Source organism: Amblyomma mixtum, chromosome 10, assembly GCF_055824585.1.
Source record: "Amblyomma mixtum isolate Tamu chromosome 10, ASM5582458v1, whole genome shotgun sequence".
In the NCBI taxonomy this organism is placed as follows: Eukaryota; Metazoa; Arthropoda; class Arachnida; order Ixodida; family Ixodidae; genus Amblyomma; species Amblyomma mixtum.
Window position 1 is genome coordinate 66449250 of NC_143021.1, and position 72089 is coordinate 66521338.

At 46.6% G+C, this 72089-nt stretch overlaps 1 protein-coding gene across 1 annotated transcript; it reads left to right on the forward strand.

The window, feature by feature from the left end:
• The first annotated feature begins 23500 nt into the window (after positions 1–23500).
• LOC149326011 (uncharacterized) lies at positions 23501–54431 on the forward strand. The gene is made up of 4 exons (XM_089562331.1): positions 23501–24087; positions 45682–45833; positions 48867–49080; positions 50083–54431. Exons 1-3 carry the CDS (start codon positions 24024–24026, stop codon positions 49026–49028), a joined length of 378 nt encoding a protein of 125 aa, XP_089418457.1. The 5' UTR covers positions 23501–24023; the 3' UTR covers positions 49029–49080; positions 50083–54431.
• Positions 54432–72089: the final 17658 nt, after the last annotated feature.

Below are 72089 nucleotides of genomic sequence, written 5' to 3' on the forward strand. Positions count from 1 at the left end.
TGTCATGTACTGTTTCGTACTTTAGCAAGTTAAGCCTGAATGGGCTTTAATTCGTCGTACTTGGTGCAGTTGACCTCTAACAACGCTTGTCACGCGCACTGCAGCATTCGTCTTTCTCGTCAGTCGTTCCTCTCGCGCCCTGCCTTTTCTTTGCTGCACGAAAATTCGGTTTTATGGTGACCTAGCCTCATCGTCATGCTCGGAAGACAAGAACATAGTGTTTAATGCACGTACTCCTTTGCCACAGCAGGGGGAGACCTGCATGCCTGTTTTCTTCTGTTTCTCTGAAATTATAGGGTTCTGCACACAATGCTCACATTTCTCGCGTTCAGCTTGCTTGTTCCTTTCATATAACAGCAGACTTTCCACGAGAACAACGCAAAAAACTGAGAACGAAAGGGCGAAGGACGCGATTTTTTGCATTGAAATGCACAGCAGACACCCGACTTCCGGGACAAGCGGTCCAACTTCCGGTGGCTTCACTCGCGCTCGTCTCGGAAAGCGGGAATGCGGCATCCAGCCAACGTTCTTAGACCAACTAGCCCGTCAGCTCACTGTGTTCTTAGACAGTTTCAGTTTCGCGTGCCTATCGTGAACGTCAACACATCTCGCGCGTCGTCCGCTACGTAAAGAGGGGCGGCGCCGCGCCCATACTTGCGTGTAAATAATTTTTTTTCCGGCGTGAGCAAAGAAGAATATGGCATAACTGCTGCTGGTAGTGGCGGAAAGCTGTTCTGCTTGGAGGGCGCAAGGGTACAAGGGTTTGAGCGAACGATATCTGAACGAGGCACTACACGAGGCGCGCTGCCGTTTTTTTTCCTCGCTCGAGCCTGTCTTCGCAAAAGCAAGCAACTCGCGCAGATTAGCTGCTTCGAAAAAAAAACAGCAGTGTTTGTGACCTTCCGACTTCGTCGGCTGTTCATCACTATTTGTATTTACGCAGAGATTTATGAGCCATCTGTTTCCAGCAAAATGTTTTCAAGGTCAGTGAGAGAAGCTACATTTTTGAACAGCTGCTTGTGCAGCTTGTTGTAGCCGTTCACGAAGCAGCTACCATCTTCTTCCACATAACAGCCCTGGGAATCACTAGACGGCATGCCGCTAGCTTTCTGCAGTAGAAAACTGCACGCACCTTCCCAGTTATTTCGTGCTGTATAGATTCATGTTGCCATTCAGTGCATTCAGTGCAGTCGACGTGATATTGGTTTCCGCCGAGCGGGAAAGAGGCATCAGCTCATCCGGGCTGACTGCCTCTATGCAAGGCTCGCCTGAGGAAGACGTACAGTATACTGTGGCTTCAAGGATCTTCACACTTAATTGTCAGTCTGCATGACAGCACGCGTTTTTGGTGGCTTTCGCCTGCATTTCACAATTTTCGGCTTTGAGAATCGATCTGGAAGGCTGGGAAAGAATCGAGGGCCGACACCGGGCACTAGCGCCCAGTTCCCGCGGGGAATTCGGACCTCTTGCCTGTTCACAACGTACTTGTACTCCTTGATAATATCTTCAGGCTCAAAATGACGCTCACATATCTTAGACGTGTGAGAGAGTCGTCTATCCTTGCGATGCAACATCTGCTCCCACCTTTTCAATTCGCTTTCATCGCGAGGTGGTTTGAAAAAAATGATGATCGGTGGCATCGTTTCTGTTGCCACTTGTGCAGCCGGGCGCAAAGCAGGATGGCACGTGTACCTCTCGCTTGAAGTCACCAAATGCACATATTTCACCACAAACACGTTTTCACAACACTTACAACACCATCACACGAAAAACCAGCTTGAAAATCTGACTAGCCTGTCGTAACTGCAGCGAGCGAAACTCCCGCGAGAGCAGACGTTGTAGAAAAGCTCGACAGCAGCGCCACTAGTTCCCGTGACCGCCACTTTAGCCACCTCCCCAGAGGAGCTGCGAAACTGAAACTGTCTAATAACGTTGCATCCAGCCACCTAGTAGAGATGGCCGAAAACATGGAGGAAAAAAAAAACTAAGGAGATAGCGTCCGGCGACAAGCTTGAAGCCTAGTCTTTACAAGTAAAGATATAGTAAAAAAAAGAGAGTGTGTCCCCCCAGTTATCACGCCACGTGATAAAGTGCGGTGAAATCTAGCCCCACTGCGCGCGCGCATGCGCGGATTAGCGCGGCCGACTGACTGTAGATCAACCCCTTTACTGTAGACGCTCTGGGCCACACGCCGCTGATACGCGCGCACTAAAACATACCAGAATAAAAAAATAAAGGACTGACTGGGAGACCAAAAAACTGAGGGAGAAAGCGGCTTCATAAACACTCGATCGGCTTGCGAACGCTGGCCGCGTGACGTCACGCTCTCTCCTTAGTTTTTTGAAGCGAAAAGCTTCACTAGGCTAGTCAACACCGGGTCTGGCGTGCGCCGTGATAAATTTTAGCCGCAGCTGCGCATGCGCGAGTTCGCCGCGTGACGTCACTGGAGAGGCGCAGGTGGTCGGCGGAGCCGCCGCCGAGCGCGGCTCCGCCGGTCGACCTTCGCCGTCGTTCGCGCGCTCTGCGCGTTTACCGAGTGTGCATCGGCGCGCGCTCGGCTTCCTCGTATGTCGCTACTTGCAGCCGCGTGTTTACCACAGTTACTACGCTTTGTTCCGGCTCAGGTAGCATGGTCGAGTTGGAGAGGGGATGAGGGAGGTCGGAGCCGAGGTCACGGGAAAAACAAGAAGAAACATTATAGACAAACAGCAACTGAGAGAACGTCTCAGTAAGAGAGTCTCGATAACAAGGAGCTTGATGACGAGAAGCTACATGGCGATGAGCTCGATGGTCAGGAGCTACTCGGCCGTACAAGGCGCCGAGTTTTATAGCGTTTCCTTTCCCTGTACTCCCTAGATGGGGGCCGGGCCTGCCGAGGAAGGAGTGTCCTGAAAGTTCACTGAGGCACCCATAACACACTCTCTCATTAGGGAACACGCCCCGGTCACGTTTTGGGAGAGAGAGAAGGATGCCATCTGCGTCGCGCAGACGCTGGAATGTCCACGAGCAGCGTTCCCGCGCTTTTCATGTGGTCGCACGTGCAGGGTCCAGGCCACGTGCAAGTCCGCGCGGTGTAGGAAAAATGCTCGCTGTTAACTTCTTCCTGGAAGACGGACGCTGCTGTCAAATTTGATGACTGGACTCAGCTGGCCCCCAGGACTCTCGGAATGTCAAGTACTGCCGGCCTTGGCAGCTAACTTCGTTCTGTAGAAGAGGGTGCACTGCAGAGCTGCGCTGGCTCGTTGCGGGGTGGATTACTGACGCCGCTTCCGTGGCTAATCCAGGCGCTGACCCCGCGTGCCTTTCGGGACTCGTCGGCATTCCGCTGCAACCGCGCCCATTTTTCCTCGCGACGAAGGCGAAACGTAACTGCATGCGCAAGGAGGGCTATATAACGCGCTTGCCTACAGTGCATTGTGCGCGAACTGCGACAGCCATGACGTCAAACAAAGCATAACTGCAGCTTTTCGCTTCTCTGTCCAGGCTTAACCAGAGCTAAGCCACTGCCAATTTTTTTCCTCCATGGCCGAAAACGAGCTCGGCGCTATGTTGTCCAGGCGCGCTCTTATTTACAAACATTTCTCCGCGCGCGCGTTTCAAACCCAGCGAAGGAGCTGGCCCAAAGAGTCTGTTCTCGCTTAATACCAAAGACCAGATGAAGAAAGAGACTCGCTTCCCTCACCTATACGGCTCGATAGAGATTGTCGTTGGTGGTAGGTTAGTACCTAGGGTTGACCCTATAGACGGGCGTAACACAACGACTATCAAGAAGCTTAGTACCTATGTCACCCAGGTCATAGGTATCTTTAGGCGGATCTCCCTCAGAAACAAAGGCCTGCGAGAGCTCTGTCTCCTGAGATTAGTACAAGCATTCATAGTGAGTAGGATTGCATACGCGACTCCATTTCTGAAGCTTAGTGAGCAAGAGGAGGAGAAAATAGACAAGTTAATACGAAATGCATACAAACAAAAGAGCTCTCGACATCCCACCGAACTCCTCAACGGAGAAACTGCTTAGCATGGGAGTCCACAATACCTGTGCGGAGATCACCAGGGCAGTAAGAGAAGCGCAAATTTGGAGGCTTAGCTCCTCAATAGCAGGCAGGCAGATCCTCAATAACCTAGGGGAGAGCGAGAGGAAGCCCCCGTATACTGCAGAGCTAATCCCCTTCGACATACGGAAGCGTCTCAAAATGGCCAGTATACCTAATAACATGCACCCGGAGCATGATAAAGAAAGGAGAAGACATAGAGCTCGAACAATAATGAACAATCTTGCCCGGAACCTGGCGGGTAACATAGCCTTCTGCGACGCAGCCTGTGGGTCCGATGGCGCCTCCGTCATTGCCGTCGTTGATGGGAATGGAGAGAAAGTGACTGTAGGATCGATTAATACTAGGAATGCGTTAGTGGCAGAGGAGGCTGCTATTGCCCTTGCGTGCGTCAGTACCAAAGCCAAGATCATCTTGTCTGACAGGAAGGCAGCTGTTCAAAGCTTTTGTAAGGAAATGGTCTCCAGTCAAGCTGCCAAATTACTAAGAAGATAACCCTCAAGCAGAGAGGTCTCCCTCATATGGGTTCCTGCTCATGAGTGCATTCCGGGTAATGAGGCTGCTCCCAGCCTCCCTCGAGAATTATTACATCCGAGCTGCTCTGGAAGTGCCCTTGAGTGGGAATAAAGACCCTCTCATAACGTATAAAGAAATAACGGAAACACCTAGATTGGGTGGGAGAACACTCTCACTTCAGGTAGGTCACTTACTCCAAAGGAGTGCAGGGCCTGGAGGAGGCTTCAGGTCAACAGATTCTTCCCCTACTTTATACTACACGACCCACGAAACACAAAGTGCTTGTAGAAATCTATAAGTCATCTACACCAAGACGTTTTGACGTCTTAAAGAAGCATAGCCAAGATCTTATATAGCCGTCCGAAGTCTTGAAGACCTCCTGTAGCCTAGGCTAATGCAACACTATCTGTCGGCTACGAGAGGCTTTTCTTGACATCTTGTAGACTTCAAGCTGATACCTTGTTTAGCTGTAAAGAAGCGTTTTAGCTCTTCTGTAGCTGTGGTATCCGATGCTTGTAGTTGGCTAATAGAGGTCTTACCTTGCTGTATATAGATGTATTTTAGCGATTTTGTATCAGGGGTAATGTAATGCTGTTAAATGAAGGGCACTCTACGAAGAGCCATCCTTGACGTCTCACAAGCAGTAAGAACTGAACAAAAGTACAAACGTCCTCCATGCTTGGGAGACAAAATGTGTGCATTGAGGGTGTGTGAGAAAACTGGTTGCTTTGCTGTCTCTTGGCCCTCTTGTCTGACATTTGGCTTGTTGTCTGCAGATTAAAAGTATATTTGCTTCAGCAGAAGTCTGTATATGGTTTGCTGGGTAGGTACCAGGTAGTTAATTCATGAGATAATGCAGCAGTTTCTTTTGCAACAAAACTTTGCGTATCAAGGGTGCAAAAGAAACTGCAGCGTAATTTCATGTATTGACTGCCTGGGCCTCTGCTAAGTGCAAACACTCCTTTAATCTGTAGACAACTGGCAAAATGAGAGGCAAGAACAGCAACAAGTTTTCTCACACTCCCTCAATACACACATTTTTTCTCCAAAGCGTGCAAACGATCTGTACAGTCGGGGACAAAAGTCTCCGGACCACGTGTTCTTCTAACGGAGCCGAATGCTCTGCTATTAGTCGGCGGCTGGAGACCACACTTGTGGAGGTAAAAGTTTAATTTTTGTTCTTTCATCCCCACAAGTGCGGTCTCCAGCCGCTGTCTGATAGTAGAGCCATAAGCTTCGTTTGAGGAACACGTGGTCCGGAGAATTTTGTCCCCGACTGTACGTTCTCTTAAACTGAGCTCTTATTGCTCTCGAGACATCAAGATGAGCTCTTCGTAAAACACCTTTAACTTTGGCTGCTGCGTAAATATAAGTAAATTGTGCAAATCTGGCATAGTCTTGCATTGCTTACTGCAAGATGAAAGCTTTGGGCAGGCAAATTGTGCTAATTAAACGCATTCATAGTAGAGCTACAAGTAAAATTCAGACTGAAGAAAAAAAAGAACCAATGTAGTTGATTCTTAATGCAGGCTCTGTTCTGAGTGCAAAAAAGAGCAAGAAATGGCTTCAATCACAGAATTTTCAAATTTCAAATTCAAATTCTTTATTTCTGCCTTGTAAACATACAGACAGCGGAGGCGCAGAAAAAGCTGAGAAACAGCTTGACTAAGCCGCAGCCCCCTTTCGCTTGGCAGCAGCTTGACAGCAAGACTTTTAATACAGAAGGTGATAACAAGTATACAATACAAGAGAAAACGAAAGAACATTATACAATATTGACACAATATTCACATTGGGTAGACACAGGTAATGAAAGCAAAGGAGAGAAAAAAAAAACACAAAACAAAAATCCTACATGCTAGCATACAAAGCACGCAAAGACCTGTTTGACGAACTGAAAAGGTCAAAATTATTATATATATACGCGTTTAGCAGGGACGGAAGAGTGAACTGCAGGCGTTCTCTACCCGAGTTTAACCGTGGGGTCGGGACTATCCACGTCTCCGCATGCCTTGTTGTGTAGCTTGCATCTCGGGTATGCAGTTCAGCTAGTTTACGTATGTGGTTTACGTTTCTACGTGTTTCGAGTTTAAACCGGACACTCAAGCGATATTTATACAAGTTGTGTATTTTTAGCACACCACTTTGTAGAAAGAGATCTTTGCTTGGCGAGTCCCAGGGGACATTGTAAACATGACGAAGGAACTTTTTCTGAAAAATGTAGATACGCTGAAGACAGCTAACCGTAGCTGTGCCCCACACTAGATGGCAGTAGTTTAAATAGGAGTAGAAAAGTGAATTGTAGAGGAGTAACTTTACTGTTCTTGGAATGACGTATCTGAGCCGACTTATGACTCCGGTTATTTGAGCCAGTTTCGTGACAATATGGTCCGTGTGGTGTTCCCAAGACATGCTGGAAGAAAAAACTACTCCAAGGCATTTAAATTGTTCAACTATGTCTATACGTCGCGAGTTTAGTTTAATCTCGATGGGGGAAGGAAGTACTTTGTTTTTAGGACGAAATATGACAGCTTTTGTTTTCTTCTCATTTATACGCATGTATCTGGATTCGGACCACTTTTGTAATTCACTCAAGGTGTCATTGCATTCCCGAACAAGGAGATCAAGATCATTTCCAGTAAAAAAGATGCTAGTGTCGTCAGCGTAGATAATAAATTTTGCGGCGGAGTTAATGTTGGAGATATCATTTAGGTACATATTAAAAAGTAATGGTCCCAATATACTACCCTGGGGAACGCCAGAAGTAACAAGTTTTAGTTCAGATGTCACATTGTCTATGCTTACAGCCTGTTTTCTATGCGAAAGATATGATTTCAGGATCATTTGAGCCAGTCCACGAATACCACAACGCTCCAAGTTTTTCAGGAGTACACTGTGGTTTACTAAATCGAATGCCTTCGAGAAGTCCACGAAGACACCAATAACAAAGGCCTTATTTTCAAACTGTGTTAGTATATATTCCTTTTGTTCGAGTAGTGCTAACTCGGCAGATTTATTTTTACAAAACCCAAATTGATTAGGTGACAAAAGGTCATGTTTATCAATAAAATCAGACAACCGTGTATAGAGAACTTTTTCAAAAGCTTTCGAGAATATTGGGAGTATCGATACTGGTCTATAATTTCCTAAATCATTGCGGTCTCCTTTCTTATACAAAACCGTTACTTTGGCTATTTGCATTTTTTTAGGAAATGTGCCCGTAGTAAAGCATAAGTTAAATATATCTGCAAGAACAGGGGCAATAACTCTTATAACATGCTTGACAGGCCTCACTTGAATGCCGTCAATGTCACAGCTATGGCTGTTATTTAGGCTTTGTACGACTGATATAACCTCCTCTGTCGTAACTGGGTTCAGAAATATTGTGTCCCTATTGTAAGAGCTAAAATAGGTGTTGAAATCACTTGACGGGGTGTTATGGGCAAGAGTGGTAAAAAAGTTGTTGAAGGCATCTGCCAACTCTCTGCCGGATACATCTTTGTTATCAAGCTTTAAAGCCCGCGGGGCAGCCTGTGGTTGCTCACGCCTCAGTAAGAAATTCAACCTTGACCACAACAGATCGTGGCGACCATTTTTAATTTCAAGAAATGTCGCGAAGTATTCCGCACGAGCGAGACGTAGCTTTTTTGTTAATCTATTTCTGTATTTCTTAAAAATGCTTAGGTCATCTGTTGAACGTGTGTTTAAAAAGATTTTGTACAGTTTGTCTTTCGTTTTAATTTCTTGGCGCAACTCAGAAGATATCCAAGGTTTGCGAGTTTTACGCTTTATTGCACGCACTTTTAGCGGGAAAGAGGAATGGTAGAGCTGTTTAAATACTCGGAGGAACTCATCGTAAGCCTCATTTGCGTCACTGGTAACGTCAATACTATCCCACTCAACTTGTTCTAGTGAACTGTGAAATGAATTGAGGGTAGCATTGGTTATACTTTGGTACTTCGCTTTCTCCTGTCGGTACTTTACCAGTCTAGTCTTATTTATGCATGCAAACACTGGAAGGTGGTCACTGATCGCACATGATATTACGCCCGACTCAACTATCGGTTGGGAAGTGTTCGTAATCAGCAGATCAAGAAGTGACTCACTTTCTTGTGTTACCCTTGTTGGGTCGTTAATAAGATTAATAAATCCGTTCGAGGCCAAGACTGCGTTAAAGTCTCTAGTAGAGGAGTTATCCTTCAACATATCGATATTAAAATCACCTCCAGCTATTAGAGTGTATTTGTTATCTGTTATAAATGAAAGAAAACAGTCGTAAAATTCCAAAAACCTAACCATATTTCCCTTCGGTGGACGATAGCAAACCGAAAACACGAACCTGCCAGTACAGGCTGATAGCACTTCAAAATCTTCAGTAATAAGACTGTACGAGTCCAACTTGTCGCATTCAATGTCATCTGACACCAGTAAAGCCACTCCACCCCCCCGGAGGCCGGAGCGGTTCAAGTAATAAGTTTTGTAATTGGTCATCCTGAAAACGTCGGAATCATCTGTGCTCCAAGTCTCACTGAGCATGATCAAAGAAAAAGGAAATGAAAATTCGCCAAAGAACTCCTCTAAACACAATATCTTGTTTTTTACAGAGCGTGCGTTCAGGTGAATAGCGTTAAGCGTTGTCACCGCAACACACGAAGCAGTGCGGTTCAAGTCACTCGGCAGATAATACATCTGCTGCATTTCGATTATGTTTCAAGAAGAAACTCGAAAGATACCATGCTGAGTGCTATAGCCGATCCAAATCGCTCTTTTCCTTCACATGAATGGCACTCATTCCCTCACTTCGCCTAACGAAAACCTTTCCATTGACATACCAAGTGAACTTATAGCCTTTTTCTTTGGCACAGACTTTAGTTGCCTGAAGCAGTTCTCTATTTCGGCGTGTTAAATTTTCTTGCATGAAAATGGGCGGGTCGCTATCTTTTAAGTTCTTCTTATTCTTCAACCAGTTTTCTCTTGTAGCTTGCTTCGCAAAACGCACAATGATGCCTGGCGTCTTATCACGTTTAGCGGGAAGTCGATGAACAGTTGCTATCTCCGATTCCATCAAGCGAGGCACTCGAAGTTTATCAGCCACGTTATTCAATATGACTGTTAGATCCTCATCCTGCACTTCTTGTATGCCATGCAGTTCCAAGTTCAGCTGCCTGCTTCGGAATTCAAGATCGTGTATCTCCTTTTCAAACTGAGCTTGTGCTGCCTGATTTGAGTCATCCTTTTTCTCAAGCTCCGATATCCTCTTCTTTAGGTCCATGATATCAGCCTCTTGATGGCCGACCTTTTGCTCAAATTCATCAAACTTCGAAGATATGAAGCTAAGAGACTCCTCCATGCTTTCAATTTTTTCTGCCAGGGGCATCAGCCGCTCTAACTTTTGGTTAATTGAGAAGAGCGCAAGTTTGATATCTGTTTCAGAGCCACTACTCTCTTTACTACATGTATTGCTACTTCCTGCACTTCTGCATGATAGGCACTGCCACGCTTTCTTTGTGGCCTCATACTTCGATTTGAAGGTCTTTTCAGTAAGACCAGCACATTTTCCAAAGTGATAGTTGCTCTCGCATTTGGAACATTCCACAAATGGCTCATCCTCAGAGATGATCACATCACACGTGCTACAGGAATCAGACATTGCTTGAAGTGTACAGAAGTACTCGCAAAAGGAATCTCAGTAATGCAAAAAGCATAGCAAATGTCAACAAATGGCAGCAAATGGCAGCAGCAGCAGCAGCAGCAGCAGAAATACTATTAAAATAGATATTATGGAAACATACGCTTACTAACCTGCAAAAGAGCAGTTTTTCAAATGGTGTTCACGGCTTGCTGCCGCTGCTGCCAAGTGACGGGCGGCCGAAGATGCTCCGCTTTTTGTTGGGTCGAGCTGGCTGGGTGCGCATGTGCAGATGACTTCTTGCCAGGAAATCCCTCGTCACTGGGGCGGATCCGTGAAATGTAGAGCCAGAAGTCGACGCAGCGCTTCGAATGCACGTTCGGTGGGGCCTCGAAGTAGACGGCACTGCAAAAGAGCAGTTTTTCAAATGGTGTTCACGGCTTGCTGCCGCTGCTGCCAAGTGACGGGCGGCCGAAGATGCTCCGCTTTTTGTTGGGTCGAGCTGGCTGGGTGCGCATGTGCAGATGACTTCTTGCCAGGAAATCCCTCGTCACTGGGGCGGATCCGTGAAATGTAGAGCCAGAAGTCGACGCAGCGCTTCGAATGCACGTTCGGTGGGGCCTCGAAGTAGACGGCACTGCAAAAGAGCAGTTTTTCAAATGGTGTTCACGGCTTGCTGCCGCTGCTGCCAAGTCTTAGTTCTGGTACGGTATTCCAAAATCCTAAAGGAATGATCAATACGAGAAGAGACATAATGGGGCCTGTGTAAGTATTTTTCCTTTTGAATGCCGGTTTTGTCATGAAATATTTGATACAGCAGTTTAAGGTGCAATTTCCTTCTTCGAGAAGAAAGACTTTCTCACCCTAATTCGTTTTTCATGTCGGTGCAGCTATCACCTCTGGAGTATCGACGTAGGACGAACCTTGCAGCTCTGTTGTGGATTTTTTCAAGCTTATTGCACAGTGTTATTATTCGCTTTCGTCCCAATCAAACATTTTATTGCCTCAGTAATACATACCTGCTTCTTAGGATTAAAAAAAAGTGACACGTTGAACCAAAACACATGACAAATACCTCAAGAGAACAAAAAGTGCCAGAAAGTAAGAGCAGTTGACAGCCGTCTGCCATATACATGGTAGGCACCAGGCCCTCGTCTCCCAAGATGACTCCAACACAGATGTTTGCAGTCTCAATCCACAGCGTCCAAAAAAAGGCCATGGTTACTGGGTGGACTGAAAAATTAATGTAAATTTTCAGCACTCAATATTTCCGTCTCACTGCATGCATGTCAAAAGACAAAAAATACACAAGACAGCCAGCAACTAATAACTATATCGTTCACAAGGGTAGAAACTTAGGGCGAGTCGGTAACTGTGATCCATGGTGTGTGAGGAAGCGCAATACGGGACAAGGGACAGAGAAAGACGCACACAACGCAGGCGCTAACTTCCGACTGACAGAAACCTAGAAGACCAAGACGAACGTGATCCGTGAGGGCAAACAGGCACGCCCGGAAGAAATAAAGAAAATCAGGTGAACGAGGAACTACGGACACGTACACCTCAGTGATAGCTTAAGAAGGCCAGCTCTCTTTTGGACAGGGAGATAGATGGCTTGCTGGCACATTTATCTTCTAAAGCAGCGATACGCGCTGCTTCAATAACTTCACGTGTTCACTGATCCCGGTGTCTGCCCAGATCGAAAACTTAACCAAAAATGGCACACAACCCTATTTCTTACAGAGCAAAACCAGATTCATACCGCTTGCCACAAGAGAGTGGGATGTCATAAAAAATGCCTTCAGTACATCTCACGAATTTTTTCCTCTGATTAATGATGCACTGCAGCTTTTGGGGATGTTTACTGACGGGCAAAGTTTTTTTGAATAGCGCACTTAGTTCTTCAGGGACTGAAAAAAGCACGCGAACATTTTTATTTATTCTTTATTCAGTTTTTATCCCGCTTAGCCCGAAGGCGCTACAGCAGGGGGGGGGGGGGTTACAATGATGAAAAAAACACATCTTCATTCACACAGCACACTTGTTAACCTGAAAGGCGATTCCATTCACTTATAGAACGCACAAAAAATGAATTTGCACACATCTTAGTTCTGGTACGGTATTCCAAAATCCTAAAGGAATGATCAATACGAGAAGAGACATAATGGGGCCTGTGTAAGTATTTTTCCTTTTGAATGCCGGTTTTGTCATGAAATATTTGATACAGCAGTTTAAGGTGCAATTTCCTTCTTCGAGAAGAAAGACTTTCTCACCCTAATTCGTTTTTCATGTCGGTGCAGCTATCACCTCTGGAGTATCGACGTAGGACGAACCTTGCAGCTCTGTTGTGGATTTTTTCAAGCTTATTGCACAGTGTTATTATTCGCTTTCGTCCCAATTTTCTTGAGATTGTGGGACAGGCAATAAATGTAGGGAATGACGGCAATTCTGCCTTTCTTTCTTTCTGAAGGCACAGACGGTAGTTGATCTTCCTGGCGCTTCTTCTTCAGTATGCCTTCAGTGACAGAAACACAGATATCAGCTGGGTAGCCTGCTTCACTGAACCTTGCGAGTTGTTCGTGAAAGCTCTGGCTGATGAGGTGAGGGCATGACTGTTCTAAGGCATTTTTCAAACATAAATTAATAATGCCTCGTTTTACGAGTTTAGAATGTGCAGAATTGTAGGGGAGTAGAGGTTTATTAGCGCGAATTGAATAGCTCCAACACACGTGGTTGTCTAGGAATTTAAAACGGATATGAAAAAAGTGGATCTCGTCAAGGGCAATTACCGCCTTGTCTCTTTTTCATTCCTTTCTTGAAATTAACCAAAGCCCTTGCTCTATTGGCAAACTGTAGCAGGTCTAACAGAACCAAAAGGTCAGGTCAAGTTGTGGGGATTGAGCTTCTTTGGCTACCCGAGTGTGCGCCCGCTTCCGCCGTTTCGTTCGTTAGAGGGACCCCCCGTGGGGTGTCCGCGAGCGGAATGGGGGCAGCCGCGCTGCTTGTCCTCCCTTGCAAGGGAAGCTCTTCCGAGAACCGCAGTAAATCACCCTCCCTTCCGTTCTTCCCGCTTCCACCTCGCGTCCCCATTGGGTCACCCCGAGTGACAGTTGGGGGCGTTGTTTCGGCGAGAGGTCCCGAGCGGGAAATGAGCGGGGAGATCGCCACCGACTCGGGCAGCAGAAAGGTGCTTAGAGTTTGGCTCCCGGGTGCCCCGGCCTTTGCCGGGGGCCCAAGAGCGCGGGTGCTTTAACGTACGCATCTAGTAGGTATGCTCGAGTCCAGGCCCGAACCTCCGGAGTCGTGTAGCCCGCCTGTGCGGCGCCGACGCGCTCCGGATTCGGGAGGGCCTGATTTGGCTGGTTCTCCGTCATCGCCAGCAATTGCCGGTGACGACGCGCGATGAGCCATCGATGTGCGACCTGCGTCGTCAAGATGTGCTCCGCGTATACCCCACCCTTCCTCGTGTTGCGCTGCGCGCGATTTAACCCTTTTGGTTGGCCGCGCGGCATGCGATCGCCCTTAGCTGTGCTGTCACGCGCGTATGTAGTCTGCTTTGCGCGCGCGGCTCCGCGGGCGCGCTTTCAGGTGCTGCGGCGAGGCTATGGGTTTCACCGAGGTCTGGGGATTAGTGCAGTGTTATGTAATGCAGCTTTCTGTGTAATAAACACTTGTGCCCTCAAATAACTGCGCCTTCCTTCCTTCGGAGTGAGAGCGCAGGCGCGCACCAAACACTGGCAGTGCCCTGAGCTTGCTCCGGCCCGAACCCGCGATATGTGGGTGAAGTGCTTCTTAATTAGCACACCGTCAAGCCGGGTGATGACGATCCCACATAATTGGCGCACCAACGTGGGGCAGTTTCTACCTTTGTAGTTACTGCATTCTGTTGCAAGCTTCAGGGCTAGTTAAGCCAGGTGGTAACGCGCATGAGACGCCTTTCTATCCTCCGTTGCGGGTAGTTAGGATCTGTTAGCAAACTTGTGAATTCGTTATTTCGGGTCGATGGATGCGTGAGAAAGGAACCTATATTCGGAACTAAAGTAATTCAGTCAGCCGCCTTTTGCGTGGATGCTATCGCGCTGGCGCCGAAGGGGACTGCGCGTACGAGCTTCCCCGCGCCGCGCCGAGGAGTGGCACAGCAGAGGCCTGGCTTCGTAGGACGCTGTGTAAGGGCGGCAAAACTGGCCGGACTCCTTGGGAGCAGCTGGGATTATCTCCAGCCCAAAGAGCTTTTCAGGGCCCAGCGTGGTGACCCCTTTCGCGTTTAGAATTCACGGTAGTCTCAGGGAGACAATGCGTCGGAAAGTCGCTGGTATTGCGTCGCGCGCATGAGGCCGTGGAATTCTGTCTCTTGAGAGAGACCTGGCGCCGGAACGCTAGCTTGTATTGCAGCGCGCGCCGAGGGGCCGAAGCCAGACGGAACTGGCGTCCCCGGGGCTTGCCTTGATGGGTCACGACGGCTCGTGCTGGAATATCGAGTCCGCCCAACAGCATCGCGGTATCTCTTTCTAAATTAACAAAGTTCCTTCACGACCCACGGCTTTTGACGGTCTGTAAAGCGGACTGACCGCGAGAAGGCACTCGCCCTCGCTTTCGAGGTGTCGAGAGCCGATCCGCAGATTCCTCCCCTAGCGATACCCGCGAACCTTTGTTCCGCGGCGAGAGACAGGGTCGAGATGGCGCGAAAGGATCTTTCCTTTCTACGCGCAGTTTTTCTCTCGTCTTGTTCGTGTCCTCTGTAGCGCACGAAGAAGTCGGGTTACGCTGCCGACTTGATCGCTCACTGTTGTGAGCGATATAGGTGATGCTGAGGTCCATTGATTTCACGTTTTGGCAAGCGGGCACGACCGAAGCATACGATCGCTTTCGGTTGTCTCTTCGGTGCCTCCTCAGACGACATTCACTTTTGTGTTTTGTCCCGTGCTTGATATCGGACATCTTCCGTTGAGAGCTGAGCTCGGACTTTACCAGCCTTCGCCGTGGCGAGGCCGTTCCGCGGCGTTCCCGGAGCGAGCTACTTCGCTGAGCCTTCAGCCCGATATGTGAGTGGAAGAATGCATGTTTCGTTTCTGTACAGTGCCGTGAATGTTTCAAAGTGTATTTTCGTGCTAAATATTTCCCGCCTGTATGATATGTGTTTTGAAGTGCTTTGTTTTCTCGCATATGTACAGTGTGGTATTGTAGATAAGCAACCGCGTTTCCGGTCACTTCGGAAGAGCGCCTTCTTTGTCTCATTGTGGCGCGAAGGGTCGTGTGCGGGGTTCCTTTTTTCCCGGAAGAGCCGGGAGGGCCTGTTGCTGTGGGGGTAAAAAGCTTTCTTTTCCTCTGTGCGTGTGCGTGGGCCGGCGCCCTCCTCCTTTCCACTGTGCCTGGTCGCCGCATAGGTGCTGCCGTTTGCGCCTCTCGCTCGCCAAATGTTTCAGAGATGTCGGAGAGGCTGTGCGCGCGGGCACGAAACGGTCGAACGGGGCCCAGATGTTGCAAGAGAAGGTAAAAAAAAAAGAGGATGCCGAGAAACCGCTGAGGGGCATGCTTGTTAGCGACGTTTCGGAATGTGTGTGTGCTCGCAGTCAGTGTCTAAGTTGCTCGCAATCCTCCTTACCCCGGACCATTGTAGCGTCGTCGGGCGTTCGCCCGCGGGGGTGGGGGAAATTGTGTTTGTTTATAAGTACTTTTTCTTGTTGAGTGGTATTATTGCCCGTCAGGAGCCTTGCTGTGGACAAGGGCCATGGAGTTGCCATGTTTATGCTTTAGTTTTGGGACGCCTGTCGCCGCTTCCTGGTTCCTTGAGTGCGTGTGCGCGAGTCCCAGGCTCGGCGGTAGGTGCCAAAGCCGAATCAGCGGAACTTCAGAGGCAACCTGTGCGGGGCTGTCCGCACCGTAGCACTGCTGAGACACCATCTTCAGAGCATCGGGTGCCTGGAGAGCACCGCCATCGCGACGCGACGACGTCGGGGTGAGCTGCTTCCGGTGCATATCGGTTGCTGTTCATCAGGACCGACCGATTCCGTCGGAGATATCGGCTCCGGCGGCTAATTGTGTCGAACGTTTTCCGGCGCCTCGTCGTGCGCGCTCTGATTCATTGTGGCAGCATGGACGCATGTATATATATTCCAGATTTTAACTTATGTAACGATGTATACAGAGTGCATTGATTATGTGATGTTCGAGTGACCGCATTTGTAATTTTCTATGGCGCGAATACTTGTGTGCACTTATTGCGTAGTGCGGCATGTGTGATGTTTTGTAGTTAGAATTCTCAGTAATCTTGTTGTGTGGGTGTGTTTAAGGGCTGGAGGTATGAAGAAAGGCTGGTAGCTCATTAATGCTAGTGCAGACAGTTTTGCGCTTTGTGTAATGATCGTCACTCTGTTTTCAGAGGGACGGGGGAATTTAAGAAGAGGGGGATGTGGGGATTGAGCTTCTTGGGCTACCCGAGTGTGCGCCCGCTTCCGCCGTTTCGTTCGTTAGAGGGACCCCCCGTGGGGTGTCCGCGAGCGGAATGGGGGCAGCCGCGCTGCTTGTCCTCCCTTGCAAGGGAAGCTCTTCCGAGAACCGCAGTAAATCACCCTCCCTTCCGTTCTTCCCGCTTCCACCTCGCGTCCCCATTGGGTCACCCCGAGTGACAGTTGGGGGCGTTGTTTCGGCGAGAGGTCCCGAGCGGGAAATGAGCGGGGAGATCGCCACCGACTCGGGCAGCAGAAAGGTGCGTAGAGTTTGGCTCCCGGGTGCCCCGGCCTTTGCCGGGGGCCCAAGAGCGCGGGTGCTTTAACGTGCGCATCTAGTAGGTATGCTCGAGTCCAGGCCCGAACCTCCGGAGTCGTGTAGCCCGCCTGTGCGGCGCCGACGCGCTCCGGATTCGGGAGGGCCTGATTTGGCTGGTTCTCCGTCATCGCCGGCAATTGCCGGTGACGACGCGCGATGAGCCATCGATGTGCGACCTGCGTCGTCAAGATGTGCTCCGCGTATACCCCACCCTTCCTCGTGTTGCGCTGCGCGCGATTTAACCCTTTTGGTTGGCCGCGCGGCATGCGATCGCCCTTAGCTGTGCTGTCACGCGCGTATGTAGTCTGCTTTGCGCGCGCGGCTCCGCGGGCGCGCTTTCAGGTGCTGCGGCGAGGCTATGGGTTTCACCGAGGTCTGGGGATTAGTGCAGTGTTATGTAATGCAGCTTTCTGTGTAATAAACACTTGTGCTCTCAAATAACTGCGCCTTCCTTCCTTCGGAGCGAGAGCGCAGGCGCGCACCAAACACTGGCAGTGCCCTGAGCTTGCTCCGGCCCGAACCCGCGATATGTGGGCGAAGTGCTTCTTAATTAGCACACCGTCAAGCCGGGTGATGACGATCCCACAAAGTAAACAAGAGAATTCATGAAATAAATTTTTGCTAACAGTCTGCACCTATACAAGAAAGCATGAAGTGAAGGGGGAAAACAGTGTCAGCTGTGAAGAGTGCTTGTCAAAACTTTAGAAGTTGAGGCCAGGAGGTTTTCTGAAAATCACTGTTCAACAGCATCCGTCTAAAAAGAAATGTAAAGGGTGAATTCATCGACAACACCAACTGTGCAAACTGCAATGGCTGATGAAAAAAATTCAAAAGGCCTGCCTGCCAAGGGGCTACCTGCTTACATCGTCAAACAACCATCACACATACAGAGCAGTGCCACCAAAATCTGCAAGTTCGTATTGGCTAGCAACAAGGAAAACCTTTTGTTCGTTGTAATAAATCTTGTTACTGTGCCGACATTTTTGTATGTTACTTGCTGTTGGAATGAGGTCCTCGAAGTGAGCTTGGTTGGCCGCTGTTTCATGGCACTTTGTACGCTGCCAACTTTGTGCTTCTGTTAACAAGGTTTGTTGAAGTGCTGTTCGAAGAATTGGGATCGCGTCTTGTTGGGACCAGCTTAACGAGAAGCACTGGAACTTGCAGAAGCACAATGATTCCTTCAACTAGGGCCATTTGATTTTGCGTTTTAATGATCATTTTAATGTCTGGTAGTTGTAATGCAGCTCTTGCTACATTATTAATATGAGTGGTAGACACCTTTGACCATGCCCCGAAACCTCAGCTTTACAATCCAGAGGTATGTACACGTTATACAAAAAGTGTATCAAACTGTGCTTCTAGGTATTATTACAAGTTCTAAGAAAAAATTTGCAGGTCTTGGCATTGGCAGAACAGCAAAGGTGAGTATTAAATTTGAATCAAAATAATTATTTTGCCACAGATTTTAAAATTGTCCAGAACACAATTCTTGTTAAAATTTGGGAGTGATATTAGGATGACAAGATGTCTTTAACATTTCAAATGCCCCTTCTTTGATACCGAATTTGTCATGACTCAATACTGACAATTCTCTTGCTTTACTATAGTTTTGTATCTTTTACCATTCATTTCAACTCTACAGACAGTCTGTTTTCTGTTTAGAACTTTTATTTCTTTCTACTGGTGTACTGATGTCTAGCTTTACATGAGCATTACAATGAGCCGTACATTTCATCACGTGATGACCACCTGTTCAAAGTCTGTGTTCTCGCATGCCATACATTCATTTTTCCACACACCAGTAACAATTGGAAACACCTTTTTGCCTTTGTCACTATGATCGGCAATAACATCGCCTTCAAGAAATCTGCAACTGATTTGTTCTGTTCATAATTTGTTCTGTTGACCAATTTCTCTAAATAATACCCTTGAGCATTGAGAGTAATTAAGTAAGGTGATGAAACGAAATATTTGATGCATAATTTCTTCAAACTTGAATTGAATTTTCTTTTCATGCAAAGAGGGAGAAGCCACAAAAAGCTACTTTGTGAGAGGGCTTGACAAGGTGATCCAACAGGTGATGATGAATGCAGTGTATATATGCCGAAACACTGAATGAAAAGCATGGGTAAGCAGCCGTTGTGACTTAGTGGTTGTGGTACTCAGCTGCTGATCCAAAAGACGCCGGTCTGATCCCGCCCCTGTTGGCCTCATTTCAATGAAGGTGAAATGCTAGACGCCCTTTGTACTCTTCGATGTCAGTTCACGTTAAACAACCCCAGGTGGTCGAAATTATCCACAGCCCACCACTACGGCGTCCCTCGTAGCCTGAGTTGCTTTGGGACGATAGACCCGATAAAACCAAACCACAGACAAGCCTGGGCTCATTCAACTTGGTCATAAACTGCACACAGATACTCATTACTGCACATTGAACAGCAGAACAAAAGCAAGCGATCAACTCTCCTATTTACGGTAGAAAATTAGTAGGCGAATGAGGAGGATTATTTAAAGATGTAAGACGGAGCAAGAGATCATCCATTTAATTTATACAAAGGGAAGAAAGTTTGATATATGGTACCTACCAAGCCAAAGGATATACAGGCGCCCCAATATAATCACTAGCAAACAAAATATATTAAGAGGAAAACGAGGTTTCAGGCAAGTTTGCTTGACACTTCAGACATAACTGCAGTGCAAACACCCCCCATTCAAAGTAAGGAATACACGCACGTACGGATGCTGCAGCAGCCGTGCGCGCCTGTGTGTGTGTGTGTGAGAGAGAAACAGGTTTATTATGATGCAACATGAAGCGCCATGGATGTTGTGTGCCAGGGTCACCAAAGCCAACTGGTCCATATCAGCTTGTCCGAGGCTATGGTGGGTAATGCTGCAATTGAAAGGCAACGGGGCAGGAAAAGAGGGAACGTCCAGGTTAGCATAGGGATCGCAGCAAATGGGGCATGCAGGGGAGGCTCTGAGACGGTAGATGAAAAAATGGCCAGGGTTGAGAGGTGTATCTTAAAAACGATGCACTGAAGAATACGAAGTTCGGGGGCGGTGAGAGGTTTGTCAGGAACAGGAAGGCTAAAAGAGGTCCTCTTATGTTGTCACAAGAAGATTATTTCATGTCGTCTTCATGCGAACGTGGGTGCTTGTGCTGCAGTTACATCTGAAGCATTTTAGGAGCCTTTCTTAGACATAGAGTTGCTTTAATGCATATAATGCAGTATCATTATTGTCACTGTTATTATTAATTGAAAAAAAAAAACTGAGAAGGTGTCACAGATTACTCCCCTTCACGGAAGAGATAAGGTCTCGCCTTGCATGATCCTGCATAAAAAGCTGATAATTTCAATCAGTGTCTGAGGCTTGCAAGAGGAATGGCAGTAACTTCACAAGGCACCACTTGCGCACTAAAAAAAAACCTTTACCCGCTTTAACATATCTTCTGAGGCTCTCAAAGCGGGATCTGGCCACACTTTCAGGTGAAATAAGCCCACTTCACTGTTACCATGGTATCATCGTGTTGTTGCCAGCATTGTCTTTTTGATTGATCGGTTTCAGGAAAATGCTGTACTATGATATGAAAAGCTTTAGTATAGGCCACTATTAAAGGGAAGGCAAAAAATGCACTGATAACTACTGGCCAGTTTACCTGTTATTGATTCCATCACAAATACTAGAAGAGTTCCTGTTTGAATGCATGACAAAATTTTTTAACATTCTCTGTTTTTTTAGTCACGAATAAGGCTATATTACAGAAGAGGCCAAATACGGGCTGGTGGTACATGCTTGAAGAATATGATAAAACTGCAGCTCTAAACCAATAGAATATGTGAAATGAATCAAATATCCTCGCATATTCTCTTATACAATAGTATATTATGGTATGTTTGCATCACATTACAGAAGATTCCGTGGTTGCTCTTTGATGTGAAATCCTTGGCTCTAGTATCCATGAAAGCAAAGAATATAAAAACTGATATATAATACTCTCAGATAAGGTATTACAATACTTTTTTCAAGTCCTCCACGTTTGTCATGTGGCTAATATAGCTTGAAGAATGTTTGAAGTGTGTTTTTAATAGCTGTCTTATGACATCAAGAACTCGCATGTTCCTTTTTCTAGGTCTTTCCATTGTCTTTTTAGGAACACTTACTCATCAGCACTTTTACAAATCAAACGTTGCACAAATCTCCTTCCCATTGAAAGTTGCAGAACTATAAAATTTAGCTAGGTACAGGAAGGCAGCGCACTGGCATATATGTACCTGACAACTTTGATGGATCACATAATGAGCTCGTTACTGTGCCATCTGTGCACAGCCTGAAGGGGCAGCTGAAATTGCTGTATTAACCTTAATTGTTTTATTGCATTACCACGCGCAGTTTTCCGACAGTGAAAAGCTGTGTGTGTGTGTGTGTGTTTTGGCTGAGAGTTGCCATCAAGCCACTCCCAAAGGGAGCTCTACTTTTTTTGGAGGTGGTATAGGCACATGGTCACTTGGCACGCCCAACGAGGTCGAGGCATGCACTGGAGACGACCCTTGTAGGCTAGCATACTCAACGTTTCTCGAGCCTCAAAGCGCGGCCGACCTAGATCTCCCTGCACCACCTCGTTCGCTACCCGGCCATGACAGGCAAGCGAAGTTCTTCGACCAAACTCGCGCTGTTGTCTCTCGAGTCATTCTCGTGTCCAGGGACAGGCACAGTACAGCATTCGAAAGCGTCAACATAGGCACATGCGCAAGCTGCCACCGGTCGCCAACCATCACGTAGCGATTACTCCTTACAGTTGCAAAATGGTGGAGAACTGGGCGAGGTGGCACGGTTCCATGTTAACGAGGCACCACAAGGATGAGGACGTAGAAAGACAGAACAGGTGATTAGGGTCATCGGCGACGCAAGATAGACTGAACCTGCAGGGCAGTCTGTCGGTAGCCTTGTGAAAGACGTAACGGATTTTCAGCGCACATCTAGATCCAGCCCCAGACATAAGAACTCTGAGCTCTGGGCGAAGGTCTTATTTTCCAAGATTAATTCTTAATCCGCCGTGTTGCTTACAGCCAAACAGACAACCATAGTCTTCTTGGAACTGAGCCGCGGGTTCAGACGAGTAACCACATTCTGGCAGTTGTTTAGCAGAAATTGCAAATCCTTGGGGGGTATTCCACAGGCAGTACTAGATCGTCCGCAAAGGCTTTACCCGGCAGTCAGCGGTTGTCACCCATGCCAGCTGAGGCGGGAACCAAGACCTAAGCAGCTCTCGCTCGATGCTCGCCATATAGAATATACGAGTGGCGATGACAGGCACCCTTGGCGCAGACCTTTCTTCGCTGCGATGGGGCCGATCGAGGACCCGAAGTGCACGACGACCGTGTTTTCCTCACAGAGACGTAGAATGTTGGCCAGCAGAAGCTCCGGAAGCCCCAGGTTTGACAGGGAGGTAAAAACATGGGTAAAAGCCTTGGCCAGGAATAGGGTACGTTGTCGTTCGCTTGCTCGGCACAGAGTATCTCCGTATGGGCGAACTGCCTTCGAACCGACGGTCTGGACGAAATTCATTTTGTACTGCTGTGAGAAGTCCGCCTCAAGACATGGCCGACATGGCCGCCTCGCCTCAACCACCTCAATGCCTCAACTCATGCGCTTCAAAAACATTTCAGCTAAATAGAAAAACAAGAAAGCTGACAGTTGTACTATTGTAGGCAAGTACTTGAGCTGTAACTGAATATTGTAGAAGTTTATATTCATTTTATGCAATTTTGTTTATATTTTGTTGTCACGTGGTAATGACGCACTTCCGTGCGTGGCAGCAGTGATCTTGACTCCTACCTCGCTGGTGCCACGCGTGTGGCAGGTTCCCTTTCCGTGGAAAAACGCTTGCGTTGTTTCGACCTTGTCGCAGCAGACACTTCCTGCAGTGTTCTAGTATGCATGGAGGAAAAAAAAACTAAGGAGGGAGCGTCCAGCAACAGCCTTGAAGCCTAGTCACTATAAGTGAAACTATAGTGAAAAGGAGAAAGTCGATTCCACCGTGATCACGCCACGTAATAGCGTGCGATGACATCTAGCCCCGCAGAGCACGCACATGCGCACACTAGCGCGGCAAACTGATTGTAGATCAACCGCCTTGATGTAGACGCCCGCGCCATGGGCCGGGCAGACGCGCGCACTAAAGCACACCAACACCAAAACATATGCGACTGACTGGGAGAGCGAAAAAAGGGAGAGGGACCGGCTTCACGAGCACTTGGTTTGCAAAAGCTGGCCGCTTGGCGACGCGCTCCCTTCTTAGTTTTTTTTCCTCCATGCTAGTATACATGTTCAGCACATGCGTCATAAAAAAACTGACGCTATAGCAATGCGCTTTCTTCCATCTTTCATGGGTGAGAGGATGAAATGAAGGTGCATTTTGTCATCCGCGTTTCATTCTGGTCTCGGCGCCCGCGCGTGCCGTTGCCACGTACGGCCCGTGTTTGGAATCTCCGCCGGGCGGTATTGATCCGCCGCGTACAGTGCGGACGACCGGAGCTGCGTAAACTACACGTTACTCCAGGACGTGCTCTGGGGAAAGACAGGCTCCTGTCATGTAATTGCGAAACGCGTCGATATCCTATTGTGAGGGCAGCAGCCATTGCGTTACAAAGGGTCACACTGCACTTTCCTTTTGCGCGTTCTTGCATCGCTGCTGGGTGAGGCTCCCGACGTCCAGAGTAGGCACTGCATGAGCTGCCTTCGCGCTCGCCTGCGTGACGTCAAGCAGCAGCGATCCCCGCGATTGGCCAGGAAGGCTGGCGCTTCCCTGCTGAGCTCGCGGCCAGTGTGACACAACGCGGCCACAGGGATCGGTCACGTCCAAGAACTCCACCCTGTTCTGTTCCTGGGTCCCTCGGGAAGTGCGCTGCGACTGTTTTGTGTTTTCTGATCGGCCGCCTGCCTCGCCCTTTACAAAGGCGTGATTGGTAGCGCTGTAATTAAGGCGCGGCTGCCTTTCGACTGAAGGGGAAAGACGAGACAAGCGTCCCCTATGCCACCCCATCAGTCCTGGTCGGGACATGGGACGGGTCTGTCTTCTGCTCTCCACCTGTCTTCTGGTGGCCGCTGCGGTCCGGGCACAGAGTGAGTGCAGCCTGCGTGCATGACCGTTTGCTCCATGTCCGGCTTCTGTCTAGTGCAATTGATTTCCTATGCAAGCCTCACAATTTGTTCTACCGTTTTCTCAAAATCCTCGCTTCCTGAACACTTCATGATCTCGCAGAAGTAAGAATTAGCGTGCTAGAGAACTAGCTGTGTCATGGCCAAAAGAAAAAGATTCTAAATAGTCTTTCGCAGTGGCTTGACATCCAAGAAGAATAAATGGCTGGGGCGTGTTAGGCGAAGGCAATGTAACCGGTGGATTCCAAGCCAGAGCTGCCGGCTGAAAGTCCCACGGACGCATGATATTGGGAAGTTTGCAGGCATAAGGTAGCCGTAGCTGACATAGGACAGGGTTAGTTGAATGGATATAAGAGCGACCTTTGTCTTGCGGTGGGCGTAGTTAGGCTGATGATGATGACTAATAAACTTGGAGGGAAATTATTGCTTAAGTCAGTGGCGTCCTCCCTGAGACCGAGTTTTTCTGTGTTATGATGTAGGCTTCTCTCGGCTGTCCACCCAAAGTGGGCGACGTCTGATTGTGCAGTGGCACAAGATCATTTTCGGGTTCCCCGTGGTTCTGCTATTGGCGGACATCTTGTTCACGACTAAAATGTGAACCGATGCGAAAACCATCCTCGGTATAGAGTAACATAACCTGAATGACATCTGTAGTGTCCTACCAATAACCGAGCGCAGATAAAGCACAGAGGTCTGATTGTAGCGCTTTCATACGTACTAACCTACTAAAAGGGGAACGCGTAAAGGGGCCTTAATTAGAAAGCCAGTGTAAAAGTAACCATCATGCAAGCCTTTAGTTCGATTTGGCCGAACTGTGTCGGCAGCACTTGAATTGTATCACTATTTATTCGTTAATTTTGATCCACTTGTCAGGTGGGAGTGTAGCTTTGGGGCGATGAAGTGAAGCAAGTCAGACGAGACACTGAACAGACAAACAGGGACGATATAGTATAGTTGACCATAACGGGAGCGCAGAAAATTCAAAATGAGTCAGGCGTATTGAATGTGCAGTTTTAAAATTCAGGGAGTCTCTTAATCGTCGATTACGTCTGACAGCGCGATAGCCTCGTAGTGCGCCCTTATGCTCTACCACATAGCAGTCATCGCACCGACATTCATAGACGCCCACACATGTGTTGGATGACGGTTCGACTGCCTATATCTGCCTGGCTCCAGTTGCAAGAAGCATTTCTGTGCTATAGCCGCATAAAACTCAAGAACGAAGTTCCCGGTCAAGGGACCCCCTTCCACCCATTGACGTCGGCCGACTCTCTTGAGCCTCCTGGCATAACACTGCATGGAGTGGCAGATGAAAGGGGAAGTACCCTCCCTGCGTTGCTAACGTGGCAACGCAGGGAGGGTATAACATCACTTATTATGATCCGTGTGGATAATATTTATGAATATCGCTTGTCACAATTAACTTACTTCGGTTCGGCAGGTATGGGTAATTTCTTGGTAAAACTTGCATCTCTTGAACATACACTAGATGCACTGGGCCTTTGTCAAGCTGTTTGTACAGCTTTTAGCCCAGGCGACCATCCACTTGTTGGAAAATAAATTTGATTTGAGCTGATAAGAATCGGCCGACGCCATTGGCTGGAGGGGGCTCCTTTGACGGGGAAAAGCCGCTGCCTTCTTAAGTTGTATCTGACTGTAGATGTTACGCGGAGTCGGACGAAACTCAACCAGTCCGGCACTTGTGAGATAATTTGGGGCCCTACAATCGTTGGGCACGAAACGCCTCACCGGGCAAGATGATTAGTCCTTTCCTGGGATATATATCAAAGTTGATATCTTGTCAGATGATTGATCAATATAAGAAAAATACAAGCAAAGTAACCAGAACCTGAAAAACATAACAGGATTTAATTCACGACATTCCGGCTGGACGACCAGCCTATATATTCCGGGTGTTTTTTTTAACTTTTTAGAGTTTAGTATTTTAAACCCCGCGAGAAATACGTCGGTGCGGTCTGTGCAGTTGTACAGCAAGGCGGGTATTATATACGTGATAGAGTACAGTAATGAAACGATTTACTGAAATTGACTAATCAACTTTTTTTACTTTCGATTTTAGGGGCCAACATAATATTAAGAAATTGGAGGCCGTCAACATAAAAGCTGAGAATATCTTTTAAATTTTCGTTATCGTCAATGCGTATATCGAAATATTTTGCGTCAACAATACCCATTTGTTGGCTAGTATAGTTGGCTTCCCGCAATGCACATATTTAAAAGGCGTCGCTGGGCGTCGTCTTGTCACAAACTAAAAAAAGCGTATTTTTGACATTGCATATTTCGAACTGCCTGCGGAATAAAAAAAATGAAAAGAAGCTCCCAGCTTTTATGTTGATTGCCTTCAATTTCTTAGTATAATGTTGACCCGTCAAATGAAACGTAAAAAGCTGATTAGTTAATTTCAGTGAATTAATCGTTTAAACACTGAGCTCTGTCACGTACATATTGTCCGCCTTGCTGCACAATCCACCTGGACAAACCGCTCCGACGTGTGTCTCGCAGGGTGTGAAACAACGATCTGTAAAGAGTTAAAAAACACTCCGTTTGTGATATATATATATATATATATATATATATATATATATATATATATATATATATATATTTAAGATGCGAAATTGAGAAACGCTTCGTTTATTGGGAGTCGACCTATATATATATATATATATATATATATATATATATATATATATATTTAAGATGCGAAATTGAGAAACGCTTCGTTTATTGGGAGTCGACGTTTCGGACAGAGCCTGTCCTTTTTCAAGATTTTTTCAAGTCTTGAAAAAGGACAGGCTCTGTCCGAAACGTCGACTCCCAATAAACGAAGCGTTTCTCAATTTCGCATCTTATTTAAACTAGCAACCAAGTACGTTTATCTTATTGTGCTATATATATATATATATATATATATATATATATATATGAGAGAGAGAGAAATAGAGGGAGGTCAGGAAGGGATTTCGTGTGAGCACGATGGCTATGAAATCTAATTCGGAATTAATTCTCGGTTTGACCAATGTATTGCATTTGACACCTGCCACACTCGAGCATGTTCACAACGTTGCTGCTGTCACCATTCAAATTTCCCTGAATGGAGTGTTTGAAGTTAGAATGTGTGCTTTGAGCTAGCGTTGTTGTCTGCATGTGCTTGCAAACTTGACACCGGTTCTCTCCGTAACGTAGGCAGCCTGCACACTTTCGTCTACTGATAGCAGAGTGGACTACGCAATTTCGTAAATTTTTTGTTCACCTGTACGTAACCCGCGGACTATGGGGGAAATTTTGGAGAGCCGATCACTTTGCTCGATGATGTTGAAGTGTTTTCTTAAGCCTTTGTTGATGTTCGGATGGTTACTTGCGAAAGTTAAGATGAGAGTGGAGCGCTGTTCGTTTGGGGTTGCTGACCCGGGCTCATTAGAGAGTTCATTACGATTTATTGTGTCAGCCTTTTTAATGCCGTCATCAATAATAGAGGGCGGATAGCGTTGATGTTGCAGAACCGCCCGCATACCTTTAGAATTTACACGAAGTCCTCCGAATGTGAGCAGATTCGCTTGAACCTGATGACCTCGGAGTATGGAATTGAAGTTTTGCAGTGGCGTGGGTGACAGCTATTGAAATCAAGGTACTGCTGCCGGTCAATTACCCTCCTCTATCCAAATTAAGACGTCGAGAAAGCTAATCTGATTGGCGGAGTACGTGTGGGTGAAGCTAATGTTTGGATGGTACGGCAAAACAGCGCTGACGGACGGGACGGAAGAAGATGAGACAAACACATGCGCTGAACTAACAACCAAATGGTTTATTGCGAAAGAGGAGTGCAATATAAAGCATAGAAGGGAAAACTGCGGTGTAAACATGACAAGCGATACATTCCGGATATCATCAATGATTAAGAAAAGCGATCTCCTGTGGGAATAGAGGCACCGATGGTTGGCTTACACATGAGTTGCCTAATGTGTGAATGTGAAAGGCCTCCGATATCAGGCGTGAGGTGTGATCTCTATACTTGGCGATGATAGTGGTTTGGTCTAAAAATGCCTCACATTTGTCGCAATCTGCGAAATGAATGACCATGTTATTTCGGCGTGACTTGTTTTCTATGTCTTTCGCGTGTTCGCATAGCCGATCATTGACGCACCGTCCGGTCTCCCCGATGTAAAATCGGCCTCATGACAGTGGAACTTTGTAGATCACACCACAGCAACAGTTGTCAAATTTGTTTCTGTGTTTCTTCTGACATGCCTTCTTTCCATTTTCCTGATTCACTCTATTGCACAGGCCTCCCAACTCGTTCCTGGCAGAGAAAAGGAGCTTCACGCCGGTTTTGTTCACAATCTTTTTCAGGTTGTGCGATACTTGATGAACATACGGAATACATGTTATGTTCTTGTTGTCCAGTTTGCGCGTCTCCTTCTGAATTCTGCATTCTTTTAATATCGACTCTGCTATGCCAGATAAGACCTTCGTCGGGTAGCCTGCAGCGGTAAGCCTAGTAACCTGCGCGTCAAAGCTGGCTTGGGTTTTATGCGCACATGATCTAAACAGAGCGGCTTTCATGCATGTTTTCGCTATCCCGCGCTTAACTATCTTAGAGTGGGCCGACCGGAAGGGGAGCAGGCTCTTTTGGAATCGCGGGGAGTACATCCAACAGATATGGTCACACGATAGCTCAAGTTCCAGATCTAAAAACCTTAGTTTGTTGTTAGTAGGTAGCTCTGTGGTCAATTGTAGGTTGTTAAGTTCAGTACTGAACACGTCAAAAATCTGAGCAACAGTTTGTTGGGCGTCACCTTTGAGATAAAATACTAAAAAGTCATCTACATAACGCATAACCTTAACAACGGTGCCGTCAAGCTTGGCTTGAAGTTGTCTGTCGCACGAAGCTGAAAACAGATCGCTGAGAACGGGAGCGAGGGTGGATCCAATACAAACACCTTGTTTTTGGATGAAAACACTATCGTCAACTCTAGCAAACGTGGACTGTAAATAAAAGTGGAGCATTTCTAGAAACATGCTTACGTTCATACCACTACAATTCTGGAACTTTGTAACTCCGTGACGGTCGATGCACCTGCTGATTTCTGCGATCACCGCGCTTTGCGGCAGGGAGTAGTATAAGTCCTTGACATCCACCGAAAACGCGAATACATAACATGTATTCCGTATGTTCATCAAGTATCGCACAACCTGAAAAAGATTGTGAACAAAGCCGGCGTGAAGCTCCTTTTCTCTGCCAGGAACAAGTTGGGAGGCCTGTGCAAGAGAGTGAATCAGGAAAATGGAAAGAAGGCATGTCAGAAGAAACACAGAAACGAATTTGTCAACTGTTGCTGTGGTGTTATCTACAAGGTTCCACTGTCATGCGGCCGATTTTACATCGGGGAGACCGGACGGTGCGTCAATGATCGGCTACGCGAACACGCGAAAGACATAGAAAACAAGTCACGCCGAAATAACATGGTCATTCATTTCGCAGATTGCGACAAATGTGAGGCATTTTTAGACCAAACCACTATCATCGCCAAGTATAGAGATCACACCTCACGCCTGATATCGGAGGCCTTTCACATTCACACATTAGGCAACTCATGTGTAAGCCAACCATCGGTGGCTCTATTCCCACAGGAGATCGCTTTTCTTAATCATTGATGATATCCGGAATGTATCGCTTGTCATGTTTACACCGCAGTTTTCCCTTCTATGCTTTATATTGCACCCCTCTTTCGCAATAAACCATTTGGTTGTTAGTTCAGCGCATGTGTTTGTCTCATCTTCTTCCGTCCCGTCCGTCAGCGCTGTTTTGCCGTACCATTCAACATGAACCAACCAGCCCGACTCAGCCCTCTCCTTGAATGTTTGGATGCACGTTGTTGAAGGAGGTAATAAACTGGGTGAGTTGGTCCTTTGTTTCTGTCCATATCATGCGTATATCATCTAGGAAGCGTTTGTAGAAAGTTGGTTTTATCGGATATGAATTAAGAAAATGGGATTCAATGCTATGCATGAATATGTTGGCATAATTGGGGGCTATTTTCGTGCCCATAGTTGTACCACTCGTTTTGTAGATAATGAGTTGTTGAATTCGAATGAGTTGAATTTGAGGACAAGATTTGTAAGTGCCGCTATGGTGATTTGACTAAGCGAGTCTCGAGCTTTCTATTGTTGACCACAGCTCGGATTCCGTCACCATGCTGGATGCTAGTGTACGGCGAAACCACGTCAAGGGTAACAAGGGAGTGCCTTTTGAACGAGTAAATTGAGATAATTCTCTTAGTGGTTAGTATCATGTATGTAAGAGGTATGTTTTGAAGGGATATGTTTGTTGAGGGAATCAATATAGCTTGAGATCGGTTCTGTCAGTGTGCCGATGACAGAAACTATCGGCCGACCAGGATAGTTTTCTTTGTGTATTTTTGGGAGCATGTAGAACCGTCCTGGAGACGGATTTGTTGTCGTCAACGCCTTACCTACTCGTACGGGTATTTCGCCTTCATCGGTGAGTCGTTTTAACGTTTTTGCTATGATTTGTTGGTGTTCGGTGGTGGGATCAGATGGGAGTAGCCTATAAAAATTTTAAGTCGCTGAGCTGCCGATATCCCTCCCGAATGTATTTTTTGTTTGTCTAAGATTACTGTGCCCCCTCCCTTGTCGGCGGGTTTAATGACAATGTCCGTTCGTTTGCTGAGTGACTCTAGGGCACTGCGTTCTTTTCTTGAAAGATGGATTTTCTTGAAAGGTGGATTCGAGCTCGCCCCGCCGCGAGCTCGAATCCGCCTGCACAATCCACCTGGACAGACCGCACCGACGTATCTCTCGCAGGGTTTAAAATAACAATCTGTAAAGAGTTAAAAAACACCCGATATATATATATATATATATATATATATATATATATATATATATATATATATATATATATATATATATATATATATATATATATATATATATATATATATATATATATATATATATATGAGATGAAACCCGATTGCTCGTAAGGTAAGGCGTGCGGCCAGTAGAAAAGGAGCGCCTGAGGCCGAATTAGGAACGAAAAAGAAAAAAGACGACTTATGCTCCTACATACCGCTGCTGTTAATTATGCACTGCGCAACCGTGCGAGCGGACAACGCTTACCGTCAGTCCATGTATTACACGTCGTCTTGGTGCTACTATTGAACTTCGCTAGTCCAAGTAGCGCGGCTTTCGTGGACCATATTCGGAATAAAGCATTCGCTCTACGGCTGCTGTGCTGCGTGGTTGTCACTTGCGGTCCATTCGAGACATTCACTAAAAGTGACTCTGTATGCTCAGAGTGAAGCTGATTACTTACAACCGACGAGACTTCGAGCATATCCATGTCGAGCGTGGAGCGTACCACAATTTTATATGTGAGTCTGACATAATTATGAACTTAGTGTAGTATGAACGCGTTGCCATGCGCGCGTTATAGCAATTATATTAAGTAATCCTTCGAAACGACTGCACGTCAGCTTGTGGACGCTGCTTGATGCATGGTACTGCTACCATGATTTCAATATTTGTGCGTCTATTTTATTTTTGTCGCCATTCTTGTTTACCAAACCAGTAGAAAATATTTTTAGGCTTCCTAAGCACCGTTAACAGCTGGTAAACAAATACGTACGATGTGCATGGGAGCGTTTTAGAGCAGTGTCTGCATGCAGGTACACAATAGGACACCGACCTGCGCGGCCGCAGGAGCATTAAACCTAGCCGTTCTAGAAAATAACAATAAAAAATAAGCAAAGCCTTTAGCGCATGCAAAGACAAGCATTCAGGCGATCCATCCGTTGACTCGAAGAGGCGTAGAGCTCAGCGGCTCTCCGCGACATGAAGCCCGATCTCGTTTTGACGCCTGAAGTGCTTAAATTAGGGTTCTCACATGTCCTCCGAAGCTTTGGTCAAACCGTAGTGTCGTCTTCCCACTCTATTACAACCGTATCAGCCGAAACACTGCCTGTCGGAGCCGAACCTTCAGACACAGCAGCCTTCGCGACGAGGCGCGCGCCGAGCAGTCAGGAGGCGTGTAATGGCGGCGTGATCACGTGATCAAAGACGGCAGCCCCCATGATACGGCTATAGTGCCTAGAATATACTGGCTAGTGTCTGGAATGGAGGGCCTCCCAATGGGAGGAGGTTGCAGCGCCAGTGCTGCCTTCCACTTGTGGCGGCCAGGAGGCGCTGCTTGTCGTAAATGTGCCTTTTGCGGCCTTTGCTTGTTGGCTTGCTGCAGTTGCGTTGCCCGTGTCTTGTGTTTACGAAGTGTTTTGCTCATGTCTGCGCTGTTATTTAAGCCCACGAAACTGGAAGTGTCACTGACTAATCATATAACGCGAAACATCAGGGTGGGCAGACATTATGTTTCATGCCACGGTGTCGGAACGGCTGTCGGGCGAATCTGGACAAAGTTCCTTAGTTCTGCGCACCATCGGACCCTGCCTACATGCGGAGTGGAAGCGGCTGATCAAAAGAGAGTACTGCAAACTACTCTGCAAGCGTTGTTTGCGAGAAGCATACAGTTACGTCGAGAAAACGTTCGAAGTTACGGTGGCCGACATCGTCAACGCGCTCGCCACAGAGACCGCGGCTCTGGAATAGTCTTATCTCTAGCAACCAACTTCAGATATTTTGTTGTTCATTTATTATACAATTATATCAGTGCTATGCTTAATTTGTCAGAAACTTAGCAGTGACTTCGAAAATGTTTCCTGTTTCCTTGTTTATTATTGCTGTGACATAGTGTAGTTTCTATATCGCTGACTTTGTAGATCCGAATTAGTGATACAATATTTACCTCCTTTTTGTTCTTGCCTATACTATTATGAAAAAGGAGCGCAGGCTCACAAACATCTGCATAAAGGCTATTTTCCTCTGAATCGAGCTATGACTTCCAAGAAAAACGCATGAATAGTGAGTCCAATTCAGACTGCTTGTGTTCATCATCACATACACCCCAAACATGTATGTAAACATGCTTGTTTGAAATAAACTCATACTCATACTCATACATGCGATCCTTGTAGACCGCTAGGTGCCGTGTTGGGAAAGAGTAAATATCTCCCTGCCTTTCCTTTGCATATGCTCGGCGCTATTAAACCTCGATTGACTGATATATATATCAAGATTGCAGTCGGAAAGGTTGAATTGCAGAAGCGTCAGCCTATCCGAAAGTACGGGGTCTGTGTTGATAAGGTATACTGCTGGGCTAGTTGGTACATGATAGATTAAAAACAGCTCCAGAGGGAAACGAAGACCAGGAAGTAACACACACACGACGACGACGATCCTGTGTGTGTGTTACTTCCTGGCCTTCGTTTCCCTCTGGTGCTGCTTTTAATTGGTCTGTGTTAATAGCTGCAGCATTAGACTGCAGCACTGCAATCCCTTTGGTCAAACAATTAAGAAAATAACAGAATGCTAAGCTGTTGTAATGACCTCTGCAAAAAATATTAATGCTACCATTGTCACACGGCCACTCCCAAATGATCGCCATGGACCCTTTCCGGTTCAGTTTTTTGAACGCGAACAAGAACGGTCACTGCTACACGGACCAAGCATCTGGATACATCTGGTCGCGCACACTCAGCATGATGTTGCATAGGGCAATTAACCTTTGATCGCGATTAACATTCGTGATCGCCATGCGTGGATCACAGTCGACTGGACCCAGATCGAGTAAAATCGCGATATAATGTTTCCATGAAGCAGCAAAACGAATCCTAATCGAACTAGTCTGTTTATTCAGAATGACTTATTGCGACCAACTTGTCAAACTTCAGCGCTTGTTTCAAGTTCGTAAGGCGAATTTGTCGCCGGATATTGGACATTCAGTTTGACTTCTCTGTTTCACTTCTGCAACACAATAAACAAAACAGTAAAATTGGCAGAGTGCATCTGGTAGTACGTGGTAACCGCTTTGTTGGTGTTCGGGCGCTATTTCAGTTGAGGATTTTCTACGCACAGTGCTGGGCCGGCAAGTTAGTGTCCTGCCAAGGAATTCAGTTTTTAGACACAAGTGCTCTCAAAGCAAAGAAGTTCTCTCAAAGCAAGGAGTAAGACAAGCTTCGCCGCTAAAAGGGCGGTCCACGTTTAGTTACCGATAGTTACCAACGCCTCACTAGCCGGACCAGCCCGCGAACGCGGCACGGTGGCACAGATGGATGGATGGACGGACTGACGGACGTACGGACGGATGGATGGATAGGAGCGCCCCCTTTGAAACGGGGTGTTGGCAATTGCCACCATGCTCAGCTTTTCTTTCTTTACTATTTTTTTGTTTACTGTGTTGGCAATGTTGGAGGATTGGAGGATTGGTGGCTGTGTTCAGCCACCAATCCTCCAATCGCTTTTTGCTAACTTTCACTGCAGATTTATTTACATGACCATTGTTATCTTTAAACCCTAGGGCCTCAGGAAGAGTGATTGTGCCTGTATCGACATCCGGATGGATACCATCACGTTTGATTATGAGGTGTTCAATTGTTTCCACAGATCTACCACACACTGCACATGTGTCATCTTCTTCGTTAAATTTCTTTCTGTAGCTGCGCGTTATAAGACACCCTCACCTTGCTTCAAAAAGTAGGGCACTGCCTCTTGAGTTATCATAGAAAAATTCTTTCCTGATCTGCCTTTTCCAGTATCGATATAGTTCTACACTATGTTTCTTTTCCATTGAATTCATCCAATTTTTAACTTCCGCGTTTTTAACCTGTCGTTTAATGCTCTTTCTTTCTCCGTCCTCATGACCGGCATACTTACTGGTTAGTTTTCTAGTTCTTTTCCGCCACTGTGAGTCAACGCTCTTTCTGTATAAATATTTAAATACCTTAGCTGCCCACCTGTTATCGTCCAATTTCCTCAGGCGTTCTTCATATAGTATTTTACTCTTAGCTTCCCATGCTTCGAACGATGCCCAGCCCATATCCCCTTGTACTGCCTCGTTGGTGGTTTTGCCGTGGGCACCTAGTGCTAATCTTCCAACAGCTCTCTGATTTATGTCTAATCTCGACTGAACTTCTGCCCTTAAGCACAGAACCGCATTGCCGAAAGTAAGTCCCGGCACCATTATTGCTTTCCAAATACCTCTTAGTACTTCATATTTGTTGTACCCCCATAATGCCCTATGTTTCATTATCCCGGCGTCTCTTCGTCCTTTTGCCCTAAGAGCCTGTTCATGCTTTTCCGTGTATATCTGCCCTTCGTTTAGCCATATCCCGAGGTATTTGTATTCGGCCACTTCGGGTATTTTGTGGCCTTGTATTGTAAGCACCTGATCAGTTGTATCGTTAAAAATCATCACACCTGATTTAGTTGCGCTAAAACTGAATCCTAGAGCGTCTCCTTCGTCTCCACAGCAATTAACCAGTTTGTAAATCTTCCTGGCTACCTGCTAACAGTACAATATCGTCCGCATACATTAAACCCGGGAGTCGCTGCTCAACTACATTTCCGCCTAATCTGTAAGACAGATTATAACCTAGATTACATTCTTCTAGCCTTCTTTCCATATTTATCACGTAAAGCATGAACAGCAGCGGTGATAGAGGACAACCTTGCCTTAATCCTTTGTGCACCCCCACAGTTGTGGTACTTTTTTTCCCTTCCCATCTAATTTCAACTTCATTATCTCGGTAGATTTCCTGTAGGAAATCAATTACCTCATGACCGATACCTAAATCTTTCAATATGCTCCACAGGAGTTCGCTGTTCACATTATCGTATGCGCCGCTTATGTCCAGAAAGGCTAAAAACAGAGGTCTGTTTTCCGCCTTAGCTATTTCTATGCATTGGGTAAGCACGAACAGGCTATCATCTAAGCGCCTACCCCTTCTGAACCCATTCTGAAGTTCTCCGAGTATCCGATTACCTTCTACCCATGACTGCATTTTTAATATCACCGCCTGCATTACCAGCCTGTACATAACAGATGTTATCGTAATCGGACGGAAGGATTTTATGTTAATCTTATCTCCTTTCCCCTTGTAAATCAATTTCATTTTACTCTGTCTCCAGCTGTACGGAATTTGCTGATTTGTTATGACGGTCTCCAATGCTTTTATCAGCGCTTCCTTGCTTTTTGGGCCAAGTTCATTAATCAGCTTAATTGGAATTTCGTCTATCCCTGCGGATGTGGTTTTAGGAATATTCGCTTCCGCCTTTTCCCAGTTAAGACTAGTCAGTTCTAAGCTATTCTCTTTTGTGCTGTCCTCTGTTGCCGCCTCACTTGGGGAGATTACCCCATTGTCGTTGCTAAAAGACGCAGCTATAAATGACGTAATGTAGTTCACAGCATCGTCTCCCTCTAAATATTTTCCCGCAGCATCTATAATCTGTTCCTGCGTTCTTTGATTTGTTTTTCCCAACCAGCTAATATGGTTCCAGAATGTTCTTGGCCCCCCTTTATTTGCCTCGCGAACTTCAGCCAGCCATTTATCACAGGACGGCTTCATTTTAGCCTGGACTAGGACCTGAACTTGCTGTTTCTTTTGTCGATAAGATTCCCATTTTTCGCCTATTTCCTCTTCAGATAACTGCGCCCTCTTTGCTTCTATGTGTTCCCTTGAAGCCACCCGTCGTTGTTCGATGGCCTCCTTAATTTCTATTAGCGTGGCTTTTTGGGCTTGTTGGTACATTCTTCCAATACACTGTAGCGCAGCAAAAGACGAGGACACAAGAGACGAGAGACGAACACCACGAGCGCTAACTTCCAACAAATTTTAATCTCCTGAAGCATCACATTTATACGCCAGAAAACGGTAATCACATGTGCGAACAGTATCAATTCCTCAGAAAAACAAGCTCTTTATCTTTGAGGAGAATGGAAGGTGTGCTTACACACGAGCATCCTGACCTATTTATCTTTTCAGCTTCAATGATTTCGCGCGTTACTCTTTCTCTAATGCCGGGTACCCCTCCCATGTTCAAGTTTCTGTTGCCGAAAAACTTGTTAAGAAAATGAAACCAGAAAATCAATGTCACCCAAACCCGGTTCCCCGTGAACGAAAAAACCTTGTTGTATTGCCTTATCTTCACAAGATTTCCCACAATTTGAAAAGAATTGGTCAACGAGCGAATGCAACCGTCGTGTTCTCGGCGCCGAAAAAAACTTGCAACGTTGTGCAAACTGGGAAAAACAAACACCAACAAAGCGCGCGGATGCACAACTAGGCACCAGAAGCCCTACGTCACGTGCGATGAAGGTGTTGTGTATAAAATTCCCTTGTCATGCGGGAAACACCATATCGGCCAGACGGGGAGATGTCTGAACGAGCGCCTAATGGAACACGCTCGCAACGTCAGAAACGGGCAAGGCGGATCGCTGGTTGACCACATTCTCGCATGCAAGTAAAAAACCTGTAAGCCTTTCTTTGATAAAAGTGTCGTAATAGGAAAAAGCAGAGAAAGAGTAACGCGCGAAATCATTGAAGCTGAAAAGATAAATAGGTCAGGATGCTCGTGTGTAAGCACACCTTCCATTCTCCTCTCAGATAAAGAGCTTGTTTTTCTGAGGAATTGATACTGTTCGCACATGTGATTACCGTTTTCTGGCGTATAAATGTGATGCTTCAGGAGATTAAAATTTGTTGGAAGTTAGCGCTCGTGGTGTTCGTCTCTCGTCTCTTGTGTCCTCGTCTTTTGCTGTGCTACAGTGTATTGGATTAATTTCCATATTCCACCAGCTTTGTGGCTTCCTCTTTCCTCTCCAGCGGTTTACTCCTTTCACTTGTTTCATTTTTGTAGCGATGAGCAGTTCTAACTGATTACAATCGCTGCATTTCTCTTTTGACTAGGGCTCCCAACTGTAGACTAATACGTTTATAATCACTTCCTAGGCTGTACTTCCCCTCTTCGTCTATTTCCATTATTGCGAGCTTGCTATAGATGCCCTGCGATATTAGACAGTAGTCAATGGTTGTTTGCCTGTTACGGGATTCCCACGTGATTAAGGTGATAAGCGCTAAAGTGGCGCTACCACCTTAGCGGTTGGCAGCGCCGCCTGGTGGTGGCTGCGGGAAGGCATCACCGCCGTGACATGGAGGACCTCCATGCCGCCGTGACCACGCGAGCGCGTGCCCTCGGCACACTAGCCAATATATTCTAGGCACTATAATACGGCGCTGTAAAGCGTCTATAGACCTCCTCCATGTTTGCAAACAAGCGAGGTGGCGCTGCAGTCGCTAGCGGGCTCGCGGTAGGCAAGAGGCCAGGGAGTGGCGTCGAGTTGAGGTGGTTCTGCGCCGGCTTTCATGGCTTGTAGGCGCGTTTTGGGTTTCTGAGAATCATAGCAATGGTTGATGCTTTCAAGTTAGTATTCCTCGAAGTACACGGGCTCGCGTTGGCCATGTACGGCGTATTTCGCCACAGTTTATTGTATTATAGCTAGGAAGCGTTTCTGCCGTTGGTTTATACCGTAGGCATTGAATAAAATAAGTTTTTGACACTCTGCACTAGCCAGAATGACTTTACCTCGGGACAGTAGTGAGGGAAGCACTGGCGTTTTTTCGGCAGAGCCGACGTGCGCTCACCGTCTGTTGACACGTGTCGCGCAGTGCGAAAAGTGGGGATAGCGTCGATTGTGTACCGATCTCATCTGTCTCGCGTAACCACTGTTTTTCGCCGTCAGATCAGGCACCAGCCAGGCCATCTCCCCTTCTTAAACTGGTCGATTTGGTGAAAAGTTAGGATTCCCGACATTAAATTATTTCCTAGCCCTGGGTCTTCTGTTTGGTGACGAAAAATTACAGCAAAATATTCAGTATAAATTCATAAAATTACGGTTTTTAGATCTGTGGTCGTTAAAAATTGTGAGGTATTGGGATTTCTGATGGTCCTGGCACGTCGCGAACTGTGCGGGTTTCCGACTACGGAGCACCGCAGGGGTAGCATCACTACGAAAAAGAGGGATCAGAGGTTTCATTTATTTATTTATTTTATTTATTTATTTATTTATTCAAAGTACCTACAGCGCCCATGAGGCATTATTTAGGGGGGTTATTACTATATACAATAACAAATGCAAAGAAGATATTGGAAAACATGTCAGCAAGGATAACACAACATATTAAAAGAAGACTAAATGAGTTTACAACAAGTATGAGTGATGACACAGTGCTAGTAAACACACGAGACCTGGAAAAAACTTTAAAAAAATACATCAGACTATCACTTCAACAGCACTTTCGAAATCAGGTGCACAAACCACATCATTCGGAAGCTTATTCCAGCCCAGGATTGTGTTAGGGAAAAACGAATACTTAAATACAATAATGCGGCATAGATAACTATTAATCTTTTTCGTGTTATCGAGTCTCTCCGAAATGTAATATGGCTGCTTTAGATAAGTGTTTTTATTAATACCGGTACAATCATTGTAAATACTGTGCAAGAACTTCGGCCCGAATATTTTTCTTCGGGTTGCTAAAGTCTTCCAACCAATACTGTCGCGAAGTTCGGAGCTCTTTATATGAAAATTAAAATTTCCAGTCACAAACCTTGCAGCGCGTTTCTGTACCCTTTCAAACTTGTCAATGAGTGTACCCGTGAAAGGGTCCCATGCTACACATGCATATTCTAATACTGGCCTGACATTTGTTAAATATAATGTTTATTTTAGTACCTGGGGAGAGCTTTTGAAATTTCGTTGGAAAAAATACAAAAGACGAGAAGCTCTGGCAGTTATCATGTCAACATGGGCTGTCCAGTCGAGGGATGCTGTGAGTATAACACCAAGATATTTAACCTTATCAGTAGTCTGGATTTCAGTGCCGCACTTTTTTGACCAAAGCGAAAGCGAAGAGGCCATAAACGAGGGAATAAGCTTAAAGGTTTGTTTTGTGATCTACCACATTTTCTGCGATTGGCATCACTCACCCCATCATAAATTTGGAACGAATGGAAATAGAATGATTCTACTTGTTGCGAACGATTCCAGAGACGTTGAGGAGTGCAATAAATCTCTCGGCTTTTTTCCTACAGGAGCAGTAGTATGATAGTTATTTTTATAAAAAAAAGCTTTCATGTGAATATGCATGCATAAGCTTTGAAAATATAAAAAAAGAAAAAATGCCGCCATCATAGAGAACAGGGCTTTGGGGACATGCTGCATAAAAACATTCCGCACTTTATACTTAATTATTCAATGCCAGGGGTGACCTGACGAGGGTGTTAATCATAATTACCCAAGAACTGCACCAGGTATACCTGAAAATAAACTCATTACTCCAATTAGCAGAGCAATTTGATATTTGCACCAAATTTGGTTACATATCTCATGCATCAATAACGAAAACACTTTTTATTGCCTCATCCTCTGTCAATCTCGCTACGTACCTCTGTTGGTACAGCGACATGAATGGTTCCCCTATATCAGGTAATAGAGTTCACAGAAACGGAGTCGTGCGCCTGAAAAAGCTTTCTATTTGAAGACGTTCACGTTTCGTCTGAGACATTGAAACGACTACTTTAGTGCAGGACACATTTTGTCGCCAGACTTTGTCGTGTAGGACCATCACAGACATAAAATATCATATACGAAAGAGACGAGAGCGTTATTGGACTAATGCGCGCTGCCCATGTCCTGTGTAAACAAACTTCATGGCGTGATAGCCTAAGCCCGCTCCGACCTGTTCCTCACCCCACAATAACTAGCCAGTTAAAAGCGCTTTTTCTCATCAAGATACTTCGATCAAGTTGCTCCTCTTAAGCGCATAAATAATAATTTATATGTGCAGTCAGTGGTCGCATAGTGTTCATTAAAAGGCAGTTAATAAATAAATTTAACAACTGAACATTACTCACACAAACTAGACAATCAAACAATAGAACATTCAAGCTAGAAAGGACAGATTATTTGTTGTTGCTGGCATTAGCGAGACCTTGAGATGTTACTCAAAGTAGAGGACTTATATATTAACGTCCAATGGTATTAAAACTAGACTAACCAGCTAAACAATGCTCACGAGCTATTTTATGAAATCTTGCCAATACGCTACTTAAATTGAACCACATGCACTTAGTTCCAAGTCGAATTAGTGAACGTTACATTTTTTAACAGACAGTATCCTGTAATGGTAACTTGACAACATATGGTCTGCATTACACCTTTAACTTCAAAGTTTAAAACATTATAATGCAAAAGTTTTTTCCTATGTCTAGAATTGCTAAGTAGTAAAGCGCTTTCAGGGAAATTTTAAAGAAAATCTACGGCGGTGCTTTTTTTTAAATCTCCGTCAAATATCGCCTTTTCCATATTTTTCGAATTTCAGTTGATTCCAACGCCTAATTAAACATTGCCTGGTCGGTCGAGAAGAACAGATTTTCTCCGATGGTAGTTAAAGGAGTTCACTGGTGGTGTGACGAGGCTTCTTCGGGTAGGTGACTGGCTTTCGTACAGGCGTCAATGCCCTGTGGATGCAATTATGAACGTCGTGACATGTATTGAACACGAGCGAGGCCGCGGTAATGACACCGTTGCGGTATTTTTGGATATAAAACGGTCATTTGAGAATGTAAGTCGTGTTCAGCTGCTCCTCAGTACATTGGTGCGAGTGGAAGGCCGCTGCTATGGATTTCAGACTTCCTGAGCGATAGAAAAATTTTCATGGAGACAACTGGAGGGAAAATTGAAGATCATAGCCTGAAGCACGGAGCTCCGCAGGGCAGCGTACTGAGCCCTTTTCTTTTCAACTGCCTTACGGCGGTTTACCACGAGGGCTCACACTTGACATGTTTACGCAAAAGGCGTACTGGCGCTAAAAAACGAAGACAACACACACAACAGGACAGGACTGGCGCCAACTTCCAACTGAGTTTATTCACAGAAAAAACCACTTAAGACTAATAAACTCAGTTGGAAGTTGGCGCCAGTCCTGTCCTGTTGTGTGTGTTGTCTTCGTTTTTTAGCGCCAGTACGCCTTTTGCGTAAACATGTCATGCTACAACCAACTAGCTCAAATCAAAGTATTGCTCACACTTGGTTTGCAGTGTTCTATGCACGTTGATAATGTCGGCATTTGGGCTTCGGGCCCAGATACGAGCTTCGGCCAACCGCTCTTATAAAATGGCCTAGACGTCATAGACCATATTTTTAAAGAAAGAGGGACGATGCTTTCGCATGCCAAAACAGCAGTGCTGCCTTTCACCCCAAAGCAGCCAAAAGATATCCGCCTCTGTATAGAAGGCGAACCGTTGATTAGGGTTACGCAGCACAGTTTTCTGGGAGTATAACTCGACCGAATGCTGTCTTGGGCAGCACACATAAAAACTCTAGAAGACCAGGGGAACCCAGTTCGACGTTATCTCTTCTCAAAGTGCACAATGCTCTCATACGCAAATAAATTGCGCACTCTCACCGACACTGGGTGGCCTTTCGCGAACCATGGAAGCGCGCTTACAGAGGCTGACAGCGAGAAATCTTCGAGTGTGTGTTCCGCAAGCGACTGCTAGCTCTGGTTATTGCAGAGACACGCCAGCCTCCATTTCAAGTCTTGCGAGCAACTGAGACCTGCCGAGACATCTTCCGTGTAATGTCCCAACATGAAAGACACCCGTTAGTTTCCCCGCTACAGGATCATTATGGAAGCGAAATTCATCAGGTCTTTCTAGAAAGCCGACAGCATCTTCCAAGCTGAGTATTTGAAGGGAGATATAACATAGCCCCCCCCCCCCCCCCCCCAGCTCCTGTCGGCCCCTAAGATCGAGTTGTCTTTCGAGGGGATAATTAGAAAAAGTGACATGATGGTATTTGCTGCTCACCAATTAGCCATGTACCAAATATACATGCAGTATCCTGGCCATATTCATGTATATACTGATGGCTCAAGTTGTAACGGAGGAAGGCGATCGACACCACACACATTATTTTTCTGCAACACAACATCCACCATTAATGTCATGGACGAGAAAGTTCAAAACTCTACTAACCCTGTTTCTTAGCCCCCTCCCCGACCGTCCCAGGCCTTCCCTTTGTCCTTCCTCTGCGAGGGAGGAAGACTCCGCAGAGGGAATACAATCCCCTCCGTGGTCGTCGTGCCTTGAGGTCCGGCGCCCCTGTAATTATATTCATATCATTTAGCGCAAAAAGACAAAAGAAATGAACTCACAAGACTGGCGCTACTCACAAGTGGTTTATTCAAGGAAAGATAAAAACATACATATGTTCGCTGACGTGCGCAGACGGCACCGTACCAGGGATCATGGAAATGTCTTGTGTGTGTTTTGCGCTAAATGAGATGAATATCTCATCGAAAACAAACTAGCCCATCAGTTTACCCTTCTGGAACGTCTGTAACACATGACCAACGGGAGGTATCGGAGCTTACCGCGCCTCCCTTTTATTTTTTTTTTTGCGGAGTATTTCCATACCTTTTAGTGCATTTCGCCAGATTTATGAAACAGACTAGAGATAAAATCTGTCGAACAGAGCTTGTAACTGGAACGTATGTAGAATAAAAATAAAGTCAGTGGGGAAACAAGTCTAGCTTTCTTGAAGAAAAATTGTTAATACTCATTTGTATATCCATATATGCCTGGTAAATAATTTGTTATTGCATCATTTATATTGAGCGATTTCACTTTCCGTTTCTGAGCTACGGCCTCGCTATCAGGAAACCCTTGTCATATGGCTCCCAAAAGCTGTGAGGCACGGATTTCTGCGTCCTCTGCTCTCGTACACATGCTATGCGTGGCAGCGCCTTTCGAAATCGTGTGCCGGCAAGCTTTGTCGGTACTGCGATGTATGCTGAGAAAAGCCAAGAAGCGAGCGAGGGACGAGTCCTGAAACCAAACGGCTGGTTGCGGCCGATCTCAGTCGGCATACCGCCTACGCCAGCGCGGTTTCTGCCTTGTATTTCGCTGTGCCACGCCGATGCTCGGCGGACGTATGTGTTGGTGGCCCGTAGCCGACAGCGCGTCAGTCGGCCGATACCGTGGTCGCATTACAGCGACGCGATGCCTCACTGTTCGCACCAACCAATATCCGTCTCTGTCTTCGCTCCGGCCGCGCAGCATCGCTGCGAGACTGCTCAGGGTCCCGTGGCTGCTGATTTCGATGTCTGCAGCTTGTATAGCGAACAACCCATGCATTCGCTAAATGAATGCTTCCAGACAACTGTACGTGATTGAGCATTCACCGCACGAGTACGTTACTCCCCCACGAATGCGCCCATGACGACGACTGCATCTCGGCGCCACAATTGTTTGCATATAATTTGCATCTGTATGCAGGCAGCAATTGTGCGTTAGGTGGGCATGAATTGCAAGCTGCGTCGTTTAAAAAGCCTTTTCTCTTTTGCGCCAGTTGTGCGTTTATTTGCTTACCCAGTGCGATAACTCTGGAAGAATCGCCGAAGAATGCGACCGCCAGCCTGCAGGAACGCTTCATAGCAAGGTTGTTGACACCGCGTAGGACCAGCGTTTCTGACTCGTTGTAACTGCTTTTACGATGTGTCCAGTACTTGAATTTAAATTGGTTTATCTAGAAGTACGTTCGGTGCCCATTAGCTATGAATAAAATGGCTAAATTTGTTGCCTTCAAGCTATGCCGACGACTGCTACCGGGCGCCTGCAGAATTGGTCGACAGACTGGGTCATAATCGCCTAACAGCGGCGCTTCCCTCTCGATGTTTTTGCGTCCTAAGATGTAAGGAATCCTCAGTTTTAAGTCACTGTGAAAATGTGCTCCATGACCATTTGTATTCGCTAAAACTTGCCAACTCGCTCTCCACAATCGCCGACAGCGCACATACGAACCCGGCGTACTGGCTAGGCCTGCTAGTGTGTCGTACTGCTATAGTGAGTCGAAGGGTGAACATATGAAATGTAGTCGCTCGTTTCGCTTATTCGTAGTGCGGAGAAGATGTAGACAAGAGCAACTACAGTTATCGGCTACATGAAGCTTTCGTTCGACCGCCGATGCTGGTGCCGGCTGGTGCGTCAGCAACGGCAGGCTTGCCGATCAGCACACCGACCACCGATTCGCCGACGCAGCGCCTGGTCGATATCGCGCGTCGCCGTTCATTGTACGACATATCACTACAGCTCTACGTCACAAACTATCACGCTAGCGATGGGTATTGATCGCGAGAAAGAGTGTTTACGGACTCTTTGGAGCTGAATTAAAACATATTTTAAGCGTCGGTTGCATCCAATAGTTGGCCGTGGATGACCTTGCATACAGAGGAAGCCCATAACAGGCTTTTTATAGCCTCAAACTTTGGTGTCTTAACTTCTTTAAGCTTTAAATTTCCATCGCTCACATCGAGTAGTTCAGACTGCCGTTGAAAACAACGGGGAACGTTTTTGATACAGCAAAAACGTTGACAGCAAAAAAAGAAAAAAATTATACCGAGGGGCGATATGCGGATATATTGATTGTTATAGTGAAATCTTACAATATACGAAAAAATTGCGTTCATAAAATCTTTCACGCTGAAAAATGCTTCTGTTCCTGGTTATAGGCCTGAGGTTAAGAGGTTAGCAAACGGCTGAAGATATTGCGCGGCGCCGCAGGGGACACGGACTTCTACTTCGGCACCCGGGTGCGGTGCCACACGTGCGACGCGGACTTCACCATCGAGAAGTTCTCGGTGGACCACCCGTGCCTGGTCGGCCAGCGGGAGAGGGACGTAGCCTTCTGTAGCGTCAACTCAAACTTCTGCAAGGTGCGCTGGCAATTATAAGCATGCTTTGGTGGTGGCGTTTTTTTCCAGCGACTGCCTACAGCCTCCGCCACTCTTAACCCCGCATGGCGCTCTTCTAGCGACATTGCAGAAGAGGCGGCTCGTCTTCACAGAGGGCACCCAGCTGCACAAACATTCGGTGTACTTCGTTCTTTGCATGTACGGATAATTGCAACAAATTCCAGCACAACTGAGTTCGCAATGATTAGAGAAAGGAACTCCTTGTGCGTTGCAGCTCATACAAAGTACGTGCTGATGGACAAAGTGATTTGCGGTCCCTAATACTCGTGCGTGTCATGCGATCCTCGTTGTTGTGCAGCAGGCTGCAACTGTCAACGGGGTCTGTCCACAACAGCGCGGAGCAAAATCAAGGTCGAGTAGATGCATGGCAAGACGCGGCGCACATTGTCTTTCGTCTGTGCTGTGTCGCTGCCTCGTCTGCCGTGTTTTCTCATCGATCGAGACGTATTTAAACAGTCTTTCCACGGGCTCTCCTCTTACACAGCTTGATCAATTAGGTTAAAGGTGCACTGAAGAGGACTCTGAACTCGTCTTTTTGTCGCGGGAAATAGATCGACACGTTCCGAGCATTCTTAGAAGCTTTGAATTATTGGCCCTGTGCGGCCGATTTCTCTAATTTAAATCGGATTAACATCCGGCTTAAGAGCGTACGTGGTTGGGCTAGTCGGTCAATCATGGTGAATACAAGGGGGGTACTGCGCACAAAAAGACAAGGACAAGAAGATAACAAAACAAGCGCAGTTTACTCGCGACTAACTTTATTTGAAAACACGATACTCCTTTTATAGTTTCAAACTGTCACATCACACACATGTGGAAACCAAAAACCTTTCTTCATTCTGATACAGTTTGATAGACGGGTCACTTACGCAATCTTTATCCTTCTGTTTGATGCAGAACGCCTCCGCCAACTCACGCGCCACCTGGTCACGGCTCCTCCTCAAAACTTTTGTATCTGTCAGCAAAGGCAGGCAAGGGTTATTGCGCGTAGCATCCGGGCATGCGCCACAATGCAGGGGTAAATTCGACCCTGTCCCTGATTTCATGGAAAGCTGGTGCTCTCTTAAGCGCTCATTCAGACATCGGCCTGTCTGGCCGATGTATACCCTGCCTGTATACCCGGCCGATGTATACCCTGGCCGATGTATACCCTGCGCTTGTTTTGTTATCTTCTTGTCCTTGTCTTTTTGTGCGCAGTACCGCCCCTTGTATTCACTAACATCCGGCTCCCGCCTTTTTTTTTAATTCCCCGCAGACGATGGGAGGAGTCAACCAACACATGGAGTGCCTTTCAGGCAGTCGCGGGGCTTCTTTTTCGCTTTTATTTTGTATGTTAGGTTTTGGTTTTTTAAGTTAGAAATAATTGGAGAGACATGGCAGAGGCCTTTGCCCTGCAGTGGGTGTAGGCAGGATGATGATGATGAGTCAGAGATTACACAGCTGCAAATTAGGCCCACGGAAATAAAAGTACGCGTGGACTGTTTGCTTTCGCCGATCACTACGTATCACTCCGCCGATGGCAGAGCGGCAAGCCGCCACGGGACTGGTTGAGAGGTTGGTTGACCCCTCTCTCCGTCTGCGGGGAATAAAAAAAAAAGGGCGGGAGCCGGGACGTTTAATCGAATTTAAATTAGGGAAATCGGCCGCACATGGCAATAATTTCAGGTTTCTAAGAACGCTTGGAACGTGTAGATCGAGTTCCAGCGGTAAAAATGCGAGTTCAGATTCCTCTTCAGGGCACCTTTGAGTCTGCCACTCTCCCCTTTACGGCTTAGTTGTGCAGCCCACACACACACACCCTTTACAAATGCTTCGTAGACGAGTGCACAGGCCAATCTTACGAGAAAAAAGCTGGAGTGCTGTCTTCGGCGTACGCCGGCCTAGACCAATTTCTGCCCAGGCGCCCAAGAGTGCGGTAGTGTTAGAAGGGTCAGCGCTGGCGAAAATGTCCTGCACCGCTTGTAAGTAGCCAGTTGCAGGTGGTCCACTTGCCCACCGGGCTATGAAATAATATGGTGTACTACCTGGGGAAAACTTTCATGTGTTGAACTCCCATATAGCGAAACTTGGTGTGGCCCCTCGGATATAAGGAACTTTAATGCGTTAACCTAGCATATACTGATCCTAAAGAGGCCTCTTCGGGTATAACTAACTTTCCTATGTTAACCTCGGATATAACGAATTTTCGTGTGTTACCTCGGATATAATGATCCTAAATATGCAACGTCGGCTTTAACGATCCTACATATGCCACGTCGGCTATAACGAACTTTAGTGCGTGGACCTCTCGCACACCTTCCGCCCTCACCGTTCGACCACGTTCCTACGTGGCACTTGCGGTAATACAGGACGTACTACGTCCGCCGCTATGGCTGGGGGTGGCGCTTGTGAACGCTCTCAAGGTTCGGTAACACTGAACATAAATACCCCCGAATGCAGAAGATTGGACAGCCGTCGTCGTAATTCAATTGGTAGAGCAACGGACGCGAAATTCGGAGGTCTGGGTTCGGATCTCTCCGGCGGCATGTGGTTGTCTTTTCTGCTTGCTCTTATTATTCTCCCTTTGATGACAAACTATAAATTAAAAAAAAACACATCCCCTAAGCTGCTTGGTTTCGGTGACTGTTGGTTTCCGTCATGTACGTCATAACGAGCACGTCTTTCTTTTCCCCTGTCTATTAAACTTGCTAGTGTGACAGGGTTTTTTTTTCGCACTTACTACACCATGTATACAGCGTTAAGACGCATATCTTTCTTGGTTAAGAAATTGGGAGTTGTTTTTCGTTCTATTACTGTGCTGAAAGAGTCCGACTGGAATGACCCTCTCGGATACTTCTCCGAGTATCGCTGAAGCGCAGTTTGAAGCAGAAAACTGTCATCACTGGAGAGCAGCTCCCGACTGGAAAGGGGCTGCGCTGGAGCTGGGAGACAGCGCGCCTCGTGGTCCACGCGTGTCCACGAGAATAACCCGTACGGTATCTGCAACTGTCGCAGGTGGAGGTGACTCGGCTGAACGGCGTGCTGGTGACATATTCGCGGCGGTGCGCCGACAAATGCTCCCCGAATTGCTACGAGAAGGGCTTCGGCATGCTCAGGGAGCAGTGCACCTACTGCTGTCGCCGCAACCCGGCCTGCGGGGAGAAGCGCAAGCCCTGACGCACCCCGCTCCAGGCGTGGCTGCTGCTGCGCCTCCGGCCCCGCCGCACAGGTACGACGCCGCACGCAGACGAGCCTGTGGCGTGTACATGGTGTGTCACGCAACTTTAGCCAAGTATATTTGAGAAAAATACGTCCCTTTGAAGCTAAAAGAATAAGTTGGTAGCCAGCGCTCATCTTGTAAGTATCCCTTCCCATCGTCCACGCCTTCTTTGCGCTGTTTCTAGCAGTTCAAGGAAAAAGCAGTTTTTCATTAAAGCGAATTAGCTAGGCATTGCGTATTTCAAGAAGCATTCACTGATGGCGCCAGCAACGCCAGGAACAAATACCGCGGAAAGCGCAACACATCAGGCAGCCATGCGCACTTTCGTGCGTGGTCGAACTATTTGACGCAACCGCACGGACGCTTCGCCCCGGTAGCCATTTTTGCAAACAAGTAATTGATTACTGGTAATCGATTACAGAAAAACAACTGAATTATCCGAAACGTTATCATTTAAAAACTGATCAATTATTACAAAATTACACAAAATATAAGGAATTACAATTAATGAATTACGTACCACTCTGTAAATATTGAAGGAAGGCTACAAGAAAGTAATCTAGCTTGTAATCTGTTATAGAGATCAAGTGGAAAGGTCATTGAGCAATGGCTCTCATTTTTAATATATGCGGAGGATATTGTGCTGCTAGTAGATTACCACGAAGGCCTGAAAACTTTGGTTAATTGTTGTGGAGAGAAAGGAGATGCTCTAGGTTTCAGTTTTAGCGCAACTAAGTCAGGTGAATGGGCAGTATAGTACTAAGCGCCTAATAAATTAACATTACAATGAGCAATATGTTATTGTGCCTATGCATGAAGGAGTTAGCGTTTTTTATTGATGGTTGCGCAGATAAGATATGACTTCTGTGTTGCACTGTGTCCAGACATTCATCTTCTCATGCTTTTCGGTATGCTTTCCCTACCAAACGGCAGTTGTAAGTTCAGCTTTTCCATTTCCCTGCCTCCATTAGTAATTAACGGGCCCCTCTTGTGTGGCACCCCTCCCTGCAGCACCTCGTTCCCCACCGCCACGCGCACCAGCAGGCCGGGGGCAAGCACTGGCCCCGGAGCGGACGTCGGGAACAGCGCAGAACTACGTAGGGACCGCTTCCTTTCTCTTCGCCCGCCGCCGCTGGCTGGCGGTCACCATGGGCCGACGGCCATGCTGCGATGCCTGCTGATCGCCGCTGGCATGTGACACGCCTCGCCTCTCTCAAACCGTTGGCTTAGCTTTGTTCAGCCGGCTCGGTTCTACCGCCACTCGCTCACTTCACTTGTGCACGCACTGGACGCTCGGCTCCACGTTCGGGTGGAGCTGACATTCCCTAGCGAAGCTAAACCGCCTACAGCAAGTGACCGCCTTCCCCTCCTCATTTTCATCCATTTGCATCAGTGTACTGACAGTTCCTTCAGCTCTGCCTTAGAGTAACAGCTCCAGTAAGAGCCGGATGATCGAATGCACATGATTAATTTTCTGATTTCCGTTCCTATTAAATGTTGAAAAAGTTTCCCCAAGGAGCTAAGTCAGTGCTACATCAGAAGAGGTACTCTAAAATGCATTATTACGTCCCCTGTACCCAAATTGTTAACACCAACTCAAACTTTGCTTCCTAGTGAAAATATCACCAGGACTGTTGCGTCTAGCGAAGACTTGCTGGGCTTTATTGCAGCTGAACCAACTATCATACACCGTTAAAGAACCATGTTCATTCATCACACCCTCAATCTGACTTTCCAGATGGCCATGACAAAGCTAGTAAACATAACTGCAGGGATAATATTAATCTGAAAGATGATTATATTAACTTAACCGATTTCCTTTCTTTCGTCTAATATAAACCTTGCTTTCACCGCACATAAGCAGACGCGCATCACTAAGCACATGTTAATGAATTGTTTGAATACTGAAACGTGGTGCTTAGCCAATGTAATTCGTATTAGGACTGTGTATCCTTAAAGGTAACATAAATACGCAGCAATCATCAATGCAGAAATTGCACCGTTTTGGGTTTTGTTAAGGATTACTGCTTCAACGGATTAGGGTCCATTCACACCTGCGAGTCGCAGAGGTCGCACGACCGTTTTGGTCGAAAAGCGACGGTCGCAGGCCGGTCGCTCGCTGCTCGATCCTCCAGCCGTGCGAGTGCGAGTCGCAAACCGCTGACCCAATCAGCGAACGAGCCGAGCTTCCGGCAACGATGCCGCTCGCGGGCGCGCTGCTTCCTGGCTGCTCCTAGTCGTCGCTAAGCCTAGCCGGTTTCACATCGATGCCGCAGCTGAGGGCGCTTCGGAACTGGCCAGCGCTGTCACCGCTCTATTGTGAACCCCGTCTCATATTGATATAAAGATATGCTTGATTTCCGCGACGCCTTCAGTAGCGGAGCAAGTAAACGCCAGGCGATCAAGCCGCATTGGACAAGCAGAAGCAAAGCAGCTGTGACAAGAAATTTGCTTGTATCCAACAACTCCGTATTAACCAACGACCCTCAAAAATGATTCATTTTTGAATTTATATTTTCAGGGTATGGTATGAAAGCGAACAAACAATATACTGCCGCATTCTTCTGGCACTTGTACGGCCGCGGTGCACATCGCCACGACATACCCCTCTCCGCTCAGGTCGTCGTAGTACATTGCTAATACCCTCGCCGACCCTATATGAAACTTTGGCCGGAGTTTCGTGACGAGAAAAAAGAAACATTGAAGGACTATGCTAATACCGAGGTACCAGAGCAAGGACCGAGCGCAGGAGACGCGGCCAAAGCAGACGAAAGTTTCGAAAGTGCGCGAACACCGTCATCCCCGAGAGTTCTTTTCCAACTAGATTCTAACGAGAAGGCGACCCGCAGGTCACGCTTGGAAGTGTGAACGACGGCGTTGTCGAGCTGCTGCCCGGTCGCATGCCCTTTGCGAGTCGCAAGTGGGAATGGGCCCTTAGACCTACACGTTATGCATTGATACGATGCATAGCCCCCTAAGACTGGCCTAACACGTTTTGTCAGCATCTTTAAAAATGGCAAGTTCTGCCACGGTAAGTGGTTTTCGAAAGGCGAGTCAGATTGAAAGTCGCATAGATAAGCTGCAATTAAGTAATTACAGAATTACTGCCTTCTGTGCCACTTCTCAAATCGCGAAGCATCTTCGTAGCATCCCCTCTTTATCATAACAATGACGAATAAAGTAGGAGCATTACTGACTTCATAGTGTCTCTTTTACCACCCTCGTACTTCCATTTCACAGCTTACAGTATACTTTATCCACATATATGTAGTACAACCGTGAAAGTACTATTTTTTTTTCAACATAAGCAGCTGGCTTCGCTTTGACTCCGGCAGAACCTTTACAACCTCATTATAGGGCACTAGTAAGCATTTCCGCATAGAACAGTAACTGAATCATGTATAGAGATTTAGTCCTGCATTCTGCCTTCTACAGTGACTTCTAGTTAAGACGTTAGCTTACTGATGGCCAGTGAGCTGGTTTTCGAGCCATGCTAAAAGCTGCTGTACATTACCATGGTCTAGAAATAACTCATTTCACACACTAGTTCGAGGAAACTGAACGAAGAAATGAAAGAAAAAAGCAATCAAGGGCCTGAACGGATGTTTGAAGTGGCAGTGCTCTGGCACTATTTATCATGCCCATTATTCTGCACAGAATGCCAATCAGTTGTCTAGCTCATTCGTAAAATGCTGCTGATGACCCCATTACTAAACGGGCAGTCTGCAAAACACCTGATTTCTCCTTTTCACGAAAGATAAACTCGGAGACCTTCTTAAATAAAAATGCCAGAATGCCAACCCAGCCTATGATCAGTGTCAACTTCGCTTTCCAGAAGACTGTTCAAAGGTTCCCGGGAAAAAAATCTGCGTTGTTTCCCATTTTCATCAGTCTCTACAGCGCGTTTGACCACCAACACAATATTAAAGGTGAATAATATTAACACTTATTTGTTTGATGTATGCTAAATGGCAGGTTCGCACTTTGTTGAAATTCAGGACAATAAAAATGGTTTCCAACTATTGTCCTGAGCAGTGAAGCCATTGTGCAGTACGTGCAGATGAGGGGAGCACTGCACTAAAACGACCCTTTATTTTAGGGTAAAACAACTTTTTGCCTACTCTTGCACCCCGTGTAGCTTTATAGAGAAGCCCCTCCATGAAAAACATCTCTCCAAAAAATAGTGACATTAACTCTCAGTTTCCCCAAAGCAAACAGTTGGAGGCATGAAAACTGACAGCTTTAGTGGACCTGAAATAGGAAAGTTCAAATTTCCAGACCAAACTTTTTGCTGTTTTATAAAGCTCTTTCAACCTTCAAGGTCTCAAATATGGCTTCTCTTTAGGTGATGTTAAAATAGCATCCATGAAATTGAGCACCGTAAGAGATTGTTCCGACCTATTATGATTGTGCCACACATCGCCCCAAACTAATAAGCACTGCTCTAACGCTGCATTGTACTCAAAACGTGCCGCTACAGCAATGAATGAGCATCTTTCCAGAAAAGGTAAAGTGCAATGGTCTAGTAAATGCACCGAAATATTCTCTGTAAGAATATCAAAATTAATAATAAAATGTGAAATGAAGAGAAATGAAGAAACGAGGGCTGGTAAAAATTCATTATGCAAACCATTCTAATGACCTGTTCTTGCTAATGAAGTAGTTTATGCCTCGTAAGAGATTTATTGTACTTTGTTATTAACTTGACTTATTAGTAAAAATAAGCTGAAAAACCCTGCAACCCCGAGACATTTCTTGAAAAACGCAGTCCTTGCTATCTATTCATTCGAAATATAGTGCTAGATTTTTAAACCCAAACTTTGAAGAATGCAAAACGCAGCAATGAGGGACTCAATGTTCATTACACAAGTGTATCGGACATTCAGCCACGTAGCGACCACATACCACATGACCAAATGAACCCAAGATGTAACGTGAGGTTAACTAATAATGATTAGACTTGCAAGGACCTATAGACTGAAGTGATCAGTGTATGATAATACTCCTCACAACAATGTTAACTCGTAGTTAACTGTTGAGCATGTTACTGCTACACAGTCATCTTCCAAGTCAAAGTACCTCAACAGTTAGTTCTGCACCTGTTTCAAGCAACATTGTAGAAAAGCTTTACAAAGTGTTCCCTTGAAATGCTTGTCCAGCTTTGCCAACTTATAACCTATCCTTTCGCGAAATATAAAAACAGCCATGACTTTCTCCCATGTAACTGTGTTAGTACATAGCAATAATTTTTCCCCACCATATTTTTATTGTTGCACTGTTTATCATGCATAGTGTTTGAAGTTTCTTGTTACACATTACGGTTGTTATGTACGGCAATAAAAAACCATACCAACCACCTATTATTGTGTTGGCACAATTTCATTGTGTAATCAATCTCTGGTATTGCATAAAACTTTTTGAGAAAAAGTGGAAAGGGGTGCCGCGTAAACAACCTGATAAAGGCCGCTAGTCCTTCACCAACACCCATTAAAACTTCCTGTTGGGCGAGTTGGTAGTTCATCTTGAATTAGAAATTAGCGTTAGCGCTTGTGTGTGTGTTTCTTCTCTTTTTGTCCGTGTCTTTGCGCTATAACATTTCTAATTCAACACCAACACCCAGTTCCACTAAAATGAAAAAAGACCACATGAAACTCAAGGATATAATAGAGGTTATACTTATCGGTTTAAAACGAAAAAAAAACAATGATACAAGTACGCCAAATTGATTTTTTGAAATTCGATTCTGCCTAAAAAAAGTTAGTATCCCCGACATGCTCGTTGCACCTAGCTGGCTATTGGATAGGCTACTGAGTAGGCATAGAAAATCAAAGTGTAGAAGGTATTCTGCTGAATAAGTACCGCAGTTGTATCGCTACCTTGCACGCTTCTGCAGACTGGATTCTCATCAAACGTCAGCTGTTAGCAAAGCTCTGTTAACTGTAATCACTCCCTTAAACTAGTTGCTTGATTAAGGAGGTCTCTCCACTGCACTTGAAACCGTGAATAGGCGTCACAAAAAAGTGTCATGTTCTGGCTACCATGACAGTCAAGCGGCAGCTCCATCGCTCTCGCCAACACGCAGAGCATGTGGTGCCCCGTCCTCTCGCTCAATCTAGTGCAACAACTCGGCGATAGCAAGGTCACCCGCCTTTAGAAATCAGCTTCCACTTGGGTTTTGTACATCATAAATTTCCCCAATTTCACTTCCATTGCCTTTCTTTCTTTCTTTCTTTCTTTCTTTCTTTCTTTCTTTCTTTCTTTCTTTCTTTCTTTCTTTCTTTCTTTCTTTCTTTCTTTCTTTCTTTCTTTCTTTCTTTCTTTCTTTCTTTCTTTCTTTCTTTCTTTCCTTCTTTCTTTCTTTCTTTTTTTATTTGAGACAATTTGGTACAAATTGGCTCAGGAGGCAATAGCAAAAGGCCCTGATGGGGCCTGACTAGGCTATGCCCCCCTGACAGCACAAGCAGCACAAGTGTACATATGATTACACATCATAAGCACACCGAAGTACAACACATCAATACAGAATACAGAAAGATACAGATACACACCGTCTTAGAAAAGGAAAATAATTTATTTGAACTGTAATAATACAAAAACATTTTCTTATGTACTGCATCAAGTTTATCAGTAAACAAAAATGTTTCACCAAACAAAAATTGATAATGTGAAATGCAATCCAGTGTGCATAAGTAATGGAATATGACCTATAGTACACGATGATAATACAACATAATACAGATTAATAGCACCAAGAGTTGGCTCAGGAGTTTAACCCATGCACCTCTTGCTCAGATAAAATTATTGCTTTAACTTGCTTTTTCAATTGAACAGGAGACACAACAGAACTTATTAAGTTTAATATGTCAGGGTATTTGTTGAAGAGTTGTGGTATTTGCGACGATAACCTCTGTAAGCCATAGTTTGTACGTCATCTGGCCCTAACTATTTCGCTCTGTCTTAGTTCATACGGGGACTGTTTAGCTTGATAGTTTTCTTGAAATTTCGGTGTATCTGCACGGTATTGGCGTAGCGCTTCCAGAGATAGTTTTTGTTTAATCAGTTGTTTTACCTGAAGAATGCTATATCTGGTAAAATATGGGGCAGTGCTTTCCGTGTAGGGCACGTTTCCAATGGCCCGCATAGCTCGTTTTTGTAATGATAATAGGTGATTCATATTTGTCTCGGTTGTCGTTGACCACACCAGAGAGCAATAAATGAGACGCGAGTGGACAAGTGCATAATATATTTTACGTTTAACCCCAGACGGGAGAAATGATCTTATTTTATTCAGTAAACCAACTGCTCTAGCCATATCTGCTCTTAAGGCGTCGACATGAGGTGTCCATGACAGGTTTTCATGGAACACGATTCCTAGGAATCGGATCGTTGATGTGTGTTGAATGGATACTCCCTGAAATTCTATTGGTAAGGGTGGAAAATGTGTTGGTCCTTTCGACCTAAACAATAAATATTTTGTTTTTTTCGTATTCAGTTGCATCCTATTAGAGTTTAACCGTGTATTTAAATTTCTGAGCCAACTATTAGCTTCCGCGCATATTTAATGTATGTTATTTCCTGAGAAAAAGACGTTTGTATCGTCTGCGTACAAAACCATTTTTTTGTGCCCTTGAATGTTAATAATATCATTAATGTATAGCAGAAATAATACAGGTCCAATAATAGACCCCTGGGGTATTCCATATTGAATAGTTTCCATCTCCGATTCGACTTTATTTATTATTGTGAATTGTGATCTGGAAGTTAAATAGCTCTTTATTAGAGCAAGTGCTACACCTCGGATCCCGTAATAGGGGAGTTTACACAAAAGAAGTTCATGCTGTATGCAATCAAACGCCTTTCGGAAGTCTAAAAAGATACCTAGTGTGAACAGTTTCTTTTCTATGTTATCAAGAATTTCTTCTTTAATTTCAAGAAGGGCTGTTTCCACCGACCTATTTTTGCAGAACCCATACTGCTCCTTCGTTATTATGTTGTGTGTACTTAGAAAACTGGTTATCCTATTGTTAATGATATGCTCTGCTATCTTAGAGAAGACAGAGAGGATTGATATAGGCCTGTAGTTATTTAAATCATCAAAAGATCCTCCTTTATGAATGGCTGTGACTCTTGCTAACTTCATTTTGCTTGGAAACTCGCCTGTTGTCATGATAAGGTTACAGATGTGGGCTAATGGGATTGCTACAATACCACTCACTGCTTTTAATGGTTTTGGCTTTATGTCGTCGGGGCCCGAAGCTGAATTATCTTTCATGGACAAAATTATTCCCTGCACTTCATATTGGTCTGTTGGGGCCAAGAAAAGAGTCGAGGAGCAGTTATTGGCAATATAATGTTCACAGGGTATGGCAAGGGGGACATCAGAAGAGGAACCTACTGTGAGAAAATGTTTGTTGAACAAGTTTGAGATCTCTTTATCAGAGGCACCAAGCTTATGAAAATTAATCTTCTTGGTGCTTGGTTTATTATTTACTAATTCTCTAAATGTCTCCCACATAAGTCTGGAATTGCTAGCAGTACTAAGGAATTTGTTTATATAGTACTCAGATTTAGCTTTCTTCATGTCCTTATTCAGTTTATTGCGTGCTTTTTTATAATCACGGAGATCATTTGCATCTCTAGTGTTTAAAAATCTTCGGAAGAGGTTGTCACGAGATTTCATCCTCTCGTACAGTTCCAGAGTTAACCATGGTTTCCGCAGTTTCCTGCGCTTTTTTTAAGCTTGAGGGGGAAACACTGCTCGTAAAGGGACATAAATGATGATATGAACACATTGTAAGACTTATTGGATTCAGTTTCAACTAATACGTCATTCCAATCAAAATTTGACACAAGGTGTACAAACTTTTCCACGTTCCGCTCAGAGTATATTCTTTGCAAAAGCTCTTCATTTGATCGAGTTGGTGGATTCCTAGGTAGAAAACAAAATATTGGGAACATTTCCTTCTACTAGCAAAGCTGCAAGTTCTTTGGCAGTAATTCAAATTTTACATCGTGCACTACCCATATCAACCCATATCAATTACCCTATACACATCAAATTGTACATAATGCACTGCTCGCAGCTACGAACAACCTTTGTACCCGTAGATAAGCCAGAACATACTTGCTGCTATTAAAGAGAAAGATCAGTGGTACCACAAGAGGAAATTTCATAAAGAAAGCGCTTAGTATTTAAAACAGTTTACATCATCCAGAAATTATTAGGGGCTATAATTCGTAGAAGAAAGGATAGAACACTGTAGTAATAGAAAAAGCACGAGGAAGCACCCGCAAAATGTGGGAGGTGGTTAATAACGTAATCGGAAAACCAACAAAACAGCACGTAGTCGCTGCACTCTTTGACTTCAACACAGCTAATAATTCTTACTGCGGGCCGTTGCCGATTTTCAAAGAACAGCAGTCATAAATAACCTCGCCACAAACGAGGTAACAAGGCACCATGGGATAACTGTGAAAACGTTGAAATAGAACATTTGCATCTTGCACCAGTGCTCACAACAATAACAAATCATGGTAAGTTGAGCTTAGTTTAGTTTATGGTGTTTTAACGTCCCAAAGCAACCCAGGCTATGAGGGACGCCGTAGTGAAGGGCTCCGGAAATTTAGACCACCTGGGATTCTTTCACGTGTACTGACATCGCACAGTACACGATACTCTAGAATTTCGCCTCCATCGAAATTCGACCTCGGCGGCCGGGATCGAACCCGCGCCTTTCGGGTCAGCAGCCGAGCGCCATAACCACTGAGCTACCGCGGCGGCGGTATTTGCTAAAGTATTTATCCATATATTTTGAAAGTCGCTGGAGCGATCCCAGTTCACAAAAACGACCGGAGATTGTAATAGTTGTAATGGTTTCAGGAACAACAGGTGTACATCTACAGCAGTAATGACATTGTCTCACAAGCTATGTTCATCCTTGCGCAACAATGAAATAGGTGTTTTGTTCCTAGCCTTAGAGGAAGCATTTGACACTGTTAATCATTCAATCTTAATGCAAATGCTAGATCACTGTGGTTTTAGGAATTCCACTCTTGATTTCTTTACAAGCTACGATTCTGAACGAAAATGGTATGTTCACCTGAAAGCCATAAAAATGATGTCAATAAACTGTGCTAGAGTTCCGCAAGGATCAGTTTTAGGCCCTGTACTGTTTTTCCTTACGTTAATGAGTTACTTCTCTGTTTGACGAATTAAAAAACGGTGATGTAAGCTGAAGACACTGCAACCCTTTTTACAGTTAGTACTCTACTGAAATTGAGGCTAAGATAAACGAGTTATCATACACCTCCGCATGGTTGCAAGCTAAGAAATGAATAATAAATGCTGCTAAAACAAAGTGCATTCTGTTTAGGTCAAGGCAGAAACGTATCATTGATAGTAATTCATAAATTTGTCTTGATAACATTTTAATTGAGCAAATTCGTGCTATTGAATACCTCGGCTTAACATTAGACACAAATCTTAATTGGCAGAAATATATTGCTACGTTGTGTTCCCAGCTCGTTACATCCTGCTCAGAACAAGGGGGTTACTGGATATATCTGTGCTGAAAATAATTTTTCTTTTTCATTGTCACTTGACCTACTGCTGCGAGTCGTGGGCTAGTATATACAAGTCCTACATTGATCCAATTATTTTTCTGCAGAGAAGAGCGCTGCGTATAATAACCAACTCGAACAGGTATCACTCCAGCGCCCCTTTGCCACAACGGGTTACAGATCTTACCATTTAATTTTGTGTACGGAATGAGAACCGCAGTTCTAATTAAATAACATTGCAGAGAATAGTTACCCGCTTTTAATTAATGTTTTTGCGTGGCGTAACAGGAATACCAGAAATGCAGGAAATTTTAATTTTATTCAGCCTCTAACCCTAACCACCTATGGACATAGCTTATTTCAATATTACGGGGCAAAGTCTTGAATACAGTACGATTCGAAATCAAAATAGCTGGCAATTTCCTTTTCTCTATTAAGGGGTTCTACTTTTTGAGGATTAGAGGTTATGTTTACTGATATTTTACGTGTCGGATCTTGAGTGTTCACCGCCATTGTGAAGCTGGGCCTTTGTCAAGCTGTTTGTACAGCTTTTAGCCCAGGCGACCATCCACTTGTCGGAAAATAAATTTGATTTGATTTAATTGTTTTGATGACTGCGCATGTATAACCGATCGTTAAGTATTTTTGTTGCAGAAATAACTAATGTGTACTGTGGGCATGTACTCGCTTACACTATTGGCCCAGCTAATTCTGCAAAGGTTGATGTAATCGACTTGAAAGGTAGATAAAAAAGTAATTATCATCCACTGGTGAAACAATTACTTTTAAATCGAATGCTAAAACTGTCAATAAGTCCAGATAGAAGTAAGCAAAGTAGAGTATGCGAAGGACTGAAAAATCGAAACATTCTCGCGCTTGCAATAAAACATGACATCCATAAGCTAACTTTGTGCAAACCTGTTTTACTTGATTTTTTCAGTGCATGTCAGAGTCAAAATGTGCACTAAGATATTTGAAATTATTTACTCTTTGTAGTTTCACGCTATTTAAATACAATGCAACATCCTTGTAGTTCAACTTTTTTCCCCTTAAACTAAACACAGTGTACTTAGTTTTCTGAATGTTGATGGAGAGATTATTGTTAGGTAACTTCTAATACTTCATTCATTTTATTGTTTAGTTCATTTATCGTGTCTCCTATAAACATTAAAGCTGTGTCATCAGCGTACAATAATGCTTGGGAACATTTTAATATGGTTGGAAAATCATTCACGTATAGTAAGAACAAAATTGGTCCCAAAACTGATCCCTGCGGGACTCCAGTTAGCACGACCTGCACCTACGTTATTCATTACCACATGCTGTATGCGGTTTGAAAAATAACTATTGAAAAGTACTGATATATTCCCTCTAAACCCATACTTAAAAGGTTTATTTACAAGAATTGCATGATTAACTGTATCAAATGCCTTTTTTACATCTAAGTTATGTGAGGACGCACTCCTCTCCTGTGGTTCGCTTTCCCACAATGCACCCTTAACTGTGGTTAGCTTCCCCTCAATGCACCCTCCTTAGTTGTTACTAACAGGGGAGGGCGCTCGCGTCACACCGACACGAGCGCCACGGATGACGTGTTTGCTGCTCGCGCGCGAGGGAGAGACTGTCCTCTTCTGCTTGGACCCGGCAAAGCGCACGGACGTGTCGCGCGCATCTCCACTCTTCGCCGGCTTGCGCGAACCCTTGTGGGGAGGAACGTTCACCCCGCATCTCGTCCTGCCCGGCCTCGGAGTTTTCCTCTGCCCTACTGTGGGCGAGCATTCGCTCGTAACCGTACTGGTGAGTCGGATATCCTCGATTCCTCAGTGTATTTTGTTAATAGCTGGCGTTATTGTTGGTGTACCAATAAATGCGTTGTTTGTGTCAGCCAGTGTGTCGTTCCTTTGTTCCCTCAGAGCAAGGCCCGCCGCGGTCGCCGTGCGCTCGGTAGCGCTCGCGACCACGGGGTGGTGTCCGCGCGGCTTTGAACTGTGTCAGCCGCGGTTAAACGGGGAGAACGTATTTATATCTCCCTTTTAAACCCCACATCTGGAAGCACAATTTGGGGCCTGCTCTTGGAACATTGGACGACTGTCTGTTCGGTTCGAGGAACGCTCTTTGTCCGGACTTGACAAGTGGTAGGCCTAGCGTGAATTTTGATCGCTAGGACCTGTGGCATGCTTTCTTGAGTGCGAGGTGTATTGCGCTGCAGCATGTTTGAACCTTTCGGCATGCTCAGCATGACTAAAACACGCCTAAAACACGCGACTAAGGTGCTGACTGTCGCAGGGGCCCACTCATGCACTTTCCTTTGCTTTCAAAGCTCCCGCTTAATATGTTTTGTAGCTTAATGCGAGACTAAGGTGCTCACTGTCCCAGGGGGCCACTCATGCGCCTTTCCTTTGCTTTCGAAGCTACCGCTTCATATGTTGTGTAGCTTAATTCGAGACTAAGCTGGTCACTGTCCCAGGGGGCCACTCATGCGCCATTCCTTTGCTTTCGAAGCTCCCGCTTCATATGTTGTGTAGCTTAATTCGAGACTAAGCTGCTTACTGTCCCAGGGGGCCACTCATGCGCCTTTCCTTCGCTTTCGAAGCTCCCGCTTCATTGGTTTTGTAGCTCAATGCGCGACTCAGGCGCTCACTGTCCCAGGGGGCCACTCATGCGCCTTTGCTTTGCTTTCGAAGCTCCCGCTTCATTGGTTTTGTAGCTCAAATGCGCGACTAAGGTGCTCACTGTTCCAGGGGGCCACTCATGCGCCATTCCTTTGCTTTCGAAGCTCCGGCTTCATTGGTTTTGTAGCTCAATGTGCGACTAAGGTGGTCACTGTCCCAGGGGGCCACTCATGCGCCTTTCCTTTGCTTTCGAAGCTCCCGCTTCATTGGTTTTGAAGCTCAATGCAGGACTAAGGTGCTGACTGTCGCAGGGGCCCACTCATGCACCTTTCCTTTGCTTTCATAGCTTCCGCTTCATATGTTTTGTAGGTTAATGCGAGACTAAGGTGCTCACTGTCCCAGGGGGCCACTCATGCGCCATTCGTTTGCTTTCGAGGCTCCCGCTTCACTGGTTTTGTAGCTCAATGCGCGACTAAGGTGCTCACATTCCAGGGGGCAACTCGTGCGCCATTCCTTTGCTTTCGAAGCTCCCACTTCATTGGTTTTGTAGCTCAATGCGCGACTAAGCTGCTCACATTCCCAGGGGGCCACTAATGCGCCTTTCCTTTGCTTTTGAAGCTCCCGCTCCATTGGTTTTGTGGATCAATGCGCGTCTGAGGTGCTGACTGTCCCAGGGGGCCACTCATGCGCCATTCCATTGCTTTCGAAGCTCCCGCTTCATTGGTTTTGTAGCTCAATGCGCGACTAGGGTGCTCACTGTCCCAGGGGGCCACTCATGCGCCATTCCTTTGCTTTCGAAGCTCCCGCTTCATTGGTTTTGTAGCTCAATGCGCGTCTGAGGTGCTGACTGTCCCAGGGGGGCTACTCATACGCCCTTCCTTTGCTTTTGAAGATCCCGCTTCATTGGTTTTGTAGCTCAATGCGCGACTAAGGTGCTGACTGTCACAGGGGGCCACTCATGCGCCATTCCTTTGCTTTTGAAGCTCCCGCTTTATTCGTTTTGTAGCTCAATGTGCGAATAAGGTGCTCACTGTCCCAGGGGGCCACTAATGCGCCTTTCCTTTGCTTTTGAAGCTTCCGCGTCATTGGTTTTGTAGCTCAATGCGCGACAAAGGTGTTCAATGTCCCAGGGGCCCACTCATGCGCCTTTTCTTTGCTTTTGAAGCGACCGCTCCTTTGGTTTTGTAGCTCAATGCGCGACTAAGGTGCTGACTGTCCCAGGGGGCCACTCATGCGCCATTCCTTTGCTTTGGAAGCTCTCGCTTCATTAGCTTTGCAGCTCAATGCGCGACTAAGGTGCTCACTGTCCCAGGGGGCCACTAATACGCATTTCCTTTGCTTTTGAAGCTCTCGCTGCATTAGCTTTGCAGCTCAATGCGCGACTAAGGTGCTCATTGTCCCAGGGGGCAACTCATGCGCAATTCCTTTGCTTTCGAAGCTCCTGCATCAATGGTTTTGTAGCTCAATGCGCGACTAACGTGCTCACTGTCGCAGGGGGCCACTCATGCGCCATTCCTTTGTGTTCGAAGCTCCCCCTCCATTGGTTTCGTATCTCAAAGCGCGACTGAGCTATCCACTATCCCAGGGACCACTTATGCACCTCTCGTTTGCTTTCGAAGGCCCCGCTCCATTGGTTTTGTAGCTCAAAGCGCAACTGAGGTGTCCACTGTCCCATGGGGCCACTTGAGCATCTTTGCTATCCTTTTGAAGCTCCCGTTCGTTTAGTTTCGTAGCATAGCGTGACCAAGGTGGCCACTGGCCCAGGGGGCCACTTATAAGCCTGTGGTTTTCTGTCGAAGCTACCCCTCCAATGGTTTCCCAGCTTTAAGCGCGACTAAGGTGTCCTCTCCCAAATGGGACCACTTATGTGGCTTTACTTTCCTTTTCAAGCTCCCGCTCGGTTAATTTCATAGCTTAAAGCGCTACTATGGTGTCCACTGCCCCAGGGGGCCATTTATGCGCCATTCGTTTGCTTCAGAAGCTCCCGCTTCATATGTTTTCTAACTTAAAGCGAGACTAGGGTGCTCACTGTCCCAGGGGGCCACTCATGCGCCTTTCCTTTACTTTTGAAGCTCCCGCTTCATTGGGTTTGTAGCTCAATGCGCGACTAAGGTGCTGACTGTCGCAGGGGTCCACTCATGCACTTTCCTTTGCTTTCGAAGCTCCCGCTTCATATGTTTTGTAGCTTAATGTGAGACTAAGGCGCTCACTGTCCCAGGGGGCCACTCATGCGCCTTTTCTTTGCTTTCGAAGCTCCCGCTTCATAGGTTTTGTCGCTCAATGCGCGTCTGAGGTGCTGACTGTCGCAGGGGCCCACTCATGCACTTTCCTTTGCTTTAAAAGCTCCCGCTTCATATGTTTTGTAGCTAAATGCGAGACTAAGCTGCTCACTGTCCCAGGGGGCCACTCATTAGCCTTTCCTTTGCTTTTGAAGCTCCCGCTTCATTCGTTTTGTAGCTCAATGCGCGACTATCGCCACTCGTGCGCCATTACATAGCTTTCGAAGCTCCCGCTTCATTGCTTTTGTAGCTCAATGCGCGACTAAGCTGCTCAATGTCCCAGGGGGCCACTAATGCGCCTTTCCTTTGCTTTTGAAGCTCCCGCTCCATTGGTTTTGTAGATCAATGCGCGTCTGAGGTGCTGACTGTCCCAGGAGGCCACTCATGCGCCATTCCTTTGCTTTCGAAGCTCCCGCTTCATTGGTTTTGTAGCTCAATGCGCGACTAAGGTGCTCACTGTCCCAGGGGGCCACTCATGCGCCATTCCTTTGCTGTCGAAGCTCCCGCTTCATTGGTTTTGTAGCTCAATGCGCGACTAAGGTGCTGACTGTCGCAGGGGGCGACTCATGCACCTTACCTTTGCTTTCAAAGCTCCCGCTTCATTGGTCTTGTAGCTCAATGCGCGACCAAGGTACTTACTGTCGCAGGGGGCCACTCATGTGCCTTTCCTTTGCTTTCGAAGCTCCCGCTTCATATGTTTTGTAGCTTAATGCGAGACTAAGCTGCTCAATGTCCCAGGGGGCACTCATGCGCCTTTCCTTTACGTTTGAAGCTCCCGCTTCATTGGTTTTGTAGCTCAATGCGCAACTAAGGTGCTGACTGTCGCAGGGGCCCACTCATGCACTTTTCTTTGCTTTCAAAGCTCCCGCTTCATATGTTTTGTAGCTTAATGCGAGACTAAGGTGCTCACTGTCCCAGGGGGCCACTCATGCGCCTTTTCTTTGCTTTTGAAGCTCCCGCTTCATAGGTTTTGTAGCTCAATGCGCGTCTGAGGTGCTGACTATCGCAGGGGCCCACTCATGCACTTTCCTTTGCTTTCAAAGCTCCCGCTTCATATGTTTTGTAGCTTAATGCGAGACCAAGGTGCTCACTGTCCCAGGCGGCCACTCATGCGCCTTTCCTTTGCTTTCGAAGCTCCCGCTTCATATGTTGTGTAGCTTAATTCGAGACTAAGCTGCTCACTGTCCCAGGGGGCCACCCATGCGCCTTTCCTTCGCTTTCGAAGCTCCCGCTTCATTGGTTTTGTAGCTCAATGCGCGACTTAGGCGCTCACTGTCCCAGGGTACCACTCATGAGCCTTTGCTTTGCTTTTGAAGCTCCCGCTTCATTGGTTTTGTAGCTCAATGCGCGACTGAGGTGCTCACTGTCGCAGGGGGGCCACTCATGCGCCATTCCTTTCCTATCGAAGCTCCGGCTTCATTGGTTTTGTAGCTCAATGTGCGACTAAGGTGCTGACTTTCGCAGGGGGCCATTCATGCGCCTTTCCTTTTGTTTCGAAGCTCCTGCTTCATTGATTTTGTAGCTCAACGCGCGACTAAGGTGCTGACTGTCGCAGGGGGCCACTCATGCGCCTTTCCTTTTGTTTCGAAACTCCGGCTTCATTGGTTTTTTAGCTCAATGCGCGACTAACGTGGTCACTGTCCCAGGGGGCCACTCATGCACCTTTCCTTTGCTTTCGAAGCTCCCGCTTCATTGGTTTTGTAGCTCAATGCAGGACTTAGGTGCTGACTGTCGCAGGCGCCCACTCATGCACCTCTCCTTTGCTTTCATAGCTCCCACTTGATATGTTTTGTAGGTTAATGCGAGACTAAGGTGCTCACTGTCCCAGGTGGCCACTCATGCGCCACTCTTTTGCTTTCGAAGCTCCCGCTTCATTGGCTTTGTAGCTCAATGCGCGACTAAGGTGCTCACTGTCTCAGGGGGCACTAATGCGCCTCTCCTTTGCTTTTGAAGCTTCCGCTCCATTGGTTTTGTCGCTCAATGCGCGACTAAGGTGCTCACTGTCCCAGGGGGCCACTCATGCGCCATTCCTTTGCTTTCCAAGCTCCCGCTTCATTGGCTTTGTAGCTCAATGCGCGACTAAGGTGCTCACTGTCCCAGGGGGCCACCCATGCGCCTCTCCTTTGATTTCGAGGCTCCCGATTCATTGGTTTTGTAGGTCATTGCGCGACTAAGGTGGTCACATTCCAGGCGGCCACTCGTGTACCATTCCTTTGCTTTCGAAGCTCCCGCTTCATTGGTTTTGTAGCTCAATGCGCGACTAGCTGCTCACATTCCCAGGGGGCCACTAATGCGCCTTTCCTTTGCTTTCGAAGCTCCCGCATCATTGGTTTTGTAGCTCAATGCTCGACTAACGGGCTCACTGTCGCAGGGGGCCACTCATGCGCCATTCCTTTGCGTTTGAAGCTCCCGCTCCATTGGTTTTGTAGCTCAATGCGCGACTAAGGTGCTCACTGTCCCAGGGGGCCACTCATGCGCCATTCCTTTGCTTTCGAAGCTCCCGCTTTATTGGTTTTGTAGCTCAATGCGTGTCCGAGGTGCTTACTGTCCCAGGGGGGCCACTCATAGGCCCTTCCTTTGCTTTTGAAGCTCTCGCTCCATTGGTCTTGTAGCTCAATGCGCGACCAAGGTACTTACTGTCGCAGGGGGCCACTCATGTGCCTTTCCTTTGCTTTCGAAGCTCCCGCTTCATATGTTTTGTAGCTTAATGCGAGACTAAGCTGCTCAATGTCCCAGGGGGCACTCATGCGCCTTTCCTTTACGTTTGAAGCTCCCGCTTCATTGGTTTTGTAGCTCAATGCGCAACTAAGGTGCTGACTGTCGCAGGGGCCCACTCATGCACATTTCTTTGCTTTGAAAGCTCCCGCTTCATATGTTTTGTAGCTTAATGCGAGACTAAGGTGCTCACTGTCCCAGGGGGCCACTCATGCGCCTTTTCTTTGCTTTTGAAGCTCCCGCTTCATAGGGTTTGTAGCTCAATGCGCGTCTGAGGTGCTGACTATCGCAGGGGCCCACTCATGCACTTTCCTTTGCTTTCAAAGCTCCCGCTTCATATGTTTTGTAGCTTAATTCGAGACTAAGCTGCTCACTGTCCCAGGGGGCCACCCATGCGCCTTTCCTTCGCTTTCGAAGCTCCCGCTTCATTGGTTTTGTAGCTCAATGCGCGACTTAGGCGCTCACTGTCCCAGGGTGCCACTCATGAGCCTTTGCTTTGCTTTCGAAGCTCCCGCTTCACTGTTTTGTAGCTCAAATGCGCGACTAAGGTGCTCACTGTTCCAGGGGGCCACTCATGCGCCATTCCTTTGCTTTTGAAGCTCCCGCTTCATTGGATTTGTAGCTCAATGCGCGACTGAGGTGCTCACTGTCGCAGGGGGGCCACTCATGCGCCATTCCTTTCCTATCGAAGCTCCGGCTTCATTGGTTTTGTAGCTCAATGTGCGACTAAGGTGCTGACTTTCGCAGGGGGCCATTCATGCGCCTTTCCTTTTGTTTCGAAGCTCCCGCTTCATTGATTTTGTAGCTCAACGCGCGACTAAGGTGCTGACTGTCGCAGGGGGCCACTCATGCGCCTTTCCTTTTGTTTCGAAACTCCGGCTTCATTGGTTTTTTAGCTCAATGCGCGACTAACGTGGTCACTGTCCCAGGGGGCCACTCATGCGCCTTTCCTTTGCTTTCGAAGCTCCCGCTTCATTGGTTTTGTAGCTCAATGCAGGACTTAGGTGCTGACTGTCGCAGGCGCCCACTCATGCACCTCTCCTTTGCTTTCATAGCTCCCACTTGATATGTTTTGTAGGTTAATGCGAGACTAAGGTGCTCACTGTCCCAGGTGGCCACTCATGCGCCACTCTTTTGCTTTCGAAGCTCCCGCTTCATTGGCTTTGTAGCTCAATGCGCGACTAAGGTGCTCACTGTCTCAGGGGGCCACTAATGCGCCTCTCCTTTGCTTTTGAAGCTTCCGCTCCATTGGTTTTGTCGCTCAATGCGCGACTAAGGTGCTCACTGTCCCAGGGGGCCACTCATGCGCCATTCCTTTGCTTTCCAAGCTCCCGCTTCATTGGCTTTGTAGCTCAATGCGCGACTAAGGTGCTCACTGTCCCAGGGGGCCACCCATGCGCCTCTCCTTTGATTTCGAGGCTCCCGATTCATTGGTTTTGTAGGTCAATGCGGGACTAAGGTGCTCACATTCCAGGCGGCCACTCGTGTACCATTCCTTTGCTTTCGAAGCTCCCGCTTCATTGGTTTTGTAGCTCAATGCGCGACTAACGGGCTCACTGTCGCAGGGGGCCACTCATGCGCCTTTCCTTTGCTTTCGAAGCTCCCGCATCATTGGTTTTGTAGCTCAATGCTCGACTAACGGGCTCACTGTCGCAGGGGGCCACTCATGCGCCATTCCTTTGCGTTTGAAGCTCCCGCTCCATTGGTTTTGTAGCTCAATGCGCGACTAAGGTGCTCACTGTCCCAGGGGGCCACTCATGCGCCATTCCTTTGCTTTCGAAGCTCCCGCTTTATTGGTTTTGTAGCTCAATGCGTGTCCGAGGTGCTTACTGTCCCAGGGGGGCCACTCATACGCCCTTCCTTTGCTTTTGAAGCTCTCGCTCCATTGGTTTTGCAGCTCAACGCGCGACTAAGGTGCTCACTGTCCCAGGGGGCCACTCATGCGCCATTCCTTTGCTTTCGAAGCTCCCGCTCCATTGGTTTCGTAGCTTAAGGCGCGAATCGGGGAACCCCTGTCCCACTGACCACTTATGCACCTCTCTTTTGCTTTCGAAGGTCCCGCTCCATTGATTTTGTAACTCAAAGCCCAACTGAGGTGTCCACTGTCCCATGGGGCCACTTGACCGCCTTTGCTATCCTTTTGAAGCTCCCGTTCGTTTAGTTTCGAAGCATAGCGTGACCAAAGTGGCCACTGGCCCAGGGGGCCACTTATGAGCCTGTGGTTTGCTGTCGAAGCTACCCCTCCAATGGTTTCCCAGCTTAAAGCGCGACTAAGGTGTCCTCTCCAAAATAGGACCACTTCTGTGTCTTTACTTTACTTTTCCAGCTCCCGCTCGGTTAATTTCATAGCTTAAAGCGCTACTAAGGTGTCCACTGCCCGAGGGGGCCATTCAAGTGCCATTCGTTTGCTTCAGAAGCTCCCGCTTCATATGTTTTCTAGCTTCATGCGAGACTATGGTGCTCACTGTCCCAGGGGGCCACTCATGCGCCTTTTTTTTTGCTTTCGAAGCTCCCGCTTCATTGGTTTTGTAGCTCAATGCGCGTCTGAGGTGCTGACTGTCGCAGGGGCCCAATCATACACTTTCCTTTGCTTTCAAAGCTCCCGCTTCACATGTTTTGTAGCTTAATGCGAGACTAAGCTGCTCACTGTTCCAGGGGGCCACCCATGAGCCTTTCCTTTTCTTTTGAAGCTCCCGCTTCATTCGTTTTGTAGCTCAATGCGCGACTAAGGTACTGACTGTCGCAGGGGCCCACTCATGCACTTTCCTTTGCTTTCAAAGCTCCCGCTTCATATGTTTTGTAGCTTAATGCGAGACTAAGGTGCTCACTGTCCCAGGGGGCCACTCATGCGCCTTTCCTTTGCTTTCGAAGCTCCCGCTTCATTGGTTTTGTAGCTCAAATGCCCGACTAAGGTGCTCACTGTTCCAGGGGGCCACTCGTGCGCATTCCTTTGCTTTCGAAGCTCCCGCTTCATTGGTTTTGTAGCTCAATGCGCGACTAAGCTGCTCACATTCCCTAAGGGCCACTAATGCGCCTTTCCTTTGCTTTTGAAGCTCCCGCTCCATTGGTATTGTAGATCAGTACGCGTCTGAGGTGCTGACTGTCCCAGCGGGCCACTCATGCGCCATTCCATTGCTTTCGAAGCTTCCGCTTCATTGGTTTTGTACCTCAATGCGCGACTAAGGTGCTCACTGTCCCAGGGGGCCACTCATGCGCCATTCCTTTGCTTTCGAAGCTCCCGCTTCATTGGTTTTGTAGCTCCATGCGCATCTGAGCTGCTGACTGTCCCAGGGGGGGGCCACTCATACGCCCTTCCTTTGCTTTTGAAGCTCCCGCTTCATTGGTTTTGTAGCTCAATGCGCGACTAAGGTGCTGACTGTCCCAGGGGGCCACTCATGCGCCATTCCTTTGCTTTTGAAGCTCCCGCTTTATTCGTTTTGTAGCTCAATGCGCGACTAAGGTGCTCACTGTCCCAGGGGGCCACTAATGCGCCTTTCCTTTGCTTTTGAAGCTCCCGCTTCATTGGTTTTGTAGCTCAATGCGCGACAAAGGTGTTCAATGTCCCAGGGGCCCACTCATGCGCCTTTTCGTTGCTTTTGAAGCCCCCGCTCCTTTGGTTTTGTAGCTCAATGCGCGACTTAGGTGCTGACTGTCCGAGGGGGCCACTCATGCGCCATTCCTTTGCTTTCGAAGCTCTCGCTTCATTAGCTTTGCAGCTCACAGCGCGACTAAGGTGCTCACTGTCCCAGGGGGCCACTAATGCGCATTTCCTTTGCTTTTGAAGCTCTCGCTTCATTAGCTTTGCAGCTCAATGCGCGACTAAGGTGCTCACTGTCCCAGGGGGCAACTCATGCGCAATTCCTTTGCTTTCGAAGCTCCGGTATCGATGGTTTTGTAGCTCAATGCGCGACTAACGTGCTCACTGTCACAGGGGGCCACTCATGAGCCTTTTCTTTGCTTTTGAAGCGCCCGCTCCTTTGGTTTTGTAGCTCAATGCGCGAATAAGGTGCTGACTGTCCCAGGGGGCCACTCCTGCGCCATTCCTTTGCTTTCGAAGCTCTCGCTTCTTTAGCTTTGCAGCTCAATGCGCGACTAAGGTGCTCACTGTCCCAGGGGGCCACTAATGCGCATTTCCTTTGCTTTTGAAGCTCTCGCTTCATTAGCTTTGCAGCTCAATGCGCGACTAAGGTGCTCACTGTCCCAGGGGGCAACTCATGCTCAATTTCTTTGCTTTCGAAGCTCCCGCATCAATGGTTTTGTAGCTCAATGCGCGACTAACGTGCTCACTGTCGCAGGGGGCCACTCATGCGCCATTCCTTTGTGTTCGAAGCTCCCCCTCCATTGGTTTCGTATCTCAAAGCGCGACTGAGCTATCCACTATCCCAGGGACCACTTATGCACCTCTCGTTTGCTTTCGAAGGTCCCGCTCCATTGGTTTTTAAGCTCAAAGCGCAACTGAGGTGTCCACTGTCCCATGGGGCCACTTGAGCATCTTTTCTATCCTTTTGAAGCTCCCGTTCGTTTAGTTTCGTAGCATAGCGGGACCAAGGTGGCCACTGGCCCAGGGGCCACTTATAAGCCTGTGGTTTTCTGTCGAAGCTACCCCTCCAATGGTTTCCCAGCTTTAAGCACGACTAAGGTGTCCTCTCCCAAATGGGACCACTTATGTGGCTTTACTTTCCTTTTCAAGCTCCCGCTCTGTTAATTTCATAGCTTAAAGCGCTACTAAGGTGTCCATTGCCCCAGGGGGCCATTCATGCGCCATTCGTTTGCTTCAGAAGCCCCCGCTTCATATGTTTCTAACTTAAAGCGAGACTAGGGTGCTCACAGTCCCAGGGGGCCAATCATGCGC

Bases quoted from the DNA above. Each gene is read 5' to 3' on its own strand.
- LOC149326011 (XM_089562331.1), top strand. From the start codon at position 24,024: ATGGGACGGGTCTGTCTTCTGCTCTCCACCTGTCTTCTGGTGGCCGCT. The intron at 24,088-45,681 runs GTGAGTGCAGCC...GCGGCGCCGCAG, and splicing joins CGCTGCGGTCCGGGCACAGA to GGGACACGGACTTCTACTTC. The intron at 45,834-48,866 runs GTGCGCTGGCAA...CAACTGTCGCAG, and splicing joins TCAACTCAAACTTCTGCAAG to GTGGAGGTGACTCGGCTGAA.